Source organism: Mercenaria mercenaria, chromosome 15 (genome assembly GCF_021730395.1).
Source record: "Mercenaria mercenaria strain notata chromosome 15, MADL_Memer_1, whole genome shotgun sequence".
Lineage (NCBI taxonomy): Eukaryota > Metazoa > Mollusca > Bivalvia > Venerida > Veneridae > Mercenaria > Mercenaria mercenaria.
In genome coordinates, this window is record NC_069375.1 from 34,219,161 (window position 1) to 34,291,249 (window position 72,089).

A 72,089-nucleotide genomic window follows, 5' to 3' on the forward strand; every position below is an offset into this window, starting at 1 on the left:
AACCTAATATAAAGATACATACGTGCGTGCGTGCATGTACATGCGCGCGTGTGTTATGGAGATAATAAGGGGCAAAGCTATCATCACACATGGAAAACAGATATAACATGTAAAACGGTACAGAAAAAAGCTAGATAAAAACAGATAGATCTAACACTTTTGAACCGTTTGTTACCTTTGTAAAAAGAACTTGGAATGACGAACGCGTTTTGGGCTGGCAATTATAATAACGAAATTGATAAATGTGACAGTATGTAAATAAAATGATTGACAGTTGTGCTAAAATGTATAAATGAACACAAATGTTACTCTATAACTTATTTTGATTAGAAGCATAGAAAACTTATCATTTAAAGACAGGACTGGGCATCGTCTCTCTCCGCCAGATATGTGCAGTGTTGTGTTGGGATCATATATGTAACTAGAATTAGAATTATGGACTCACATGAAACGGCACATTTGTAACTTATATTATGGGAAATCCAACTGGGCACAAAGGAAAGGTGCTGGACCCACATGTAACTAAAATTATAATATGTAATTACCATCGGCTTAAAATTATGTATCTACAACAACATATATCAACTCTTTTCGCCACTAACATGCAAAATAATCATCGTCATAGTTGCCCCAAACACAGCTCTGCAAGGGTGAAAAACGCCTACATAGGATACATGTGTTTAACAGGTTCAATTACAATGAGAACTTTTAAGAAATAAGTCTAATTGCTGTTTATTTATTTCTCACTTTTATAATTCAATAAAGAAAGAAATCCATAGAGGATATATACATTCTTTTCATGAATACATTTTTTTCTGAAATTTTCATCGAGTGGTGTGAAAATGAAATATTTCACATAAAGCACTCGGCTCATACAGCAAGTTGGCTTAACAAGTCTGAGTAATTTTCATTTTATTTCACATTTAAGAGAACAACATTAAATCCATTAAAGATAATTTAATGTTACTTGATAGATTTTTGTCCAAAATTTTTTGTCCGAAAACATTCCTGTCAGATGTGTCTTAAATATTCTGGGGGGAAAAATGGATCGTTTAGATAGTAGTTGGCATTCGCTACTTCTAAAATATTTTATTAACCTTTTAGTCTAAACAATATACACATTAGCAGTAGAACATGCATTTGCTTCAGATTAAACTGGAAGAGCATTATACGTTTTCAGATAACTGATTTATATAAATACAATTTGAAATAAGCATTTCGGCATTTAGATTTTGTCCACCAGCATAGTACAACGGCTTCCGTTACCTGTTAGTGTTTATCGTTGATGAAAAGCATGTTGCAATAACTGTTACTTAATATTAACAATTTGGCAATTAGCATGGCGCATTGGCTATTTTAAGCTCAGAATGTAAATAATTGTGAGGGTCATTCAATATATAATGACACATACGAAATCCTTAAATTTATATTTCCTGTCACGCTGAGACTTTGCATGCTTACATATTTAATTTATCTTATTACGATTTAAACGTTAATTGATTATGACATCATGTTGTATAACGCGACATCAAATGACGTCACTCAAAGCTTCATGGCCGCGTTCACGTCGCAGGATCATCGCAGCTACATCAAAATTAAAGTTCAACGTAAAAATAGTTTGACAGACGTTTTTGAAGCATTACGAGCAGCATACGGGACAAATACTCTGTGGTATAAATCAGTAACCAGATAGGTGTATGATTTCAAGTCTGGTCGAGAGACCGTGAAACATCACCAATGTGCAGGCAGAACTGCGAGTGTACCCACTGATTTCAACATCAAACAAGTAAGGGAACATTTGAAAAATGATAGAAGAATTCCATAATATGAAGAAATGTCAAAGGAGTCGGACATAAAGGTTGGGTATGTTCATACAATTATTCGCAACCGCTTAAGGAATGAGGAAGGTTTCCACCAGTAAGGTACACGATCGTTCGAGGTCCGAGCAGGCCGAACATCGTTTGGAAGAGGCTACCGCTAATATTTAACGGTTCAACGCGAAGGGTGAACACTTCCTTTCTAGGATTGTTGCTATTGATGAAACGTGGGTAAGGTCATATGAGCCAGAGCTGAAAAGACAGTCTGCTGAATGCTCTAAGATCCCCGGGGCCTGCAAAGTTTCGTCAAGTACACTGAGTCACTGTGCAGTCGAAATTGAAGATGCTTATGATCTTCGCGTACGATACTGGGGTATTCCACTACCCATAAAGTTCCAGCTGGTAAACTGGTCAATGGAACATACTTAAAGGAGTATATTCAAAAGTGCCCCAAACCAGCGATTCGAAGCGAGATTTTAGCATCGGGTCCGACCCTTCTATATGACAACACTACGCTGCACGGAACGGATTGGGTGACGTAAATTTGTATGTAACTTGTGTTTATATAGTAAACATAGTTACAAATATTTTAAAGACTTCCGAGCAGGGTGTTCACTTACAAAGGAAATTATATAAACATTTTGTTTCGATGTACTTAAGTTAATCAGTTTTAGTCTTTATGTTGCATATGCCATGTTTTTGTGATTTTCCTTCATATCTGTGAATGTCACATGTTTAATTGTAAAGCGCTCTTGAACGTATATTTCATATGAAAAGGGCGCTCAACAAATCTGGGATAATAATAATAATAATAATAATAATAATAATCTACTGCGCAGGTTAAAAAGCTAATGAACAAGTAATTATTGGTGCATTTATTAAGCATTTCATCTCATACTGAAGAATTGGGCAAAAATCGATTCTATTATCTTTCCTTGTTTATTGAGATCAACGCTATACCTTGTTGTCTCCCTTCGACCGTCTAGCTAAATATCGATCACTATCGGATATTTTTTAGATCGTTATGGTTCGGCTATCTCCGCTTATCGTATCACGGGAGGTGCCGATCATAAAAAAAAAAACAAGGATTATAGATTAGAGATCTCCTGTAAAAACGTAGTGGGAAGGGTGATTTATTCTACACCAATTTTAAGAACCGGTAAAACAGCAACAGCAAATATAGTCATCAACTTGGTTTAATTCTGTTTTTCAATAATGTAAAATACGGAACGGAAAAAAGAAGACACTACGTTATTTATTCTTTTATTTTGCATAGTCAAAGAGCTATAAAAAAGTGTTTTATACTTCTTTGGCATAGTATATGAAAATATGATCAACACTATATTATCTTCTTTATATTTTACATTAAAGAAACTGAGACATAAAAACAAATATAAATACACAAAATCATGTATATTAGGCGAGCATAACATACATGTACATGAAACTACTATTATCTTAAAAAATAGAAAGCAGGAAAAAAAATATTTTTTAAAAGTGCTTACAAACTTGACAATTTCATTTTCAGTTATTATAAATGGATGTGAAATGCGTTTTTTATTATTATTATTAATCATATTTAACTTGTTAAAATTAATTTTGCTATGTAATGAACAGTTGAAAAACATATTGTCACACACTGGTGTAAAATGAACAGAAAAACAAACTAGCAAACATACTTGACAATGTAAAAGTATCTTTTTATGACACCAGAGCCTGTTAATTGGAAGTGTGACCTATTTGCCCCCGAGCCAGTCATTGTGTAATAAAGTATGTGCGAATTATGACTTCTCAAGGTTTCTCAAAAGGGACTGACTGACTGATTTAATAAATGTCAGATTTTTAAAATAAAAAGTGGAAAACCTAAGAATAAAACAAGCACACCGTAGAAAACGTCTTTTAGAAAAGATTTAGGATAAAGTGACACTAATGTAGTGTAAAGGTTTTTCATAGTAACTGTCACGAATATTTTTACTATATGAACAGGGGATTACAGATTTTTCATATCTTTTAGCGCGTGCTATACCTTCTTGAGATTAGCTGTGCGTACATTCAGTTCAATTCAATTTATTGCATAAATACAATGCCTACAGCAAGTGAAAGCATTATATAATATGGAGCAGAGAAAGTACATAATAATTTTCAGGAGAGACAATAAACCAAAGAGCTATAAAAAATTAAAAATGTATTTTATACTTCTTTGAATAAACTAATAAATTAATAAACGACAATTTTTCACAATGTTGTCACAAAACTTCTATACTATAATATTTTCACTCTTAGGCGAACTTTTAACAGGTGTTCTATATATCTATACTTTAATACCGAACAATTAACCTGTATTCAGGAAAAAATACTGTTAATCAAATACAAGTAAATACTCAATCACTGTCCCATTATCTTATGTATCTAACAACATTTGTACTTGAAAATGAAACAAAATATTTATTGTGTATTGAAGTCTCGTTCATTAAACATGTTACAATTTTCAAAATGCTCTTACGCAGTCACCGAGAAGATTATTATCTGTGTAATAAAAAGACCTGATCGTCCCTAATCCCTAATAAAAAGGTGTTGATAAGCAATAACTTGCAAAAAGCTGTTAATTGGTAATAAACAACTATCGAAAAGCGCTTTAATATTGCTGTTTCAGAGGCTCCGAAAACAATTTACTCAAATGTTGCAGTATATAAATTCTTTATAACATATTTATGGTTAAAACTTAAACTAAGGGGTATAAGTATAATTAAACGAATCTTTAAAATACGAGACGGTGGTTTAGAAAGAAATATATATAGTTGCAACGTGCATCATGTCTTATATTTTATTTTATTTATTAACATGATACGTCAGCATGTTTCCCTGTAACATTTCTTTTGCGTTAAGCTTGTAATTCCCAAAAACTATGGTTCGCCTTAATATAACTGAAATTATTCCCGCACTATTATTATCACTTAATACTATGTTGTAACAATAATATTTTCTGTATCATCGGCAGCTAAACTTCGGGCGGGTTCGTGCGTTTCCGCACGCGTCCGGAAATACCACGGACACGGCAAATAAAGAAATAATACAAAAATCACCAACTGTTAAACGTCTAGGGAAGCAAGAAGACATTAAAATAATTTCAAATTAAAAACATATATTAAAAGTTTATTGTCTGTAGAATACTTCAATAGGATAATAAATATTCTCAATATATGAATAAAGTGGCTACAGGGAAAAGAATAAGATACGTATCACAGGTTTTTGCTTATTTTATTCAGTAACTATATGCCGTAAACAGAGACTGATATTGATGTTTTTTAATCGCCAAGGGAAGCATTAATTCTTCATTTTAGATAAATAATTTTTATATCGTTGTAAAGAGAAAAGAATGACGAACACTTCAATAGGATAATAAATATTGTGTTTATTCTAATTAAAATAATATTTGTTCAAACTTATTTTTCCTTCTTTGTTTCTATTGGAAAATATCAACCAGATAAAAATCGATATCGCACTGCCAGGTGATTTCAAGGGGGATAATTTTACCGATAAGACGACAATTTTTACCTAATTGTTGATCATGTTTGACTTAAGTGTAAATACTGATGATAATTTCGAAAATGGTAGGCAAAATCTGTTTTATGAGGCAGTTTATATTTCGCTATGTTTTTAACTAAATAAAACAAGCAATAGACGCCATGCTCTCTTCGTTTCGAAGAAAAATAATTTCAAATGTTGCTTGCTGTGTCTACACAGTAGGAATGTAATATAATAACACAGGAGTCAATAACTTAATTAGCAACATACATGAGATAAATGTGTTTGATGACATAATGTAACAACACAGTGAAATTTTGCATATTGCTTGAATATGAACTATACTATTTACATTCGGAGAATATCATATATGGTTAATTGTTGAAAAAAATCATCATAAAACTATGTGCCTCAAGTGCTATTCCAGTCATGCTTTTGAGGTTGCCATTTTATGTAGAGTTACTTTGCACTTTACATTAGCTTCACTTTCATATAAACAATACAAAGTTATCAACGATCGATACTCATCAATACCTACACACAACTTCTATATCAGCAATACAAAGTTATCAACGATCAATACTCACCAATACATGTACCTACACACAACTTTCATGTTAACAATTCAAAGTTATCAACGATAAATACTCACCAATACCTACACACAACTTCAATATTAACAATTCAATGTTATTAACGATCAATGCTCACCAATACGTGTACCTACACACAACTTCCATATTAACAATTCAAAGTTATCAACGACCAATACTCACCAATACCTACACACAAATTCCATATTAGCAATACAAAGTTATCAACGATCAATACTCACCAATACCTACACGCAACTTCCATATTAGCAATACAAAGTTATCAACGATCAATACTCACCAAAACATGTACCTACACACAACTTTCATATGAACAATACAAAGTGACATACGGTCTTATACACTGCGTTATACACACACAAATCATATTAACAATACAGAGTTATCAACGATCAATACTCACCAATACCTACACACAACTTCCATATTAGCAATACAAAGTTATCAACGATTAATACTCACCAATAAATGTACCTACACACAACTTTCATATGAACAATACAAAGTGACCTACGGTCTTACACACTGCGTTATATACACACAAATCATATTAACAATACAAAGTTATCTACAGTCTTATGCACTGCGTTATATAAACACAACTCATATTAACAATACAAAGTTATCTACGGTCTTATACACTGCGTTATTTGCACACAACTTTCATGATTCACAATACAAAGTAATCTACGTTCTTATACACTATATCATCTACACACAACTTTCATATGAACAATACAAAGTTATCTACGGTCTTATGCACTACGTTATATACACACAACTCATACTAACAATACAAAGTTATCTACGGTCTTATGCACTGCGTTATATACACACAACTCATATTAACAATACAAAGTTATCTACGGTCTTATACACTGCGTTATATGCACACAACTTTCATGTTAACAATACAAAGTTATCTACGGGTCTTATACACTGCATTCTATATCTATTTTATTTATCCTTTTGCGAACGTTTATTTGCAACATGTGATTGTGCAATATATTACCGTATTGGACGCACGTGCGTACAAAAAGCCTGTATTTTTTCCGTATTTTGACGGTTCAACAGTACCATGTTAAACATGCGATAAAGCTCGAAACGCGTGATTATGCTCCGAATGTAAATCGGGTGAAGCAGGCGCTCTATGTACAGAGTTTGATTATGCGTCTTGAAATACAGAAATACATTCAGTGAATAATACAAAGTTATCTACGGTCTTATACACTGCATTATCTGCACATAACTTTCATGATTCAACAAAACAAAGTAATCTACGTTCTTGTACACTGCATCATCTACACACAACTTTCATATTAACAATACAAAGTTATCTACGGTCTAATGCACTGCGTTATATACACACAACTCATACTAACAATACAAAGTTATCTACGGTCTAATGCACTGCGTTATATACACACAACTCATACTAACAATACAAAGTTATATACGGTCTTATGCACTGCGTTATTTACACACAACTGATAGTAACAATATAAAGTTATCTACGGTCTTATGCACTGCGTTTTATACACACAACTCATACTAACAATACAAAGTTATCTACAGTTTTATGCACTGCGTTTTATACACACAACTTTCATATTAACAGTAGAAAGTTATCTACGGTCTTACGCACTGCGTTATATACACACAACTCATACTAACAATACAAAGTTATGTACGGTCTTATACACTGCGTTATATACACACAACTCATACTAACAATACAAAGTTATCTAAAGTCTTATGCACCACGGTCTTATACACTGCGTTATATGCACACAACTTTCATGTTAACAATACAAAGTTATCTACGGGTCTTATACACTGCATTATTCTATATCTATTTTATTTATCCTTTTGCGAACGTTTATTTGCAACATATGACCGTGCAATATATTACCGTATTGGACGCACGTGCGTATAAAAAGCCTGTATTTTTTTCCGTATTTTGACGGTTCAACAGTCCCATGTTAAACTTACGATAAAGCTCGAAACGCGTGATTATGCTCCGAATGTAAATCGGGTGAAGCAGGCGCTCTATGTACAGAGTTTGATTATGCGTCTTGAAATACAGAAATACATTTAGTGAATTTATTATCACTGAATAAATTCAGTGAACCATTTTTAATTTAAACTAAAGAAAAGATAAAACAGATATAGAATAAAAAGGTTATTTAACATTGCACTGTACTCGTACCCAGCCGGGAAAACCATATTGGGCTCACCTAGCGGCGCGTCTAATATGGTTTTCTCAGCTGGGTACTTGTTCAAATATATCTCCGTATTGTACAGAACAATGTTAAATAATCTAATATTATCAGCAAACAACTTTCATAATTTAACAATACAAAGTTATCTACGTTCTTACACACTTCACTACATATACACAACTTTCGTATTATTTTTACAAAGTGAGTTCCGGTCTTATTCACTGAAACATGAGAGTTTGTTTTATGTTAATTATAATATCTGAACATTTATGTCACTTTTAAATAGATATCGTTTTACTCCCTCTAGTCCTGTGTTGAGCAGAATTGACCATTTACACATGATACAAGTACCATAATACAACTTAGTTTCAACCAGTTATTTCCGTAGTCAATTCTCACCATTTGTTTTCTGTTCTCACAGCTTTGCGACAATTTTCAATGCAAATATGTCATTTGTAAGAACGTATCGGCTACAAAGAAATTCCAATCAACAAAAATATTACACAGAAATGCATCACACTATTTGCAATTTGACATCTCTTTAAGCTGCTTTATGGTCATGTTTTGAATTTGTTCCAGTGACATGGTTGCCCCTCCTTGTCTCTCCAGAAGTTGTCTCACTTCAATGCTCATGAGAGAATCAAGACCGAGGTCACTCAAACTGTTGTCATCCATAATTTGCATCTGTTTCTTAACACCTGAAATAACGTTTAAGAAAGCGTCGCTTTATATAGATTCAAATTTTGAACAAATGAGCCGTGCCATGGGAAAACCAACACAGTGGGTTTGCGACCAGCATGGATCCAGACCAGCCTGCGCATCCGCGCAGTCTGGTCAGGATCCATGCTGTTCGCTTTTAAAGCCTATTGGAATTGGAGAAACTGTTAGCGAATAGCATGGATCCTGACCTGGTCTGGATCCATGCTGGTCGCAAAGCCACTGTGTTGGTTTTCTCATGGCGCGGCTCATATCATTGTAAAATATGAAAATTCAATAATGAATGTTTAATCAAGTAAAAGTACCCGCTGATACCATTTTACTTTTGGACGAAGTATATGCTATTGTTGCCAGTTTATTCAATAGCTATTCCCAAGGAAGTAAACGTTATCAAATATGTTCAGTATTAATTAGTGTTTTCAGGATTTAATTTTATGTTTTTTTTTATGAGCAATGCGTTTACCAATGCTTCGAAGCCATTATTAGTCCACAAACTTCAAATACTGTTAATCCGATGAAAGTGGATCTACATTGCCCAGTAAACATCATCGTATGGTCAGTAAAATAATTATGCCATCCAAATTATTACTTGGCTTGTAAAGTATAACAATGCTTGATAAACTTATAGCTTTATCAGCTTCCTTGTTTGAATGTATGTTAATTGCTATTAGTGTGCCAACTCGTTTAACTCGGTAGAGGGAGTGCAGCTCTGCGTACCATAGGGTCGTAAGTTCGATCTCCTGGCAGGTGTATATTGTATGTAATTATTTAATAGAACATGTAAATAATCAATCATTCATCCTCCACCTATGATTTATGTTAAAAAGTTCGCAGTTAATGTTGTATAGAATCTGTAGACACTAGCTGCGTCGGGCTTTACCCAAAACAAATCAAATAATTGCTGTAAGTAGTTTGAAATATATGCGATAAGAGAAAATTCATGTCTGGTAAATTATTTGACAATGCTTTAATCTTTAAAGTTAAATATTATCGATGCAATTGAAATTACTATAATTTAAATACCATACAACAGTCTTACCTATGATTTGAAGACAGCTGAAACTAGGTCTTGAGTTCTGTTGGATTTTTTGACGCCTTCATTTCCTTCCTCTGGTATGAAGCATGACACTACCGGTTCTGACTGGTTCATAAGTTTTTCCAGTGACGAGAAGCACGAAGTTATATTTTGGGGTACTGCACTTAGGTGCATCGCTTTATCATTGTGCTTCATGTTGTGAAATACACCGACCTGTTCAATTGGTCCAAACTGTATTGCCAAACCTTTTTGAACATAGAAAGACAAATGGATAATATACGTTTCATATATTTAGCGTGGCATCTCAACAATTGTTGAAAGGAAAGACTTCATTGATGTTCAATTGCACTGTAAAATGTCTGTTTAAGTATACTTGGTTGTTATTTTAAAGCGACGTTGAATTCGAATATACTTGCTCACCCATAAAAAGTTATGAAACTTGATTAACAGGTTTCTACTCTTGATTTCGATTTAATGTACTAAAGAATCTTTGTCTATCTAGGTGAATGTGTGTGCACTATAGATACTAACGTACCATTTAATCCATCCTTTGCTCTGTTTTCGCAAACTCTTTCTGTGATGGAGTTGGCATATCCATAATTAGTCTGTCCAATGTTTCCCCTACCACTAACAATGGAAGAGAAACAGACAAACCAGTCGCAAGTCTGTTCAAATAGTTCCCTTGTTAGAATGTCAAGGTTAATTACTCCTTGTGCTTTTGCTTCATAAGCACATCTGAATGTTTCTTCATCTTGGTTTTGCCACAACCCGTCTTTTAACACCTACACAAACAATTTAAGGTTAAGGTGGCATAGCACTTTGTATTTTTTTACAACCCGCATATGATTTTGATATCATATCAAAGTCGAAGTTATCCCCGGCGTGAATGTGTAACTGTTTTCTTGGTTACTAGTGACACGTTTTAGCTATGACGTCGCAAACATTACCATGCACGTCTATTTTGGCACCACGTTAAAAAGCGATAAAAATCGGTTTATTTTCTCTCATTTGTTTATTTTTCTAATTACAGCAACGAAACTTACATCTTTATGTGTGATATACAAAGGTCTACGGCGCTAGACAATATTTGTCACTTTTATTTTCAAAATTATGAAAAAAATGAAGAAAAACGACATTCTCAATTTTTTAGATTTTTAGAAAAAATGGCACACTTGTCTAATTAACGGAAAAACGGCTCGAAATATTTTTGCCAAATTTTTATATTTTCAAGATATATTTATATTTGGTAGAATATTAAAAAATTAAATACTTTTACCGTCCAGTTATTTTTTAATTAATGGTTTATCAAACATATCCGTCAGTAAAATTTGATGTCAAAATACAAACTCTATCTAATTAATGTTGCGTCAATAGAATAATATGGATGAACAGACACAATACGTTTTCACTCACGCTTTGTTTGTATGTGCATATGACAGAAATAGCAAAGTATCAAGCTTCAAGTATTTTGCATTATGTATTGTTCTTTAAAAATATACTTTATGTTAAATGTATTTATGCATGTATAACGTGACACATTACGTACTCTTCCTGTGTGGAGGTAATAATAAAATTCTATTCTGTTTTCTTTTCAGAACATCTTTAACTGAAAAAAATCATCTTATAGGAGAAATAAACCACTGAACATAAGTGAAAAATGTCTTGCATATCACAACTTTTTTTTTAGAATAAATAAAAAATGGCTATTGAATGAAAAGAACACAAGCAGTATCTGCATTAACCCATTTTCGTAACAGCTGGGAAAAATGTATTATTGCATTTAGTTTAAACATATTTTATTCCCAGTAATACATATACAAATTAAATACATACATCATATTTTGAACAAGATAAGTAGGAAATGATAAGAATGAAAGACACATAGTCTTACAGAATTATTGCATTTGATTAAACATTCGACATAGGATGTTCCACGCAATGCATCGATCCCAAACTGTTACACGTACGTGCAGTGAACTTCTTTGGATGTTAAAAAAAAACTTGCATAATTTTTACAAATAAATTCCATCTTTTTGCCCGCTACACATAGCTAAAAGTATAGCTTATCAGATTTATGTTTTACAAGTGCATTTTAAGCGTGTACCATGAAATTGCACAAGCTGTCGTATTCCAGTGAATTTCAACAACTGGGAGTTTAAAAAAGTACGAAATATAGAAATGAAATGCTACTCGTATATGTGCACTTACAATAGCGCTGAAACCAGGAAGGTCTAATTCAGTTGTTTCAGCTGAAACGTACATTAAAATTGCACATTACATTTTCATTCCCTATCAAAATATAATAACAACGAGTTCATTATTTTTGACCTGTTAGTTACACTAGCTCTTTTCACGACCTTCTCAGTTAATATTGCGCGTATTCCCTGCTCACGCATGACATCTTATCTTGTGTGTCGTGCGCGCATATAATCTCCTGCGCATGACAATTTATCTCTTCCCTTGAATAATGCACAAACGGGAACATAGGGTCTCCTCCAACATCAAAAGCTGGAAAGCCACTATAGGACTAAAATTGTGTCAGTGTGACGTAGTTCTCAACATCTGTCTGTTTAATTTTTGTTGCTCCACATTGGGAAAATGCTACATGCTTGCCTCAGTGTGATGATTTTTGTGGGCACAACCTTTGTCTAACCCCCTCAGTTAAGTGTTACATTTACCTTAGAGATAGAGGTCCTATGTTTGCTCCCGAGAATCGATCTCACTGAGTAAAGCATAAAGTATTTTCAAAATATACGACGAAGTTATGATCTGTACAAAAATTAGCCGGACAGATGGACGGACGGACGTACGCACGCTTGCATGCACTCACGCATGAATATTTCCCTGTAGCAAATACCAGTTATTACTAAGTAGATCGGTATCCTGATTAATAAGGATGTGCAACTACCCAGGGGGTAGGTCCTTACAATATCATAACTATTCATTAATTTCATCACTTTCTATCTCAGGTTTGATTAATACAATCGTATTTCGTTATTCCGGAAGGCCAAACTTGATACGATTTTTTTTTATCTTTGTTTTTTTTTGGGTGGGGAGGGGGGGGGGGGGGGGCGGGGGCGGGGGGTTGGGTCTGGAGGGGTGGTGATGATAGGCGAAATCACTGAATGGCACAGCGGCTAATTGTTTTATATATTAGGCTATAATTTATTATTTAGCAATTCCATTTTAATCATTTTGAAAGCGGGTTTCGTTATTAATAGTATAGTAATGAGACTGCGGGAGGCCGGTGCGCCATGCTAATTTTAAAATTCCAAAATGTCGTGCTCTCCAGATAATATTTCTTGCACACGAGATAAGTTGTCGAGACCACGAGATAAGATGTCGTGACCACGAGCTAAGCTGTCGTGCGCGCGAAATAATTTAATCTTTAAAAAAATAGATGCATGTCCTAAACATACTGCCGTAGTATATCCGTTGTACATCCGCTTGAAAAAGTTTTTAATCACAAAGGTACGCCTACATCTGAATAAAGTTACTAGCAAAGGTAAAAGTACATGTTTAAAATCTAAACATGTAGATATCTATCACTGCAAAGTACCATAATTTAAAGGAAAAGAAGGTATTGTCAAACACTACTACATTTTAGAAAAAAAGATATTTTACCTGCGAAAAAGGCTTCCTGTAAGACATTGTTTTTATCACTACACTTGATGGAATCTGTTATGTCATGTGTTCGTGTGACCTCACTGTTATCATGAGATTCTTCTTTTGTTTGTTTGTCTTGGGTTTTTCAACAGTATTTCAGTTATGTAACGGTGGACAGTTAACCAAACAGTCTTCCTGGATTCTGTACCAGTACAAACATGTTCTCCGCTTAGTAACTGCCAACTTCCCCCCATGAATCGGAGGTGGAGGACGAATGATTTCAGGTACTGTCTTTTATCATATCCTCTCGGAGAACGTACGCCTCGCTCAGGGCTCGGACTCACGAACCCGCGATCCGCAGATCTGCGCTATCACTAATGAGCGAAGCGGGCGGGCGGGCTCGAGATCCTTCTTTAACGTTCTTCAGCTTTTACATTCTTCAGCTATTAAACTTTTCAAACAATTTTCATTTCGAAAAAAATTAAAAACTGGTATATTTATAAATGACTTTGATTGCCTACATATAAATGACTTTGATTGCCTACATGACGGCACATTTTTGCCAGATTTAACAAGATCTGGAAACAGAATTTTTATGAAATTCATTCACGAAATATTTTTATTATAAAACAGTTAAGAATTAAGAAAAATGAAGTACATTTATAGGGGAATATTCAGTGCATACATGCCTTTTTAAGTATATAGATTATTCTTACGAAACCATACCCGCATTGTATCTAAGAACGCATTTTGACGTCACTTTTTGTTCGTCGCATAGCGGACAAAATCTGTGATTAAAAAGAATACTAGATGGTAAAAGTTCTCAATTTTTATAAATTTTGTTAAAGATAATTTTATCTTAAATATATACAATTTTGGCAAAATAATTTCGAGTCGTTTTCCCGTTAATTTAACGAGTGTGTGATTTTTTCAATAAAACTAAAATTTTGAGAATGTCGTTTTTCTTCATTTTTTCCATCATTTTGAAAACAAAAGTGACAACTACTATCCAGCGCCGTAGACCTTCGTATAACACACATAAAGATGTAAATTTCATTGCCGTAAATTGAAAAATAAACAAATGAGAGAAAATAAACCGATTTTTTTTATCGCTTTTTAACGTGGCGCCAAAACAGACGTGCATGGTAATGTTTGCGACGTCATAGCTAAAACGTTTCACTAGTAACCAAGAAAACAGTTACACATTCATGCCGAGGATAACTTCTACTTTAATATGATATCAAAATCATATGCGGGTTGTAAAAAATACAAAGTGCTATTCCACCTTAACTGTCAAATACGACGTCAATGATGAAGTAAAGGTATTAGTTAATATAGATAACAAACCTTTCTTAATTTTGTTAAAGTGTTTGTAGCTACAAAGTGATTTGTTGTATCATCCGTATTACTTTTTTTCAAAACGTGTATTTTGGCGCAATGAAACCAACAGAATTAACTGTAAAATAATATATGGACAATAGTGGCATTTAATCAATTATATTATCTTTTTAACATGTCAAAACTAGAAAAGTGTTTACCATGGCCAGATGAAATATTCCCCCTATTAGTTTACAGCTTCCCAAGAGGTTCCTGGCTTCAATCATGTTTGCAACATTTCTAGTGGAAGTTTGAATAGTTATTCCTCTGCCCTGCAGTATATTATAAAACATTTTATTGCAAGTGATTCCATAACTTTTATGCCCGATTGCAAAGAGAAAAGCTGAAAACAGGTTTTCTAAACTCTATATTTTCTGATATCGATTCTTTGTATATTTTTGGTTGCCATCTAGCAGTTCGTATATTGCAAGTCATTTAGAAGTTAAGGCTCGCATTTCATTTAATACCAACAGTTTATTAATAGTTTTGAACAGACAGTTTGTTTCGAAAAATGGCCCTGTGCAAAAATGGATATTATAACAGAACAGAGCAGGCTCCAGTCATAACAAATGTTTATTTTCAAAAATGTTATTTTATCGTTCCTGAAAATTTGAAAACACTGATTAAGAGTTTATGGTGTCGGTATAGCAACTTCGTTACATTTGTACCATTATGGGATTACAAGTGTTTTTGGTACCGGTAAATGCATTTTAACCTTCTGTGTTAACAAGTACGGAGCATATGATATTTATTTATATATACGTATAAACGAAATAATACAGACTATGCTAGGTATACTTGTACCGGCATTCATAATAGTATTAAAACGTGGAGGTAATACTTACACGTAAAAATGACAATTTACGTCTTTGATAAGACGTCCTTACTCCATTTCTTGAGGTCAGAACCAATAATTTGACACCTCATTCTGCCAGCCATTCTGCCAGCTCAAGACAAATCCCACCAAGTCCTCCAGTGATGACATACCATTTACGGGAATTGAACTGAAGTCTAGGTTCAGCATGTATCTTTTAGTAATGAGGAAGATTTTTAAAACAGTCTAAAATCGACCATAAATAAAGATTAACTACTTCTAATGCATTTGATGCCTAAAAATTAAACCTTCGACAGATTCTTTCTCAGAAAGAATAGCAAGTATTTTAAGTAAAAATGATTCCATTAATTAAAAAAAAACAAAAAAAAAAAAACAAAAAAATAAAATAAAAAACAAAACAAAAAACAAACAAACAAACAAAAAAAAAAAAAAAAAAAAAAAAAAAAAAAAAAACAACAAAAAACAACAACAACAACAAAACATTATATTTGTAAAGTGTATTAGCACTCTACCTTTATTAATACTTTTCCTATGTGTTTTCCCTGAGTCATTAAACGGAATGCTTTCTCGACGTCTTCTTTGTCGAATACTGTAGTGTTTAAAGGCTTGACAACTCCATCTGCGATTCCCCTTGTAAAATATTCACTTCATATGTTGGCCACTTGTATCATCAGATATGAGAAAATCCAGATGTACACCAGTAAAGCTAGCATTCTTCAAAAACATCTGCATACCTGAGACATTAGTAAAAGCGAATTAATTTGCATTACTACATATCACCTATTAAACGAACTGAACGTGATATGATATAGACAAAGTTTTATACCTTTGTTATGATAAAGTTGTAATACTTCAGAATCACAATATTCCCTGCTGCTAATCAGGTAGTATTAATTAGTTAGTAATTAACTACAAATTAGAAAAACAAACCTTTTCAACTATTTATCAAAGGATGTTATTCTAAACACATATACAATGTAATTACTTCAAATGTTCCAAGGTTTTCGCTTCAGAGTATCAGAACTACTTTTCAACAGAAATATGCCGAATCAATTATTGCACTCACAATTCTTCACAAAGCTACTATTATAAGCTTCTCTATAATTCAATGTAATCGAAATATATGTCTTTTTAAGAATGCAACATATTAAACAAGTCGAGAAGCAGAATACAGTAAATGTTTTATTCCCAAAGTTGATCTTTCAGTTGTTTATTTACCTAAAGATGCATTTTGAAACAAATCGTATTTTCCCATTTCTAGAAATCTTCCACAGCTGTTCAAAACACGAACACTTGCGTAGAGAAAATCACCAGCTAATGAGTTTAATACTATATCTACACCTGAAAGAAAGATGATCTTAAAGACATTTGTAATACCTGCATTTTCTAATGGTTTTGCACACATTTTATGACAGACTCAAAAGCTATAAAAAAGGAAGAATATGTCTACTTCGCAAAAGGCAGACAAATCCATTACAGATATTGAACATATTCAAATATTTGGTGTTATACTTGAATTATGGGCCTCAGAATTTCTTATTGCTATCAAACCTGGCAATTCAAGTGCACATTATATGGTTTTCAAAAGACCTGAACAATACACGTAAACCTAAGAATGTTTGTTATATATTGTTTGCAGGTAATAGGTATATTTGCTGGTTTTGGAGTTCTGTTACTTGTTGATAATTAATTTTGATTTTGGAAAAGCAATTAAAACAACGCGTGCCCATAAGTTAAGCCGACATTCTGAATAAGGTATAAGAACTAGCTAGTTCAGCTATCAAGAAATAGATACTGAACATCAAAAATTGTTTAACATTTCAGTTCTTTGCCAAAAGTGGAAGTATTCTAGTCCTAAGCAAATCTCTAATTTGGTTAGCCTTTGAAATAAAAATACCTGCTCCTCCTGTTGCAATTAGTATTTTCTGTTCAAAGTCCGTTGTTCTTGAACTAAAAATATTGTCTTTATCTAACATCGGATATTTCGACAGTAGGAATTCCATCTTCTCATCGGAGCCAACCGTCGTATATATTGTACATCTATACCTTACAGCGATGGATATAGCTGCTTGGCCCAGTCCACCACTACCAGAGTGAATGAGGACGGTCTCACCCTTAGCTACGTTACCCTTGACAACCAGAGCCAAGTAGGCAGAGAGATATGCCATTGGAACCGTTGCTGCTTGTTCAAGAGTCCATTCTGCCGGCACAGCCCAAACACAGTCTGTTCGCGTCACGACCGATGTTGATATACCCTTTTAAACATCACAATTATACTTTGGTGACACAATGTCATCCAGTTTACGAATGATAATAATAATAAATAAATGATAATAAAGATAATTCATTTTTTTCAATTTTTGTCAAAAGTTGTTGCCACAAAAATTAGACTTCATTTAGCAACCATGGATATAATGCTTCTTTATCTATACGCAGTTAGATTTCTTTCGCACTCACTCCTTGAACTGTAAAACGCGTTCAATATTTTGAAAATGCCTCTGATAAAATTGTGCACTAGAAATTCTATTTAAACAAAACGAGACATTCACAATACAAATATGAAAGAGAGAAGAATTGGTGTCAGTGCTAAGTATATATCTGTATTTCGATCCGTTTGAAGCATAAAGCAAACCCAAACAAAGCGAGGATAGGTTCGGTATGATTGTAACATACCACACGCAACCATAACACAAGATTTCAAACAGAACCAAGTATGAAAACCCATATAATAGACTGAATTATGTATAAATTACTTTAAATAAACTATTGAGAACACAAAGTATTTGCTTTACCTTCAGGTCTGAAACAAGACCCATCACACGTTTTCCATGTTCATCAACACCCGAGAACTTCATACCAAGCATGGCTTCAGGGCTCGTGTATTGACCAGGATTGGCGGACGGCGATAGTTTACCAGCTGCTATCATCACGTCACGGAAGTTTAAGGCTGAATAGCAAACAATGTAGTTCTGTTTTTTAGGATCAACATCGCTTTCTACTTCTGACTGTGTCCACGTCAAACTCGACAAGTCACCAGATCTTTTGATTCTGACTTGCGCATTTGTGGTTGGAATCTTTGATACTGAAAAGAAAAGTGCTTTCCACCTTTATTTGTTCAATGTCTGCTAAACCACCGATATACAAAAGTGGTCTGACAATAATAGCTTTCATCTTCGATTGCAGAAGAATTATAATCCCACAAGCGCAAAAGGTACCGGAGCTTGGCATTTATCAACTTGTTATCAGAGTTTTGTATTTATATACTGAAATCAAATATTTTAATCTAGACCTTCCGATTACTGAAAGGATAAATGTATAACAATATCTAAACATTTTGTCTGAGAAAGTTTAATAACACCTTTAGAAGGAATAACAGCTTAAAATGATACATTTAAAACATACTGCACTTCAGTGGCACATATCGTAAAGATCCTACGCATCCGTACTCATTTAAGATGTTAACAGCCAGGTCCGCACTGACAATATCATTCATAATGTTGTCTTGACTTTCTATTGGTGAATCGGAGAGATTGACAATACACCTGAATACAATTTTATGTGAATATACATTAAGAACGAGATTTGAAAAGAAGCAACGGTGTAAAATATATAACATTAGATTTTAAAAACACAAGCTTATATCTTAGTAGTTTCTTATTGCTTTATCTGTCTTTCAAGAAGTTTGATAAGTTTCGTGTCAAAATACAACCAAAATACGTTTTCCGGAGGAATGATTCACTTAAATAGTAATTTGAATAATTTGAATAATTTATTTTACCGTATTTTAGAAATGCATTAACAGAGCAAATATGAATGCCTACCTGATTTTATCATACCCTTCTTCGTGTATCAAACATTTCACCAGTCCTAGCAACCCGCTGTTTCTTTCCTCCGTAATCAACCACAAGTTTTGTCGGGAATGTGTCTTTCTTATATCAGCAAACAACTTCTTCAAATTCTCTATCCATTTAAAGTCGCCAAGAGAGATGTAGAAAAATGACTGTTCTGACATTATACACACCTTTTTCTTTCTACATAACAACAAAGTTGAATTTCCAGGTCGGCTAAAATCGTATATTACTGCAAGACTGATATCTCTGAAAATCCTATCACATTTCTTGACAACATCTTTGCCGTCTGCTTCTCTTGATTAAATAAAAACAAACCCATCATCAGAGAGAACGTTTGAAATACAAGTACCAGCCTTCCTTGAGTATACATCATCACGGATCAAAACAAGCTGAAAAGTGTTCTTAAAACAGTTAAAATCTTTCCCATCGTGTTCTGAATCTTCAACCAATGGCCTATCCCTAATGTAGAAGTCTTCGGACATCTTGTATTCCTTTATCTTATTGCCGCTTGATACGTAGTATGTAGCTGTGTGAAGAGGATTCTTAGAGATGCAGGTTTTGATATTTTGGACCAAATCTTTACTTTCAACCTTTAAGACATTGATGACATTTGGACTGTTCTCTAAGACAAGTTTAACACATATCATTAAATCTTCATCGCTAACATACTTGTTCCCTGATGATCCTGTCTCTGTCTGCTGTTTGGCATTTTGTTTGTCAGTTATGGCGTCACCTCCACACGCAAGTGCAGTTTTCTTTCGGTTATCGCTGTTTCCAAACGAGTATGGCACAAATGTGTGCGACTCCAGTAAAGGTGATAGATCTCTCGGTTGGTAAACAACTGGAACGTAGTGCGAACCTCGGATCACTGCGATGGCAGTTTCGCAACTACCTGTTGCCAAAGTATATTTTACTTGTGTATCTGTAAATGGATATTTAATAACTTATAACTACCGATAGTTTAAGAGATATCTTTTCTTGTCTAATAAAATTAAATAGATATTAGAATTGCTTAAAATGCACTTAGTGCCTGGCAAAATTATAAACTGTTTTGGTCTGAAAATAAGAAAAATTGCATGAACTATTCGTAAATGGAAATCAGTAAGCGTACTTGATACTTATAGTGGAACAAGTAAGGCTTATGTATTAAAGCGGTTTTATTAAGAGCATTCAAATTTGACTATACAGAATTTAAGTTCTAATATAAACTAACAAATGTCACATCAATTTAGAACTCACGGGCATTAACTGGCAAAGAAGTCACCATGTCTGGATGTATCAAACACTCTCGTATACATCTGGGAAGGAAGAGACCTCTTTTCATTTTGTTCAACAGCGGATATTGCAACATAGCATCTAGGAAGGTCACCCAGTTGCCAGGCCAACTTATCAATCCATTTCGACCTAGAAATATCGACAGAAAAAAACCGACAGAATGAATACATACATTCTGTAATTTTCATTGATGCGTAACTTTCTTTTATGTTGTCAAATATCAAATAAGCTCAGCATATGTCTAGTTTTCTATACTAATATTTTCACGAACTTTAGAAAGAATCCATTAGCCTGTTCTGTATATACACATATTTTGTTTTTCTGGAAACTTACCTGATAAATCTGACGCCTGTATGTACTGAAAAGAATCGCCGTAGTTATATCCCCGCAAACATAGTTCTTTATACACATCCGTCCGACTTAGCTCGAAGGTTTGGTTTTGGTCATCAGTTTTATTCGACTCTGTTGATTTCAAGCGTTGGATGTCGTTCACACAAGACTCGAACACAAATCCAGTGGCAACCAGTGAATCCCTTTTTATTACTTCAAAGTAACCAGTGTCTCGTAATATATTTATTGCTAGTGACGGCTTTGTTTCTACAATGTAAATGCAATAAGTGTCATAACTGTCGCTATCGTACAATTTAAACTAGAATGTCTTTGACTTATACAACTTTTATCATTCGAATACTCATACTGCGTTTTATTCATCTGCCAGAAACAAAACATTTGGCTAATATCTTATTTCATGAAGTAAAGTAACGTGTTTACAAACCTGTCTTATCTTTATCATATTTACAAGTGGTTTCCGCTTTCAGAACGACCGCACTGTGAAATTCTACACCTCTGAATTTTATGGCTTGCGATCCGTAGTGCTTTCCTAGCATTTTTGAAAACGATTTGCAAATCAAGTGAAGATATCCAGTGGGTGTTCCAGTGGGAACTGGAAACAACGCTGGACCGTCCAAAGTCTGAGGGTTAAAATTTAGTCCCCATTCGAAACATCTACAAGAAAGAATAATTCTTTTCAACCGGACTTTACTCATAAAAGAAGTTTATTACCAATAACACCTGAGTCCAGGGTGAGGAACTTTGGAATTGGAATATGATAAATATTTATAAAATTTGACGTCTTTCGTTAGTTTATCTCACAGGACAAATTATTTAACTTTCGCTTTTATTTTGATAAACTCATGTCCCTTTCTAAATTTTTTCATTGACATTCAGTATATATGTTCAACTGGTATATATATTTTACACTCGTATGCAATAGTGAATGTAATACATAGACGATTCTCACCGTCCAAGATTAGACAGAAAGAATGACATGTCTGTCTGGCCTCGTTTCATAAGCCCAGCAATACAGAAGCTACCGGATAACGCACGCCTTAACAAAGGTTGAAGTAAACAGTGTGGTGCCACTTCTATGACAACGGAGCCTTTCGGAATTTTTTGTATTGCTTCGTAAAAGAAGACCGGAGTTGTCAAACTTTTTGTCAGATAATCCGCTGAAAAACACCGGGTTTGTCCACTGTCCAACAGATTCTCATGCATAACTGTGCTGATCCATTGTTCGGTATTTGTTCTTGAACTTTTAATGATCTGTGTACAAGTGGTATAATCATCATTTATAACAAATAACAAGGCATTTCAACACAAATACATCGTCATATTATTTTCACTAGTCTAAATTACAATCAAGAATGAGGTACCTTCTTTTTCAATTAAAGTGGAGGTCTATAAATAAATTTGTTATTAACTGAAGTATTTATAAACGTCAAGGAAAGTATTTCTGTAAGGAAACACATTTCAAATATGTAGTGTTTTAATGGTATACTAGGTCACAAAAAATGGCCAATCTTCCATTACTTTCATAGCTTTGTCATTAATGATGGAATCACACACAGTGATTGGTAGATTTAAATAAATATTGTAAATTTTAATATTTTCAATGCTCCTTCTCTATACTATCAAAATTCCTTTCTGAAAATAGTCAGCTTACAATTTGGAAATTACGCAAAATGTTTTCCTGTTTAAGCACAAATTTTGCAAATATTAGAATGCGGTTTGACTGTTTTGAACAGTATATATGATTAATTCGAGGCTTTAAATACGTTGATGCTACCCGATAATAGGCAGTTCGACGCCAAACGACCCGAGACGGTTATTCATTGTATAGTTGGGGCATTTTCACAGATTTAACGTCTTTAAATCGTATGTTTTCATTCATCAACGAACAATATTAAACTTACAAACTTTTGCTGGATGTTTATATGAAACAAGCTACAACTAAAGTTTACAAATTAAGTAACCATGTAGCATAAATGTGTTTATTTTTAGATATCATATAGACATGTCTACCTTGCAGACTGCACTCCATGTACTTTATATTATAGTCTAATTCAAACAAAATGAAACGAAGCATACATGTACTTGAATAAAGGTCAAGGGTACAAATGAATCTAAATGTTTGATTCTTTTACTAATATTTGTCCTGAAAAAAAGTAAGCAGGAAACCATACGTACCGATAACGATATTCAACAGGACAGTTATTGTATTTTGTTGTTTTATTATTATGTAACAAATTGTCTGTAACGGGTAATATTTGCTAAAAAGCTCTTTAATGTCAGTTTAAACTAAATACAAACATACCTGTTTGAGAGATTTGCTAAATGGTTTTTCAACCGCCTTTAAATCTTTAGAATGAAACGCAATGCCGTTGGTATTGAGAAGTTTTGCAAATATGCCTTTATCCAGGACAGTGTTGACGAATGTTTCTACAACATCTTTACGTCCTGACACAGTCACCGAGTCTTTCGCATTGTGGCATGCAAGAACTACTCCATTAGGAGCAAGGACCTTCGTTTCTTCCCATGACAAACCTTGAACAGAAAAACAGACATCAAATCACTGTCGGTATAAAGTATTTTGAAATCAGAATTTTCACGATGAAGTAATTTTCGCCAAATTCTCGAACATAACTGGTTACATTTCAGGCAAAGAAATCTGGAATAATATTCTAAATTGAATATTACTTAAAGCTAGCTTACTAAATGCTACTGAAAGCATCAGGTTTTAGAAGCAGTTTTGTGTTAAAAGCAGATGCAAATAGTTCTTTGCAAGCAACTGTAATTTCAAAATGACTGACAATGTTAATTTAGAATCAGTGTATACAAATATGTAATATCAAAAGATAATTAATTATGAACACATATGCACTAATCGCGTTACACTCGTTTAGATTTGATTGGTCTGAACTAGCAGCAATATTTCATTTTTTTGTAATGTTTTTATATTCTCATAACCGTTTCCATTTCTAGACTTAGCCTAATTTTGTTTAGATAAAACGGAATCTCACATCACGCCAATGGAAAAAACAGCTTATATGATGCTACCGTAAAAGTGACACTAATTGCATACTAATAGCAGCCATAGCCCCTGGTGGTAAACCAGCATTTTGTATGTGAAAAGCTCTCCAATAGGCAATGGAAAGGGTTTCTTCAACTGAGAGACAGCCATCGACATAAGCTCAAGCAAGTTCCCCGATTGAATGGCCCACTATTCCATTTGGTGTTATCCCCATAACAGTCAACACATCGTACAAAGCAATCTTCACAACAAGAATAGCCATGCGAAGTTATGCATTTATACCAATTCAGTTACTACATTCGTTTTCATTTTTTATTTTAATGTGAGGTTGTGAATTTACGAAATTGTCTATATTTTTGACTTTTAAAACACTGCATCAAATGTATAAACGTATGTCAGTAGTATCTATAAGTATTATTTCATTCATTATTATTACAGTAATGTCTTTAGCAGTTGTTTTGCTGCTGCCAGATAGAAATATAACCATTTATTAATTGGAAGACACAACGCTAGGCACCACTATTACAAGTATTTATTAACTGTATATACTTTTGTTCGTTAAACATGCACCTTTATAAACTGTTCAATCAACGCTATAACATGTATAAACGAGAATGTTTAATAACATTGATACTCCTTCGCTTAATTCACATTACTTTTATTTTTGTTAGGTCTAACGCCAAACCAGCACAGTTATAGGTCATATGGCATTTTTTCATCGTCTGATAGTGAAGGAAGACCCAAGGTGCCCCTTCGGGTATTATTTCAAGCGCTAGCTGGCACCTAGGCAGAACCACCGAACTTCCGTAAGCTAGCTTTATAGATTCTTCGCATTCACACAAATCAGGCAATAATTACATTTTTATGAATTTCAGTGCAAAGAATATCCTACCTGTATAGCTGTAATTGATACTGATGTATTAATAAGACAATCATTTGATGTTCCGTTCTTGATGATTTCCAGCAGCTCGACGCCAAATTGCTGTAGGATCGAATCCGATTTCAAAATTGAGTTACGGAAATCCCCGATTTCCATCATGGCTTTGCCCTTACAAGGCCATTGAGCTCCCATACCGGTGAATACCAGCCAAACTTGTCGTTTTGGATAAGATTTGTCCTTGTAAATAATAATATGATATTTTTATTTCCATGTCATTTTTTTCAGAAACACTAAAGATAGAAACCGTGGAAGGTATTAAGGACGTATACTAGAATTTGGGGCGAAAATTTTCCCAATAACAGAATTTCTTTAAACTTTGGATATTGAAGGACAATCATCTAAGAAACAAAAAATGCAAAAAAAATCATAGGTCACCGGATTCGAAAAAGAGTTATCTGCCCTTGAAAACGGCATTTCCCCCAAAAATGACGTGATATATATTGTTAACAATAACCTTTTCAAACTGTTTGGTAAAATGTCACCTATTGTTACCCCAAAACATCCTTTTTAACACTATGACCTATCCTTATTCTAACAAAATTACGGCCAAAAGCATATAAATGATAATACTTTATTTGAGTTACTGTCACGTAAATGATATGACCACGTGTTAACAGGATGTCGACACATTGTTTTCGGGTCAAAATGACCTCATGTTACTGTCTAATTACATTTATAAGTGTTTAGACTTGTACATGACAATTTGTACGTAAATATTTTGTAGCTAGGACTAGTATTCTATGCTCCGGAGATAAAAGGCCGGCTGGATCTCTGACATCATTGGCGTTCATGATTTGTTGAATGCACATTAAATTTAGCAAATATTAACAAAGTTGTAATGAAATATTGTTGGGCAAAAAGGTTGAATTTTGAAAAAATCCTAACTTACTGGCTTTGGTAACATAACTTGCCAGTCAGAACAGACTAAGCCAAACCTTATTGCTAGGTAAAGATTTTCTTATTCCCTGAAAATTCACTGTATTTTTAAATCCAATAGCCAGTTTGTCCAATAATCGACTGTATCGTTTATTTGATACATAAAGTAGAATAATCAACTTATTTGTTGTATATTTTTAACAGTTTTAGATATCAATTTTGCTTTGACCACAAAAATTTGATATATATTTCCCCTAGATGATGCTATAATTTATATAAGTCGCAAGTTATGACAGTCATCACGAACCCTTTTACCTTTGATAGTGACCACCATTGTTTACCATTGGAGTAAATAGTATATATCTAATTTGGACAACATTTAGGGTAATTTTTGTTGAAATGTAGTAAATAGTAGTTTTTCTCCGGTGCTGTTTGAACGCAAAATCAGTTCTTCACGTCAACAGTGGAAAAATAATAACAATATAATATATAAGATAATAAAAAGGATTTCACATTTTTAATACAAGAACTGTTACTTTTAAAAAGAAGACATGGGCTAACTAGTAGTTCTCCGGAGATTTGCGAAAATGTTATGGAGACGATGTTACGTGAATTCATCATCTTCTTATTTTTTTTTCTTTTGAGTGGTATATAGTACTTGAATATACATATTAAATGTATGTGTAAATAAGAAAATTAAAAATATTCAACTACTTTTGTGTGTGTTGAATAATTCATTTTTAATTTAAACACAATGATCTACCTTGCGCATACTTGTCTAGATGTTGTATTTGTACTCCTAATGGTTTAGGTTGAATAAGTTATATTGCAAATCATTTCAAAATCACATGAAATATCCCCTTAAATCCACGAATCCGTTCAAAATGTTTCTCAAATAAATTACAGTAATAATGTTTAAACGGGCGCATTGTCCTTTTAAATAAGATTCTATTTGTATAAAACAGGAATTCACAGAAATGAATATATTATAAAAATCCTACTTTTGAGATTTTTTTGAAATAATGACTTGGTTTATCATATGTTTAAATTAGCCTTACGCTAAATAAGGGAAATTTAATCTCGCATGAGCGGGGTTGGTGGTAAGAAAAACAAGGAAATGTTTGGTAATCAGGTGAGTAAATGACCCTAAGACTAAATAAGAGATATATAATCTCACTTTTATGACACCTTATTACTTAAATGCTTTCCTTAACAAAAGAAGTGAAATCACCAAGCATTAATGAAGATTATTATTATGTAAAAAAGATGTTTCATGATTCGAAGAAAAGTTACACTGGTATAACATTTGAGGAAAAATAAATTGTATTGCTAAAGTAAAAAGATTGGCTAGAAGCAATTCGTTAACACAATAATGTAAAGAAGTATGATACACATCAGCAAAATGTCTTCCCGTAAGTTTTAAAAGTATTGGAAATATTTAGATCAGCCGGTAGTTTTGATACTTACATTAGTCTTGATGAGTTTAACTATCAATTTTAAAACATACCAAATAATACTCAATCAGTAATGAATGATAAAATTAATTTAGAACGTGATGAAACTGTAAATGTCAAATATCTTTATTGAGCTATTTTTGTAGGAAATTTAACAATGTAATATCTCCTTATTTATGTACAATTTTAGTTTTTGATAACTGTGTTTACCTAGTATATGATCAATAAAATCTGTATAAAGATCCTTTATATAAAGGGTGATAAAAATATACTTTCGAATTATAAAGGTATCGCACCAATTAATGTCATAATAAAAAGCTTTTTATCAATAATAAGTATTTAAAGGTGGATAATCAGATTTTGGCCATGTAACGGATTTGTTCGAAACTTTAGCATCTGATCATTTACACTCATTTATGTTCACTTAACACTTAATACAAATTAGATTTTCACTGGAGGTATTTTTAAAATTTCATTTTCCTATCCTGGTTGCCCAACCAAGATAGAGTTATTTTATCATAAGTATAAATTTGATAAACACACTTTGCCTAAGGAAATGTATAAATATTAGACATATTGTAATATATTTGTAAAATATTTGCATTAAAAATTATGTATTTAGATGGAATTCATTAGAAACGCAAGTTTGAAAAATTATTATTACCTCCCTTTGCCTATCTTGGTTGCGCAACCAAGTTAGATTGGAAATAAATGAATTCAGAAGCTACACACAGCTTTAAAACTTGCATTTTGGTGCAGATTGTTCAATAATTGATATGTCTATCAAATGCAAATGTAAAACTAGACATTGTATCGAAATAAAAAGAAATACCCAGCTTTTTATATACTTTCATATTAAAGGGGAGTAATTACAACATTTTATAAAAATAATAAAATATACATTTCAAATAGGAATCTAACTCTATGTAATCGTTCTTTTTGTTCCTTAAATAATTCTCTACCAGAATATACAAAAAGTAAAAAATGTCATTAAATGTTGTTTAAATGTGATTGACCACCTTTAAGAAGTCGCATCAATAGTTGGTGTGAACATGAAAAATTATGTTATGATTTTCGATGTGGTTTTCGTGAAGGGCATGTTACAGCAGATTCTTTTTTTGTCATTACATACTACTTTACAAATAGGTTTATCGGAAAAGTCAAAATTATGGTGTATTTCTGTAGATTATCAAAAGGTCTTTGACACTGTTCACAGAGATGTTTTATGAAAGTAATTGATACAATCAGACATAAGAAGTAAAATGACGGATATGGTAAAGTGTATATACTATAATTCTCAACCTTGTGTAAAAATATCAAGTCTTATGAATGTGACGTGTCAAATTTCTTTAATGTAACCATCAGTTTGAACTAGAGTGAACCCTTATCATATTTACTCTAAATACTCTTTATAGATGATATTGCTGAAAATATGAATTTTGATGCGTTAACCGAAAACAAAAGATTTTGAGCTTTTGTCTATGTAGATCTTATTTGAGGTTGATGATATAGTATTGTTTACTACTGACTTAATAGTCTGCAGTCACAAATAGGTGCTATTACTCATTAATTTGTAAAACGGGGTTTAAAAATCAATGTAAGTAAAACTAAGATTTATCTGCTGGACAAGAGGAAGCAAAGGTATCCTAACTTTTATATAGATAATGAAAAAAGTTGACTGAAATTGTTGATAAATTTTCCTTCACTTGGTACTATGGTGCCGTTGAAGCTCTTTATGATCAAAACCTTAGAGCATATGATAACCATTTAAATGTTTTGGTAAGGTTGACCTTGATATCAGAACAAATGTATTTATCTTAACCATAGAGGTAGATAAATCAAATATTCGTTTTGGTAAGTAAATAGTATGTGTAAAAATGCAAGCCCCTATCTATGCTGTTAAGGGCGAATTAGTCGCTAGCCCTTGTCAGTTACTTGTAAGAAAAAAGACCATTTCACATATTCAAATATGTGATTTTTCTTTGAACCTTATGTAGATTATTACAGTAGGTTAAAACCTATAATTATAAAAGATCAATTTGTTGAAGAATGGAGTATTAAATTTAACGCCATGTCATAATTAGATTGTTATTGTAGATGTAGAACTTGTTTTGAAAAGAATTTAGATGTTACACCAAATGACAACCTAGGAAAACAGTTGATTAACTTACAATTATGTTCGACAGTTTAGATATAGAATTAGGAAGGCATGTTAATGTAGAAAGGGATAAATATTGTGTGAATTATGCCGTCAAAGTTCTATTTAGTCTGAATATCGTTTCATATTGTGTTGCTTGTTATATAGTTGTATTAATTCCGTAATCTTAGATCGATGTCCATGATGTACTGTGCAATCGTTTAATGCATCAGTTCTATTTAACAGTAAAAGACGCACATATAATATTCTTAAATTTATTACCGTTTACGAAAAAAACCTCTTTCAAGTTTTATTTTCTTTTGATCGTATAATATAATCTAGTTTGGATTTGTCTTTTGTCTATATATCCACTTTATTGTATATAGTGTTTTGCCATAAGTTTTGCCCCGACCTCTCAACCTTATCAGAAATTGATTTTCGAGAGTATTCCCGTAGAAGTAGAAGAAGAAGTTGTCTTTTTTTTTATTTGTAAATTGGCAAAGGCAAATGTATTGCTGATAGTAATTTAAGCTGAAACTGAAACTTTGATGGTCACATCTTATCCAAGTTCAAACACATGAAATCAATGGAAATGTTCGCTTTCTAAAGGTTAGAAAGAACGAATATTTTTATCAGCATATGAATACAAACTGCAATCTAAGCATTAAAAAAACCCCAAAAAACCCCCAAAAACAACGTGCTTTGAGCTTTCGTATCATGTACTTATCATACATACCAGTATTCATCCTCGGTTTATCACACTGGACCGTATCGACACCATTTAAAAGATTGTTTTTCAATTCTTCCATGTTATTCGACATTGGCAGACGACACGAAATGCCACTAATAACAACATCGCTTTGTGACGTCATACTTGTATGACTTGTCATTGCGGGTTTCTCTTGTTAAGATCCTGATTCTTCAGATTTTTGTAACTATATAAATATGACAGTATAAGTTAATGTCATTTGAATAGCTTTTCCTAACTTGAATTTGATAGAACAGATTTTCCACCTTAAGCACAAATGCATCTTGTATATTTTGGATAAAACATTTTTCGAAAAGATTCATCAAAACGCATAAATACCAATTCACCTGCACTTCTTCTGTACTATCTCAAAGCTCAAAAATTAAAGCTCAATTAGTTAAATTTAATATTAATTTTGTTAAATACCGATTTAAATATGAAAAAAATGACAAAACTATATTCACACAATCATAATTGTATGTGGCTATACGCCTGATAAGTTTTATTTATTATTACAAATGCAGTTACTGTTTTTTATTTTACTAAATTTTACAATCTGATATTCTTATTACAGAACATTATGTAAGGTGTGCTTTGAAATTTATTTGAGCCGTGCCATGAGAAAACCAACATAGTGCATTTGCGACCAGCTTGGATCCAGACCAGCCTGCGCATACGCAGTCTGGTCAGGATCCATGTTGTTCGCTTTCAAAGCCTATTGCAATTAGAGAAACCGTTGGCGAACACTATGGATCCTGACCAGACTGCGTTAATCCACCAGAATCCTCACAGCTATACCTATTCCGCTACTCAGCTATTTCGAAAAAGAAAAATGTACTAACTGAATGAAAACGAAATTTTTTTGCATATAGTTGCATGACAAAGTCAATCAGAATATTTGACCACCTCTTTAAAATGATCTCGTTTAAAGACCATGCTCAGAGGTCAGACAGTGACAAATTTTAGCTAATTTTATGGTATTCAAACATATTCGATAACACATAGTTTTTAAAGATATCGTTCTATATACATGGTCCATTTAATCTGGTTACCTCTGACTTGAAAAGTTTACAGTTCAATGTTCATTATGATAGTCATCATATGTAAAAATTGCCTCGTGTTATATGTCATGCTCCAGTTCTGCAATGAGAAAATCTTGTTTATCAAAAACAAGGCATTTAGTTAATTCCTCTTGTTGCTACTCTCTATGTGTATAAAATCTTGAAGTGGGCTGTTATTTGTCAGACTGATTTTGTCAATAAAAGAATAGCGTTTTCAATCTTATTGTTGATAGAAAACAAACTAAATAAAACATAGTGGACCAATTGGTTCAAGTGTTTCAAATTTAATGTTTTACTTTAGAAAAATAACAGTCGTTGCAACTGCGCAGGACTGCATGTATTTCATAGATGCATTTTATTTGCAAATATGCTCAGCGCGTTTTAAAAACGTGTGTTCAATTTTACAATCCATATTACACAGTATACTACCATTGCATGACAGTGGTATCTTTACATAGCCATTTTTCAATGCTATAATTCATGTATAACACACCCCGATTTATTCACATAATTTACTTGACCTTGCTTTTCATATATGTTCTCAATTTTTGACAGTTCATAGACCTTTCGGGAAAAAAACAGAGACGATATGGATCTGTATGATTTTACTTAATAGGATTTAAGATTAATTTAACATTAAAACGCACGACTGATCAAAATTAATATTATACTTAAAAAAATGACGAGTCATTTTCAATAGTTTCAACTTTGTTAATTTGGTAACATTTAACCCATGACCTATAATTGGAGTTACTCCATTACACCATTATTACTTGTACATTCCAAATACTCAATAGATCATTTTTTCCCGACAACCGGTCTCGTTAGTTAATCCTTATCATGCTGGACAGGATTGATTCTATCTTTGCGACAAGACTTAGTGTAGATCATGATCAGTCTGCACATCCGTTCAGTCCATCCGTGCAGTCTATCATGATCTGCACTGTTTGCTAGTCAGTATCCTTTTGGTAAGCACCCCTTTTAACAGTTAATGGTACTGTCTAAACTGAAAGATGAACATGTTCATTATAGAAATTTAGCATGGTAAGGTTTAAGGCTGCTACAGACATGCTACTTAACTACACACCATGCAATAAAGATGATACATGTTATTGAATTTTACCGTATACATGTACTTTCTTATTACTTGCTTTCAGCCGTCAGTTACTGAAAAATTTGATTAAATTTTACAGTAATGAAATCTATTCAAGATACATGTGTATATTACAATCATGATTATTCTAAAACCGACTGGGTAATTAAGACTTACATAAAGTCTAGAAATTAGGGAGATGATGCAAAAAAAAAATCCTTTAGATATTTTATTTTATTTGCAAAAGTAGTAATTTTAATAATCACGATAATAAACACATATCTAATTTTTTGGTTTGTTATTATTTTAATAGACGCACCGGCACAATTATCGGTCATATGTCGACTTTCGACGGATGGCCCCTAGGTGCCGCTCTGGTAATTATTTCATCATTGGTGGGTACCTGAAGGGCCAACCTTTCGTATGCCACTTGGATAGCTTCTCACGAGAAAGAATTCTGCACCCCATATGGGTTTTTGAAGCCACAGCGGTGAATGGCTGAATCAAGTTTTTTTTTATTATACGGGATAATCTAGTATTTTGGTTAAAACTGTCTAAATTGTTTTTGTGTATTGATAAATTGATCTAAATGAGGAAAGATGTCTATCCTCAACAGAAGAAGCACAGAACACTGCATTTTCATGTAAAGTTTAATACGACCAATGAAATACCGTTCGTATAAGAATGTTGTATAACAGCTTGTAGTAGTAAACAACACGTCACCTTGCCGTATGGTATCGCAAAATATTACCTACCCATGACACATATAGTATTATGACTTAATCAAGAAATACTGCAACAGAGAATATGACAAAATATCTTAAGAATGGCTATAACGCATGAAATTCATTATCATAGTTTACGTATTTTAATCGACTTCGTTGCATAATTGTGCACTAAAATCATGGTTTGCTTTAGCACATAACTGTGCAATGATAACCGGTGTTCTGGCCTTCGGGGTAATTCAATAGTTAGATAGTTAAAATACGAAACATTCTGTTTTAGTAAATGCTGATGGCGGCAGCTAAAAGTACGATATGTTACCGTCTGTTTATGCATGTACCATGTACCCCCATCCGTCGACACGAAGAAGAAAACTAACATAATATTCACTAAGTCATAATTGTGAGTAAGGTCCCTTAAAGATGATACAGTTGTAAAAATATATGACCAGAGGAATTTCCTTAAGTTTTTTTCTTTGTGAATATTTAAATGCCGTAGAAATTAAGCCTTTCACTCGTCATTCATACTTTTATCTGTTTACTTCCATTTTTTTACTGCAGCTTTTACTGGCGACAAGGCATGGAGTTGACTGTTGTCATTGGTCATATTTACTTTCACTTTTGAAAGTGTTTTGTATTTGAGACTCTTGTCAAGGTGTGTGTATGTATTCAGTTTCCGCGACTCATGCCATCAATTCCTTATTCCTTCAGTTTACAGTCCCGATGTTGAATCCTGAACCCTTCCCCCAACCCTATCTATATTTTGCATAAATTTCAAATATACTTGTTGGATTTTTGAAGCAACCCGTCTGTAATATTTTTTCCATTACAGCTTCTTGTTTTTGTGGGCTTACTTTGCAAATGCGTGGCTCTAAAGGTGTATTTTTGGTGTTCTGTGCTTCCGAGAAATCTACTTTACCTATTCCTTTCTCATATGATGTAGTAACCTTTAGTTAGTATTTCTGCTAAGTAATACCTCAAGATTTAAAGTATAATATTATAATGCTTGTGTTTTTATCATCGCGCACTTGCTATCATCGCTATGTATTCATCTTTATGATGGGTAGTTCTATGCTACAGTGAAGTCTGTGGAACGGCCTTCTAACTGCATTTAACCAATACAGTCGCCATGTTTAGCTATAACATGTCATGGAAACGCAAATATGAGGTTAAAATATGTCTTGTTATAATTCTCCAGTTCTTAATATATGCATGTTTGTATCTTTCAGGCATTTTGGCCTTTGCCACGAGAACAATTGTAGTCCACATATTTTTTTTTTGCTGTGGAGCGTTCTTTCAACGGTCCCACATTGTGATTGTGGACGATTCTACATCTTTTTTCTATGTAGCGTTTATTTCCACATTCCCAAACTATGAGTTGTGAACTGATTCTGTGAGAGTATAAATAAGCCCCCACATTTTCAGTGGGGTCTCCAGCTTCAAAATTTGCATTTTAGACACCTTTATGACTACTTCGCCTATACCACAAAACTTGTTTTACACTGATATTCTTGCACACTCTTGTAAATCTGTGAATAGTTTAAGGAGTTGTGATTGTAAGTACGTGTATATGAAATAATGAGACTCATTTGAAAATTAACAGAAAGCTGGCACTTATTTGAGAGCCTCTAAAATTTGCCCTGATAAAATCAGTATAAAATAATTTTTCTACCCTACAAAACTACATGAATGCGACACACTTTGGGACAACACGAACTTGGGACCTTCGTGAGGAACTTTGAAGCAAAACATACAAATAGTGTTTACTTGTTTACTGTCTGAACTCAGAAAGATTTTCCACTAAGTGTAACATTCCAACTTTATATGCCGTCAAAATGATATTTGGTAGCTCGGACGGTAAGTTGCAGAACATTGACAAAATATGTCGGTCCGCGGCTCTAACCATCATATTTACTTTAATTTTTTAAAGTTAAATTTTGTCTGTGCACGTTATGCTCGTGTACCATTACACAGAAAATTACCAAATAATCAAACTCTCAGCTCACCAAATATTTGTCTTCATTGACATGCAATTATAGTGACTATTGAACGAACTATGCATTTTACACGGTAGAGAAGAGAGGAATGCCTTAACTCTGCCTCTTAGCAAAAACCTGATGCAGATATAACCCGCGCCATGAGAAAACGAACATAGTGCATTTGCGACCAGCATGGACCCAGACTAGCCTGCGCATACGCGCAGTCTGGTCAGGATCCATGCTGTTCGCTTTCAAAGCCTTTTGTAATTAGAGAAACTGTTAGCGAACAGCATGGATCCTGACCAGATTGCGCGAATGTTTGGTTTTTTCACGATGCGGCTCAATTATATTCTTCATCAATTAAAGTGCTTCACCATATCGACACAATTTAAAAGATTATTTTTCAATGTTATTCGATCTAGGCAGACGACACACAATGCCACTAATAAGAACCACCTCTCTTTGTGACGTCATACTTGTACTACCTGTTGTTGCATGTGTCTCTTGTATAGATCTTGATTCTGCAGAATGTCTAAACTATACGAATGTGGTAGTATCAATTCAAATTATTTGGACAGCCTTTTCTAATTTGAATTTGATAAAGTAAGTCTGCAAATTTATTAAAAATATCCATCTTGAGCACATATGCATCTTTTATATTTTGAAACGATTAATCAAAACGCGTAAAAACCAGTTCACCTGCACTTTTTCTGGGTATATCAAAACCTGATTTTCATTCAGTGAAGCATGCATTATATACTAATGCAAACACGTTTCAAATACTCACCGCATCACTGACTACCTTATGAATATTTAAATGTCGACAAAAACCTACATATAATGATAAATTTCTTCTTGACCTTTCAACATATAAAGGGGAAGTCGATTTATATAAGTTTAAAGTCTCACAGTTCAAAAATAAAAGCTCAACTAGTAACATTAATCATTTGTTGAATACCTGTGACAAAACTATAGTCCCACAAACAACTGTATGTGGCTATACGCCTGCTAAGTTTTATTATTACAAATGCAGTTAGATTTTGCATTTACTACATTTTATTACATGATAATCCTATTAAATAACATTTTGTAAGGACTGCTTTGAAATTTATTTAACAATTTTCATTAAAAATGGACCAAATGTTTTACACTGATATTCCTGCACACTCTTGTAAATCTGTGAATGGTATAAAGTGTTGTGATTGTAAGTACGTATATATGAAATAATGAGACTCATATGAAAATTAACAGAAAGCTGGCACTTACTTGCCATGATAAAATCAGGAACAAATAGTTTTTCTGCCCTTCTAAACAACATAAATGCGATAATCACTGTAGATAGAAAATATTTTTTTAACCACACTTTGGACTTAACAGTTTGGGACAACACGAACTTGGGGCCTTCATGAGGAACTCTGAAGCAAAACATACGAATGTTGTTTATTTATTTACATTGTACAGTCTGAACTCAGAAACATAGATTTTCTTTCAAGTAAAACATTCTAACTTTATATGCCGTCAATATAATATTTGATAGCTCGGACGGTTAGTATGCAAACATATGTAAAAAAGTATGAAAAGGTGCAAAACATTTACAAAATATGTCGATCCACGCGATCATTTTTTTTTTAATTTAAATCTTTTGTTTCTACAAATGAGCTTTTTTTCTGGTCACACTATGCTCGTGTACCTTTGCAGAAAATTACCAAATAATCCAGTTCTCAGCTCACCAAATATTTCTCTTCATTTACATGCAATTATAGTGACTATTGAAAATACCATGCATTTTGCACAGTAGAGAAGAAGAATGTTTTAGCTTGGTATCTCAACAAAACCCTGAACCTTCATTAATTAAAGTGCTTCAAAGAATAAGCTAGTGGTGTTCTTAAATTTTCATAGTTAAAAAAGAAAATGCCGAATGGACAACTTCAGGGCGGGATTCCAACCAATTTTGTATTCACCGAAAACCTTACAACTACCTATTCCGCTACCCACCATTTCGCATGAAAAATTGTACTAACTGAATGAAACCCATATTATTTTTTTTGCATACAGTTGCATGACAAAGTCAATTAGAATAGTGGACAACCTCTTTAAAATAATTTCGTATAAAACTGATTGTGTATTTTATGATGTTCAAACATATTCGATAACACAATATAGGTTAAATATAATCCTTTTTTAAATATCGTTCTAAATACATGGTCCTTTTAACTTGTTACCTCTGACTTGAAAAGTGTACAGTTCAATGTTCACACGATAGTCATTATATGAAACAATTGCCTCGTGTTATATGTCATGCTCCAATTATGAAATGTAAAAAAAAATTATTAAAACAAGACATTGAGTTGATATTCCTGTTGTTGCTGCAGAATACTGTTACCCTAGATAATTATGTGCATAAAATCTTTAAGTCGGCTGTTACTTGTCAAATACAGAATTATTTAGTCATTGAATTCTAAAACTGAAATAAATTCATATGGAATGGTTTGGCACAGACTGATTTTGTCAATAAGAGAATAGGGTTTTTAACCCTATTACTGATTACTAAGTTCAACTCAAGGTCTATAAGAAGCTGAGGCTTGAAGCACAAGTTGGTGGGGTGCATTATTTGAATTGTGACGAAATGATAGAAATTAAATAAAAACTCTATGTATGAATATACGAAGAGACATTATTAAATTGTGTAATTGTAATCAGGAAGATAGGAAATGATTTATGATTTATTAATCGCGTAAGCGGCATCTATGGGCGTCATGCTATACAGATATACAGTAACAAAAATAAAATACATATGAAGATATCATAACGGCAATTTTCACACTTTTTAAGGTGAAGAATCTTATCAAGCCGACCAAATATCATACACATATGTAGTGCTAAACGTTAAAAACCGAGTAAATGTACATTAAGTGCAGATCTGATGATCGGTCTGTTTCAAGTTCATCAAAATTCAGTGTTGCAACTAAGCTTAATATTTATAGTCGTTAATTTAAAACCCATATCGGCGATTCCCAAAAAAATAATTTTTTAATTTTAGTCTCCGGACACAGAAGACACTTCAGTTCCAGAAACTTCCATGGTACTTCAGCTTGCCAGGTGTAAAACACCAAACTGTGGACCATTCGACACTGGGGGTTTTATACTATCAGCTACAACTGCTGCTGCTACTGCTACTCCTATTTTATGATTCTGCTACTGCTACTTCTATTACTGCCACTGCCAATTTCATATTTTTCATACTCGTACTGCCAGTTTCACTTGTTTGCTATTGCTACTTCCAAATGTCACATGTTTGCTACTGCTGCTACTGCTACTTCTAGCCTCACAGCTTTTCTGCTGCTACTGCTTCTGCCAATTTCACGGTTTTTCTTAATATGCTGCAAGTACTACTGCCCACTTCAAACCGATGGCATACAACAATAAGGTAAGGTACAATTTGACTGCAACATTATATACTTAAAACCTTGTATTTTTGTGATAGCTTTTTGTAAATTGTTGAATGCAATTATGTTGTATTAAGTTCAGAAAATAGTAAAATTTGGGAAAATTAAGCATTTCTTAGAACATGTCTTTCATTACTTCTTTGCCGGCATATGTTTACTTATTTCAAGTATGATACCTAGCACGTCCATCAGGCTGTATATCGAAAGTTCGAAAACTGCTAAATTGCATCTAACGGATAGTTAACTTTTTTTATCAGGGTTAACCACTTTGTCAAATAAAGAAACTTTGTTATGTTATTTTAATATTGTCTTATTTCTTTGACTAAGACCAACTGGTTCAGTCGTGATTTCGGATTTCAATGTTTTATAGCGTTTCCTTAGAAAAATGATAGTCTTTGCATCTACGCAGAAATGCAAGTATTTTAAAGATGCATTTCATTTGTTAGTATGCTCAATACATTTCAAAAACGAATGTGCCAAATAGTTTGCCTTTATTATCCATATTACATAAAGTGTTGCCAGCCAGCGTTATCTTAACATAGTGATATTTCAATTTTATAATTCATGTACAAAACACCCCAATTTATTCATATACTTTACTTGACCTTGTTTTTAATATATTTTCTCATTTTTTGACAGTTCATAGACCTTACAAAACAACAAGAGACGATATGGATCTGTATGATTTTACTTAATGGGGTTTAGTTTTAGTTAAACATTAAAACGCACCGCTGATCAACATTAACAATAATCATTTTAGATAACACTTCAAAAATGACGAGTCACTGGAGAGTTCTCTTAGATTAATATGTTTATATTCGAAATAGTTTCAACTTTGATGATTTTGAAACATTTAAACCTTCACCGGTAATTGGAGTTCATCCCTTACACAATTATTACTTGTGCATTCTAAAGACGCAATAAAGCCGGTCTCGACCGGCTAAAGCTGCTACAGGCGATGTTATTTAACTAGACACCACGAAAATAAAAATAATGCATGTTATTAAATTTTGCCGTATGTACGTTCTTATTACTTATTTTTTAGCAGTCAGTTGCTGAAAAAATGTGATTGAATTTAACAATAATGAAATCAATTAATGATACATGTGTATAGTTAAATTATGATTATTCTCAAAACGACAGGGTAAGTAAGAGTCACATAAACTCAGGGAATTAGAGAGAAGATGCAGTATATAGGATAGAGATATTTGCAAATGTAGTAATTCTAATAAACACGTGACGACAATAAACACAAATCAATTTTTTTATTATGTTATTTTTTAAATGGATACACCGAAACAATTATCGGACACATACCGAATTTTTGAGGATGTCCACGAGGTGCCGCTTTGGGAATCATGGGTGCGCCGGGCACCTGAGTAAGAACGACCCACCTTTCCTATGCCATTTGTATGGCTTCCTCGCAAAAAATTCCGCACCGCAAATGAAGTTTCAAACCCACAGCAGTGTGGGCTAATTGAAGGATAAGCTGGTGTGTTGAAAAAGGGTCTTTTTTGTGCGTTGATAAAAACATCTAAATTAGAAAAGATATTCATCAATAAGAGAAGAGGCAGAAACACTATATTTTCATGTATATTTTACGACAGACGTAATACCGTTTGTATGATAATGTTGGCCTTTGGGTTAAGGATATAGATTATAAATCACTCTTGGAGATATTTTTATTTCTAACAGGACCAGCTAATAACATACACACTATAGAGCAAAATATATCTCTGTTTATTCTGCAATAAATTAACCCCGAACTACGCTGTACACGCACCGTGTTTTGGATAATGCTGCTGCGTAGTGCTCAGCGAACCGGACTTTTCGCATCGTTGGTAGTGCTCAGCGGCTGACTCAGCGAAACTTCATCTGATGAAGTAGTTTGTTTTAGAATATTGAATATATTTTCACTTTGATTTAACTATTGCTATTATTAGCTGGTGATATTAAGTTAAATCCGGGACCGGTAAATAATGACGACGCCTGTTTATCGATTTTTCATCAAAATATAAGAAGTATCTGTAACAAATTAGATTTTGTTCTTGAAAGTTGGTTAGACTTTGATATTATCTGCCTCACTGAGGCGCATCTTAATACTTCAGTAAACACAAATGTTTAAACTTTATACCATTTTGGTGAATCATATCTATCTTAAGGATAGTACTTGTCATTCAGAAAGCTTTTAAATTTTCATCACAAAATACTTAATATATCTATCAGACTGCCTGATTCATTATGGGCTAAAGTAAAATGTCGCGATAAAGTATATTTGATTGCAACTGTATACAGACCATCTAATACAACTGTCAATTTTTTTTGAGAGGTTAAACATTTCTGTAGAAAATGCTTTCGATATTAGCAGTAACATTCTAATTTTAGGAGACATTAATGAAGACCAACTTAATATGAATAATCATAAACTGCGAGATTATATTACTTTTGAACAATATGTTCAACGTAACAGTAGAACCTATGTACTTTATTCATCCATCTTTCTAGACCCAATTGTTATTTCAAACGATATTTCAGTTTAACATAAAGGAACATTTACTACTCCGGCAAACATTAGTGATCGCTAAGGCACATTAGGTTAGATTTGACCAACCTTCTTCAGTACTACAGATCAGCTCACGCGGAAAACCCATTCTACTCGATCCTCGGAGGATGGCCAAAACGAGTACCAAGGCTCCGACTCGAAGTTTCTTCGAGTCAGCCACTTTCCGTCAAGGAATTTCGTTATCTGACTTCGAGGATTTATGCGAAGTCACTCGAAGGAAATCCTCGAAGTGACTCGAGAGGAAATCCAATTAGCGGAATATACACCTGTATTGGTTTCTTTTGTTTCCGAGTCACTTGACGGAATTCCTTCGAGTGACTCCGAAACGAATAAATAATAACCTATACAAATTTAAATGGGTCTTCGAGTAACTTCGAGGACAGATTTCAGATTAATCGGAGTAGGGTGATTATATTTTACATAGTGATACGCGGAATAACGCAGTATTTGTAAATAAGAATTAATACTGTAGCATTTTTATCTTACTTAATTTAAAATCAACCATTTTTTCCTTGCATGAGTAATTTAGTTTATAATGCATAAATATACTTCTTAAACTAATTAGAAACTATTTCAATATCAAAATTTACACAAATTCTATACGCTTAAAAGAACAAGCTAATTATATAAAAAATCCGTTAATCAAGGAAATAATGCCTCGAAGTTTCGTCAAATCATCTCGCGGCACTCGAAATTGTTTATTACAGACTCGGAGTCGCGCGGAGTGGCCATAAAATACCGGAAATCATTATAATGTTACCTGTATAATTTCGACTCGGAGTTCTTTTCGGAGTATTTTTATCTTATTTTAAACCATCTTTTCCTTTACACTTATGATGTTTTATCACGTTTTGAGTGCATACGGCAGTAGGTTTTTTTTTATCCTATTCACAATTCCTTCCAAACTGATAAAAGAAAGACCATTTAGATAATGAAAAATAATCTTTTCTCCTATAATTTTCTTTAACAGCCATTATCTTAACGTTCATCTAGTTTTATATAGTTTCTAATTTAGTCCATTTTTCATCAATTTATTTTGAAATTTAATTTGCACTGTCAGAAACTATTTCAATATAATTTTTAACAAATAACTATTCTTTAACGGCTGTTATTTGAATATGTTTAGTTTTATGTAATTCTTAATACTTAACTTTTTTCTATTGAGTGTATATTTAAAGTTTATCTATTTCTAATTAATTCATAATTTTGTGCATTTTTTCAAGACTTTGTTCCTAAATTATATTCGCCAAGTCAGAAATTATTTCGATAACAAAATTTAACAAAGCAGTTTTCTTTAACGGCGGTCACTTGGAAGTTTGTTTAATCATATATGATTAATAATTTAGTCCGTTCTACTTAAATTTACTAAATATACTTCTAAATCTTATTCGCATGTATATCAATATTATACAAAACAATTTACTTTTAGCGGTTGTTATTTTAAAGTTCATCTAGTTACAATTATTCTTAATTCAGTGCATAAATTAGTACACGACTTTTTCCTTAATTCAACTCGCAATGTCAGAAATTATTTCAACTTCAAAATTTAACGATTCACTTCCCTTTAACGGCGGTGATTTGAAAGTTTGTCTAATTTTGTATGAGTAATTTAGTCTATAATGCACAAATATACTTCTTAAACAAATTAGAAACTATTTCAATATCAAATTTACACAAATTCTATACAATAAAAAGAACAAGCTAATTATATCATAATTCGTTAATCAAGGAAATACTGCCTCGAAGTTTCGTCAAATCATCTCGCGGCACTCGAAATTGTTTATTACAGACTCGGAGTCGCGAGAAGTGGTCATAAAATACCGGAAATCACTATTATGTTACCTGTATAATTTCGACTCGGAGTTCCGTCAAGTAATTTCTCGGAGTGACTCGACGAAATTCCGCTAAAGTTATAAAACTATAGCAGTCGGTACTCCGAGTCAGAATTAGGCAGTACTCGGAGGAATTCCTCGCTATGCAAGATTTTTTCTTCGAGGAAAAACGGAAATTGGGTTTTCCGCGTGAGTTGATCTGTATATATATGACGTATTTGGATCTATAAACGAGCAGATTTAAAAAAAATGAATGAGTTGATTAGAACAACAGGCTGGTCTTTTATCAGTTCAAGCACAATCCCCGAGGGAACTACTTCCTTTACTAATAAATTCATAGATAGAGCAAAGACCTGTATTCCATCCACATATGTGACAAAAAGACCAGGCCCCAGGTTCACAAAACATTTTTCGGTCTCAGCTGAGCTTGAGTTTGAAATTTTAATATCAATTTTACGAAAACTGCAAGGTTAAATTCCAATTGAGACCGACCATTAATACTGAATAGCCATTTGAAAATAGTTATTACTTTGAAAGGTAGCGAAGTTATTCTTCCACTCGAAGTAAACGAAAACGGCAACGTTTCCCATTTTATTTTGGATATAGAAAAAGCAAAATGTATTAATAATTACTTTGTTTCAATTTCAACGGTTGACTCCTTTAGATCTAACCTTCCACCGTTTATAGTGAAGAGTTGATTAATAAGGCCTCGGTCCCAGATGAAATTAGTCACAGAATGCTAAAAGAATGTGAAAATTCAATTTGTAAACCACTGTGTATACTCTTATTTGTTTGTTTGTGTTGGTTTTAACGCCGTGTTTCAACAGTATTTCAGTCATGTAACGGCAGGCAGTTAACCTTACCAGTGTTCCCGGATTCTTTACCAGTACAAACGTGTTCTCCGCAAGTAACTGCCAACTTCCCAATATGAATTAGAGGTGGAGAACGAATGATTTCAGATGCAATTTCGTTTATAAAATCGTCACGAAGAACATACGCCCCGCCCCGCCCGTGGATCAACCTCTTGACCCAGGGATCCGTAGACCAACACTCTACCTATTGAACTAAGCGGGCGGGCTTGTATACTTTATAATAGATCTTTGACTGAATGTGAATATCCAGAAACATGTACATATGTATGTGGAAATCAGCAAGTGTGATTAGTTGTGTAGGAAAGAGTCATATTCCAACATTTTTACAACTATTAGTATTCAAACGATTTAATATATTCAAAGCAGCAGGGTTTCTTACCAGGTCACACTAATGTGTTTCAATTGTTACATATTTATCACCAAATAATAATGTTCGTCTTACGATAATAAAACACCCACATGACTTGTATGGATTTCTGCGACTTATCAAGGGTGTCCGATCAAGTATGGTATGAGGGTCTAATTTTCAAATTAAAACTTTGTGGAAAACGTTTGCAGTAGACAAAAAGTTATCTTTCTAATCGTCATCAAAAAGTGATCGTCTTTCTCTGATCTCAGATCTGTACCTGTTGTAGTCCCCCAAGATTTGGTCCTTTGTCCTCTATTTGTTTTAATACATGTGAATGAAATTACTGATAACCTGTTAAGTGTAGCTTGTCTTTTTGCTGATGATAGTTTTATAGATGTCGCATATTTAGATATAGATTTCATGCAACAAATCTTAAATAATGATCTTCAGATAATTAGTGGCTGGTCTCTGCAATGGTTCGTTGAATTTAATACTAGTAAAACAGAGGTAGTATTGTTTACATTAGGATCAGAACGTGAACCTGCATTAATTTTCAATAATGTAAGTCTTGACTTTGTCAAAAGTTATAAACATTTAGGAGCAACATTTAGAGCTGATTGAAAATGGCAGGATCATATTAATAATATAATGTTATCTGCTTCGAAAGTTCTTGGATCAATGAGATCATCAAAATTTAAAATTAATCAGTTGAACGGCTAACGAAGGAAATAAGTTGGGTTTCATTAAAAGTCAGGCGCACTATTCAAAAACTTATACATGTACTTGTTTATAAAGCAAGAAAAGGAAACCAGCCAAATTATCTAGCGTGTGAATTTCCTGCAATTGATTCTGAAACTACTCCCTATCGTCTTCGTAATAAAACGACTATGAAACATTTGCTCGTCGTACTCAGATAAACAGTTCATGTTTTATTCCATCAGCAACTTCTCTCTGGAATTATCTTGAAGTAGACATACGAAACTCGCAATCATTTAGATATATTCAAAACTAAATTTAAGACAAACTTTAAAGCGCATACCATTCCTAAGTAACACTGTTTAATAGACAAATTTCAGTATATCATGCACGCATTTGTAATTATTGTAGTAACCTAAATGGTAATCTTTTTTAATCATCTTCGTAACAATCATATGTACCAATGTAATCAACAAAATGAGGACGCAGAACATTTTTTCTTCGAGTTTATTTACTCTAAAACTCAGAGAATTAACTTATTTCGGGATTCTCGTATGTTCCATCCGCTTAATTTAGACGTTTTGCTCTTGGTAGTGATAGATATACGGATGAAGAGAGGTTCAACTAGAGCTATCACTAAAGGTGATGAATGTACCCCCCGCATGCACTGACACAGTACATTGCAATTTGACACACACAAGACTGCATAATTATGTGGACTGTATGTATATAGACTGTATGTATACAGTATAGTAACAAAAAACAAAGTCCCATAACTATGCAGAATATTTATCTAAAAGAATGTAACATGCCCCATGCACAACTAGGGTTGGTACTGATCACTTGTGTGAAGTTTCATTAAATTGTGTGCAAGGGTTTGGTAGATAAGGCACGCACAAGATTGCATATGAAGACTGTATGTACATAGTATGTTAACAAGAAACAAAGTCCCATAACTCTGCAATTTTGTCGCTGAAAGAACCTAACATGCCCCACGACAACTACTGTTGTTACTGATCAGTTGTGTGAAGTTTCATTAAATTGTGTCAAGGGGATGAGGAGAGATGGTGCGCACAAGATTGTGTCTATGTCTATAGTATAGTAACAAAAAAACAAAGTCCCATAACTCTGGAATTTTTTTTTCTGAAAGAACCTAACATGCCCCATGCACAACTACTGTTGTTACTGATCACTTGTGTGAAGTTTCATTAAATTGTGTCAAGGGGATGAGGAGAGATGGTGCGCACAAGATTGTGTCTATGTATATATTATAGTAACAAAAAAAACAAAGTCCCATAACTCTGCAAATTTTTTTTCTAAAAGAACCTAACATGGCCCATGCACAACTACTGTTGGTACTGATCAGTTGTGTGAAGTTTCATTAAATTGTGTCAAGGGGATGAGGAGAGATGGTGCGCACAAGATTGTGTCTATGTCTATAGTATAGTAACAAAAAAACAAAGTCCCATAACTCTGGAATTTTTTTTTCTGAAAGAACCTAACATGCCCCATGCACAACTACTGTTGTTACTGATCACTTGTGTGAAGTTTCATTAAATTGTGTCAAGGGGATGAGGAGAGATGGTGCGCACAAGATTGTGTCTATGTATATATTATAGTAACAAAAAAACAAAGTCCCATAACTCTGCAAATTTTTTTTCTAAAAGAACCTAACATGCCCCATGCACAACTACTGTTGGTACTGATCAGTTGTGTGAAGTTTCATTAAATTGTGTCCAGGGAATGAGGAGAGATAGTGCGCACAAGATTGTGTCTATGTATATAGTATAGTAACAAAAAAAACAAAGTCCCATAACTCTGCAAATTTTTTTTCTAAAAGAACCTAACATGCCTCATGCACAACTACTGTTGGAGAGTACATGACCCCTATTTATTTTGAGGTCACTTGATCAAAGGTCAGGGTCACAGGAGCCTGAAAAGTGACTTGAGAACCACTAGGCCACGAGTGTTGAAATTTAGCGGGATGACTGGACATGCCAAGTAGATGATCCCTATTGCAGCCAACCATCAGTGTCTCTTTGACCTTCACTCCTGACCCCTGTTGACTTCTTGCCTATAGGACTTTACATTGGGGGAGACATGCGCTTTTTTACAAAAGCATTTTCTAGTGTTTTGGTGGAAATCTTCTTCAGTCATGTAAAAATAAGTCAGTAAAGTTACGCCTCAAATATGTTAGGCAGGTCATTTTAATTAATAGAATTCAATTTATTTCAAAATTCTATTTGACAGGTTTTACTTTGAGAATGTAGCTGCTTGGGATTCATCTATCTTTTACATTTGTTTAACCTTTAGCCTGTGGCGGCAAGTGATTCTGACTTTGCGACCAGTGCAGACCAAGATCAGCCTGCACATCCGTGCAGTCTGATCATGGTCTGCACTGTTCGCTATTCAGTCAGTAAATTTTCAGTAAACACCCCTTCAAATGATAAATGGTACTGCCCAAATGGAATGACCAGTCCATAATAGAAATTTTGCAGGCTAAAGGTTAAGTAATCACATGTATTCGGTAATCAAACTTATTTTTGTTTACATTTAGTCCAGAATTTCAGATGCAACATGAGAAAATAATGTGTAATCATGATCACTCTGTGATTCGAATGTTGCCTTTTCTGTCATTTTAGTTGAAGAAAGTGCTGAAGATTATGCATCAAAAATCCGAGAATTTTTCCCAGGTGATGATTTGCCACGGTTTGATGTGTTGTTGTTAGGGATGGGTCCAGATGGTCACACATGTTCCCTCTTTCCTGGACACAAACTGCTTGAGGTAATTCTCCAGTTCTGTTACTAAGGTTACAGCCTGGACTTAATTTAATCAGCCTTTAGCCTGCTGGCGGCAATTGATTCTGCCTATGTGTGCTGGCTGATCATGGTCTGCACTGTTCACTACTCAGTCAGTAAAATTTTCAGTGAACACCCCTTGAAATAATAAATGGTATTGCCAAAATTTAATAATGGACCAGTCCATTTTAGAAATTTAGCAAGCTAAAGGTTGATTGTTAGCCTTTTAGGCTTAGAAAATTGAGCTCGTGAGTATTAATATCGGACAATGGATTTATTATCAGACACTGGGGTATTACTGGCAACTGGAGTACTATCAACAAAGTCAGTGAACATCCTCTCTGGGGCTGTTGTGATATTTGAAAGTAGAACACAAATTACATGTTTTTAAAGACTTTTCTAGTATATTTATAAAGAGCAATAAAAACAGCAACAGAAAATTGTATAAAATTTGCATAAAACAAATCGCATATTGATTAATCCTTTACTTGATACTAAAAATAAAGTTCCAAAGAAACATTTTTACAAATATTTAGATAAAACCTGCAAATTACGATGCGTATGAGCAGTAAATTCTAGTAAGTGTTTTCAGTTTGTTTAGAAAACCTAAAATATACACAGACTGGCTGTATTGTTTTTGAACCCGCTACCAAAGTTACAAGTGTATTTCTGACAATCATATAGCATCTTTATTTGATTCCTAATTACATCCAAAGGATGTTCATGTGCTACACAAAATAGTCCCATTCACGAACAATGCGGATGAATTATCAATGACCAAGCAGTTCTTATTCAACCTGTGTCCATTCACACTGACCATTTAAAGTATATCTTTCAATGATAAAATATTCCAGCCCATGGTTACATCACTGACTTCCAGTTGGCAATTTAAATAAGTTCATGTAAGGTCAGGCAGAGTTCATCTTAGATATGAGGCACATTTGTATTTGTTTCTCATACATGTATATTTATAGATTGGCATTTAAACAGAAAATAAATCTACCAAAACCCGCAACCACCAGACATCTCAAGGCTTTGATTCTTTATTGCGAGGTTCACAACATCAGGGATTACTGAACAGGATTTTTAAAATGAGAAGTGGTTACAGATCCGACACTTGCTATCAAGACTAACATTCTACAGTTCTGGTATCCAATATATTGAATGAAGACTAAGTTTCTTTCCATTTAAATTTTTGGGTTAACAAAAAAAAATTTCGGGAAAATAAATTATTTGCAAGTTTTTTTGTAAGGGTTCCCCTATTTTTAGGGGTTTGGGGTAACAAACAAAATTGGAAACAGCTTTTTTATGATTGCTATCAGACTAGTTTTTTGACAAATCTCAGTTTTTCATTTATATATTTTTTGACCTGAAAGGTAAGAAAAGTATATCTAAAAATTTGCTTTGCAAAAAAAAAATATACAGCCAAAGGGGAAAATTTAAAATTGTTAAATATTTCACAGGGAAAGAAAATTTTGGGTCCGTAAAAACAACCCCCCCACCAACTTGACTAAATAATACCCCCTTAAAAAAAACCTTACTTTTGGGGTTTGGCTTGTGAAAAATCAAATATGAAATGTAATATAAATTTAATCTCCCTTTTAAAAATGGTAAACAACATTGACTGTAATTGAAAGTGGCCCCAAAGGGAACTTTCTGATGTAAAATTTTTGACGGGAAACTTACCTGCATTTTACCCTTGTACCCGAAAACACACCGGTTTTAAATTTACAAATTTTAAATCTTTTTGAGAAGTAAGATAGGTTTTTTTATGAGTGATGGATATTTTGATCTTACAGCCTTGTATTGTTTTTTTATTTTCATTTTTTTAAAAATTTTTAATTTTTACCTTCATTTGGGCTGTCCTGTACTTTTTTCTTTGTTACATTAGTTTTAGGGGGATGGTCGGGTTTGTCCTTTTGGGACCAGTGTCAAAATTGGAACAATTTTTTTAAAAACTTTCACCCGAAACATCCTTGTCAGTTTTAACCCATACTTTGATGCAGCAGGCTGGCTAGTAAATTTTGGAAACCATTCAAGTACAAAGGGGTTCAGTTTAAACCCCTTTTTTGGGGGTGGTAGAGCTAAAAAAAATTTAAAAAATGGCTTTTAAAAGGGATCTTCCAACAAACTTGGTCTGTATGATCCTTAACAGACTTTTTCAAAATTTTTTTCCAAATGGTTCTAAAAGACTACAGTAGGGGCCATTTGAGTTTCAGAAAGAAAACAACTTCTTCTTTTTATAAAATGGTTTAATAGAGTTTTTACCAAACTTGGTCAAAAGCACTTTTTCGGGTTTAAATGAAAACAAATTTGACTTCTAAAATTACTGCAAGCCCGGGGATCATTTTTTAAATTTTTTTTCAAAACCAAACAAAACCCGTTCCTTTACCTGCCCTAAAGACATATATTAAAAGAAAAAAGGTCCCCTTTCGGGTGGTGTTTTTTTGGGGCCCCATCATGAACCTCTTGTAAAAAAATTTTAAACCAGTGAAAAAATTTTTGGGGGGGGGGTTTAGGCAAATACAGTACAATAATCCCTTTGTTTTTTAATAAACCTTTAAAACCTCAAAGAAAAAAAAAAAAATTGTAATAATTTTATGAGAAATTTGAATTAAATTTAAAAAAAGGGAGAAACTTTTAATATTTTTTTCCTTGTTTTTAATTTCAGGAAAAAGATAAGATTATAGCTCCAATCTCAGACAGTCCAAAGCCACCACCAGCCAGAGTGACAATGACACTACCAGTAGTTAACAACTGTAGATATGCCGTGTTTGCTTCTTGTGGGGCTGCTAAGGTTTAAATGGCCCGGGTTTAAAATTTTTTCGTAGCCTCGTTTTCATCATGCATTTTTTAAATTTTTCTTGTTTTTTCCTTGTGTTTTTTTAACCCTTTAGCCTGCTGGCGGCAAGTGTTTTTCCCTTTTGTGACCAGTGCAGACCAAGATCAGCCTCTGCACTGTTCCTGTTTGGGGTTCAGTAAATTTTAAAGGAAAAAACCCCTTTGAAAAAATAAGTGGTGCTGCCCCCAAATTAAAATGGTGAACTAGCCCTTTTTTAAAGTTTAGCAGGGAAAAGGGTTTAAAGCCAGTTTTAAATTTGTTTTTCCCAAGGGTATCATTTTGTGCACAGGGCCCCAAAAATTATAATGCCAAGGGGTTGGGCAACTGGCCCTTAAAAATTTGATAAGGGCCAAGTTTGGGGATTGAAATAGGCGTCAAAACATAAGAAAAAGGGCCCTTTTAATTTTGCACCCCCCCTTTCCATCAGTGAAAAATTTAATCCCGGGGTTAACCTTTAATTTTTTGGGGACAAATTTTGGGGGATTTCAGGGTTGAGTAAATTTCAAGAATTTATATAAAAATTTTCCCCCTTTCTTTTTATGTTGAAGTTCAAAATTTGAAGTCCACAACTTTTTATCATAACAAAAAATCTTTTTTCCCCTTTAAAAAATTTTTCCGGTTTCCAAAATAGGGTACAGTTTGGGTTTAAAAAACAAGGAAAAATTTTTTTAAAATGCAAAATCACCCCCAAAATGATGACCAAAGATGTTTTTTTTTTGAGGTTTAAGTTTAAAGGGTAGATCATATAAAGGGAAAAGGGGTATCCCTAATAAATGCCCATTTTTGAAAGGTCTTGCCACAAGAGTTTAATAAAATAATAAATTTAAATTAGTTTAAATTTATAAAGGTGAAGGTCTATTGGGAAATCAAGGTCATTTATATATTTTCTTTTTTTGAAGTTGTAGGGGTGTAAATTGGGTTGTGGGCATCTGGTTTGTAGGGACGGACAAACAACCATTTCAGTTTTTTTTTTTCCACCCTTAAAAAGTTAATAAATTTAAAAATTTAAAAAAAAACTAGAGTACTTTTTTAGCTAGAAAGTTTGTTAATCCATTTTTTTAGCATAGACAAATACGGTAATAAATTTTTAAAACACGTTTTTTCCATGTTTTAAAAAGGTTGCAATTTTAAAATTTCCATATTTTTCATGTTCCGGGCCCTTTTTGCAAAAACACATGCATATTTTAAATTTTTTTCAGTAAAATTGTAATTTTTTTTTTGGGGTTCCTAGTTTTCAGAAAGGGGTTTTTTGCAATTTTAATTTTATTTTCCAGAAAAACTAACACCCCACTCACCGTTTTTGATTTCCAACCCCCGGGCAGCCGCATCCCTCGCACCAGCCCGCAATTTTAAATACATATTTTCATGCTCAGCCCATTTTAAAAGCGTTTTTTTATTTTTTTAGTGCTTTTGCTTTTCATTTTTCAGCATGTGCTGCTTTTTGCATGCATGTTTTAGTTTTTTACCTTTGTTTTTTCATTTTTCAGTGAAATGTTGAAAATATTAAATTTTTTTTTTTCACATTTCAGCGTGTGGTTTGGGGAGGGGTTTCATAAATCTTTCATGTACATACCCAATTTCATGTTTAGTATGGGTTTCATGCATTTTTTTTATGTTTCAGCTTGGTTGGGAATGTTACATAATTATGTATTTTCCCGTTTCAACATGTATTACAATGTTTTTTTATTTAAAGTTGTTTTTCAGTTTCAACATGTGGGGTTTTTTTTCAAAAGTTACATGTGTTTTTTTTTTAATTTTTTTCCCCGGGGTTTTGAAGGACAGAATCTCCGCCACTGGGCCCGCTGGGCCCCTGGGTTTGACCAACAAAAAGGGGAATTTCACTGGGTTTCCCGGATAAACCCGCGCCCGCAAAAAAGAAAAAAACTGTGATGCAAAAGCAAAAAAATATTAATGATAAACATTGTTAAAACTAACTTCTAAAATATTCTTCCTACGTATGAAAAATGCACAAGTTTCTGATGAGCTGTAACAATAATTAGATCTGAGATTTTGGAAAAATTTAGATGAGATGATAATTTATTAGTTTTATTTATAATGAACAACAACTCCCTGTTTCCAATGTTAATGTTGAAGTTTTTTTGCAGTCCGACTTCTTCATCATTTTACATGTGTATGAAAAACCTGTTTACTTTTCCTCGATAGAGGACGCTACAATTTACTTTAACTGTACTCCATGCTTCCTAGATTTTAGGCCAGCCTGCTTAAATTCAGTAACTAAAGCACAAGACTGCAAATATAAGATGGAGAGTTTACCGGCCAAAATCCTCCTCTGGCTCTGATTATATGGGGAAGTTGTTTGGGTTTGGGGGAAGAGTTAGTACCCCGTACTAAAAAAGGGGACTGCTTGGTAATAAACCAACCCTTTTTTCCAGATCCCAAACAAAATTTAGCACAAAAAAAGGATTAAAAAACAACCTCTAAAATTTGCTGGGCTGCTACTTTAACAATACGTTTAAAAACATTGCGTTTATGTTTAAGAAATTTTCCATTTTAAATAACCATTTTTGGGCATTTATGATTTCTTTTAGGAGTTTCTCTTTTTATGGGCCCCCCAAGGTTGGGGATATTTAAAAAAAGCACTGCCCCCGTCCAGAAAAATTCCCTTTTCTGGGCTGTAAATCTTTTTCCCTTTCCCTAAAGGATTTTTAAATAACTTGGCATAAAAAATTTTCCCCTAATGAGACACTGTCATGCGCCAAAACCCAACCCCTAGCTCCAAGGTCAAGGTCCACTTAGTGGGCAAAAGGGTTTAAAATTTGGGCCCTTTTTTTGGGCCGCCTTTATAACTCAGCCATTCATAAGGGATTTTGAAATAACTTGGCATAAAAAGTTTTTCCATAATGAGGCGACCCTGTCTTTTGCAACACCCAGACCCCTAGCTCAAGGGGCAAGGGCACACTTAGAAGTCAAAGATTAAAAGGTCCTTTTTTTGTTCTGGTCCATAACTCTACCATTTAACAAGGGATTTTGAAATAACTTGGCCCGAAAAGTTTACCATAAGAGACGGGCAAAGTTTTGCGCAAGATCCAACCCCCTTGGCCCCTAAGGTCCCAAAGGGCCCCAAATTAGAAATCAAAGGTTTTTCAATTGGGCTTTTCTTTTCCGGCCCATTATTATGCCATTGATGAGGGGGTTTTTAAATTACCCGGCATAAATGTTCCCTATAATGAGATGAGGTTTTCCCTGCACAAGACCCAGACCCTAGCTCTAAGGTCACACTTAAAAGTCAAAGGTTTTTTTCTTGTCTGGTCCATAACTCGGGCCGATTTAACAAGGGGTTTAAAAATATTTGACACAAAAGTTAACCAATTGGGAAGGTTGTCCCTGGGTTATGACCCGGGCTGCTTAGAAAACAAGGGCAAGGGGCACAAAATATGTTTATTTTTTTTTCACATACAACTGTAGCATTCTTCAGCAGGCTTTTGGGGGGATTTGTCACCAAAATGACAGCCCCCCCTTGTTAAATTGACTTATACCCAAAAACAGTTGTTCTATTACGCAGATTTATATACTTTATTATAAATGGTTGAAAAGCAGAATTAAAGCTTTTTTGTTATTCTTATCAATATTGTACATTTTGTTATTCCAAAGTTCCAATATAATATAATTTTTTCATATCCCCTTTTAAAAAAGCTGAAAAAATTCTGCTTTTTTTATATTCTGTTAATAAAAAACAAATAAAAAAAAACATTGTTTTTAAAAAAATAAAAAAATTTGGGTTTTTTTTCCGGGAAAATACTCAAAAAAATTAGGTTTGGTAGGTTGGTTTTTTTTTTTTTTTTTAATTTTTTTTTAAAGGGCCCCCGAAGGGAAAGGGATTAGTTTTTGATCCCTCTGTCATCCCTTTTGGTCCCTTCCCGTCCCCGCCGCAATTTTCCCTGCCGGTTTTTCCCCCATCTTTGTCAAACGATGGGTGGTTTTCAATAAACTTGGGAAAGAATTGTACCCCATTTAAAAAGTTTGGGGCCCCGCGCAAGACCCAGGGTTTTACTCAAAAAGGCAAAGGGGCAAAATTTTGACATTAAAGGGTGTGCATTGAGGGGGGTGTCCGGTCCCAAACTTTGTCAAGATGGGTGGATTTCAAATAACTTGGGATGAATGTGTACCACAGTAAGACCCTGTCGCACGCAAGACCCAGGGCCGTTTGCTCAAAGGGCAAGGTCAACAAATTTTACATTAAAAAGGGTAGTGCAAATTTATTTGGGGGTGTCCTGGCCATATCTTTGTCGCGCGCAAAAACCCAGGTCCGTAGCTTTAAAGGTCAAGGGCAAGAAAACTTAAAGGTCTTTTTTTATGATAAAAGGGATTGATGGGCGTTCTGGTCCATATCTTTGTCATTCATGCATGGATTTTAAAATAACTACGCATGAATGTGTGACACAGTAAGACGATATGTCGCGCGCAAGACCCAGCTCCGTAGGTCAAAGGTCCAAAACTCTAACATCGGCCATAACTATTCATTCAAAGTGCCATCGGGGGCATGTGTCATCCTATGGAGACAGCTCTTGTTTATTAAGTGGGACTTTTCGGAAATTATTTTTTTGTCAAAAAATGAATACAAATATAGGGGTTATGCCTTTAGAGCATCAGTAAGTTGATTTCTAACATCACTGACCATGTTTAAGCATAAAAAGTGCAGTTTTGCAACTTTTTGTTAGGAAGATTAAAAAAAATTCTCCAAGGCCATAAAAACATTTAGGGTCAGGCCAAAACTCTATAAAACTCTATATATAGCTGTATTTCAATTTCTATGAAGTCTATTGACTCCATAAGTGGAATATTCCAGAGGTCACACTAGCTGTATTCGAATTCCAATAAAATCTACTGACTCCAAAAGTGGAATATTTCAGAGGTCACACAAAGTCACTGTTCATGTTATACTCTACCCCTAGGTATACTATAAGAACCATGAACAGGAAAATGTACTAACCCATTTCAGTTGTGCATTTCTCATGTAAAACATACATTTAGGTAAATGGGAACTATGCATACTGAACAAGTGGTAATTATCTTCCATCATGCATCAGTCACATTGTCTCAGTATTTCATATCACAGAGACACTCCGCATATTTTATGGTTTCGTCAACCTTACAGAAAAAATTTGGATATGAAATACTGAGACAATGTGACTGGTGCACGATGGAAGATAAATTATCGCTTGCTCAATATGCATAGTACCCATTTACCAAAATGCAGGTTTTACACGAGAAATGTGTGATTGAAATGGGTTAGTACATTTTCCCGTTCATGATCATGGCTTTTACAGTATACCTAGGGGTAGGGTGTACCATGTACAGTTGCTTCTTCTATCTGGTCTGGTGCCATTGGGTCACACTAGCTGTATTCAAATTCCTATGGAATCTATTGACTATAAAATTGGTACATTCCAGAGGTCACCCTTTTGATTGTCAGGTTTGTTCACACTTGTCAGGTCATCATATGAGATGCATGGGCTGGTCCAGAAGTAATGCTATTGGAGCCATAAAACTTTGTGTAATGAAAAGAAAAGAACAGAAGTTCTTGCTCAAGAACTTAGATCTGCTTGAAGTAGATTTTGAAATATAAAAACAATTGCTTATTTACCAAGATAAGCATGGGTAAAGGTGATCGAGTCGTATCTGATATAATTGATGTCAGAAATTGTTGTTTGTCATGAAGCAATTTAGAATAAACTTTAGTGCAAATTTGCTGTTTATAAAATTTCTACAGTATTATAATGCTGAATAAATGCACATTAGATGCAGTGCTATTTATTTTGGATCAGCCCTCATATATGCTACTCACGTCACACTGGTACAGGTCATTTGGCCACATTCCAGTTCCTCGTGGTGGAGGAAAACCCTAGGTATCCATCCAGGCATTATTTCATCATGGGCGGGCATCTGCATATAACCAACTTTTTCATAAGCCTGCTGGATGGCTTCCTTACATGAAAATTCTATGCCCAAGTGCGGCTTGAACCTTCATCAGTGAGGGGCAAGTGATTTGAAGTCAGTGACCTTAATCACTTGGCTACAGAGGCCCCCAATGCTATTCAAACTACCACAATTTAAATAGATGACAAATTTGTCATTTTAGAGATTTTAATAACTTCAAATTAATGTACTTAACACTGGATCTGTAAAAGAGAAAGAAAATGGTGAAGGTAATATATGAATCAAGATTAACCTTTAGCCTGCTGGTGGCATGTTTTGCCTTTGCGAATAGTGCGGACCAAGATCAACCTGCACATCTGTGCAGGCTGATCTTGGTCCACACTATTCGCTATTCAGTCAGTAAATATTCAATGAACACCCCTTTGGATAATAAATGGTACTGCCCAAATTGAACTAGAGTTGTCACAGGAGTGGCGAATTATACCCCCACAGTATGGCCTTGTCACAGAACTAAGCCATTGTCAAAGCCGAACTTGCTTGACCTTTGACCTACTGACCACAAAATCAACAGAGGTCATCTGCTAGTCATGATCAACCTCCCTATGAAGTTTCATGATCCTCCGCCCAAGCATTCTCAAGTTATTGTCTGAAAACTGTTTAAATGTTCCAGGTCACTGTGACCTTGACCTGTGACCTACTGACCTCAAAATCATTAGGGGTTATCTACTAGTCATAACAAACCTCCCTATCAATTTTTTTGATCCTAGGCCCAAGCATTCTCAAGTTATCATCTGGAAACCGTTTAACTGTTCCAAGTCACTGTGACCTTGACCTACTGACCTCAAAGTAGAACTTGACCTGTATTTCAGGAATTCACAAGTTCACAAGAGTGAAATTCTGGATAATTATTGTAGAGAAAAACATTTTGAAAGTAAATATATGTTATACACAGATTTTATTGACTGCAGGATAAATAGAATATTAGGTTACTGTCTTTCTTAAGTTTTTCCACCTCGTCTCCGAAAGATTTATCCCCCTCGGCAAGCCTCGGGTGGATAAACCTTTCTCCAACTCGGTGGATAAACTTAAGTTAAGAAAGACAGTAACCTAATATTTATCTATAGATCAGAAACCTAGAGACTTTATACGTCCATATTACAGATTGCACTCGTACTAGTTTATTAATAGGCCAGTAACCAGCAGCTTTCGCTGAAGGCACGTAACAGACGCACCACAAAATAACTCTTTGTAATCCCATGATGATAATTACTACTATACAGGATTTGCATGAAAAAAAAAGAAAAAAAGATACATTGTATAAAATATTTAGTTACAAATTGAAAATGATATATATAAGGTCAAGACAATTTCATTGAATTGTAGCAATATGTATAGAAATCAGTGTATTTAGTTTATTTTCAATCACATTTTGTTTCTTCAGTGTAAGATAGTTATTCGTCCATATTCTTAAAACTATGCTGAGGAGAAAATGACTGAAAAACTTTGCAGATTAAGTTGTGAAAACACATTTATTCAGGAAGGGCCTAAATTGTCCTCATGAAAACTTGATTGTAGCATAGCTGCGTATTACCTTTTTGTGGGTGCAAAAGTAGTACCTGTCACTAGGTCGTGGTGGGTCTTTAAGGTATATTATTTCATGAAATATGATTATGAGCGTCCTAGTTCCACGTGTGTAAAATTGAGTTCGTATTTCTTACTACTAATTCGGATTTAGTAAGTACTTTTGAGGCAGAAGTTACTACCTTAGATATTCTCAGTTATGACTAAGTAACTCCTTATTAGAAGATAATCAACGCCTGATTAGCAGGTGCAGAGATCCATATCAAAAACGATGACTTCAGCTTCAACGGTGATGTCTGCAACACACTACGGTACAGGGCCTCCTCTGGGTTTTTCATACTTGTCGCCAACCTTTTCGCAAATTTGAAAAAGTTGGAGCCACTTTAGAGCCATTTTTATTTCTCTTAGTTGGCTGTCATAGTGTGCATAGAGCAATAAAATATTGTAAATAATTTCATTAGGAATAATAACAACTTTTGAAGGTGTATTAGTTTATTGTAGAAGTAAATTTAATTTGTAGCTGGATACAAATGACACAAATCATTTCCTTAGTACAAGAATCATATCTTTCCATGAATTACCAATATTCCAGGACTCATTTATTTTCGGAAAGAAAAATTCAGAATTTTTTCTATTTTAGAAGGTCGAGTTGAACACTCATCTAATGATTTTTAAGAAGCCATGGTATCAAGTGATATCTTCCAGTTTCTGAACATTTCAAAGAAATTAACCAGGTCGAGGATACAAATTGAGGCTGTTGTGTTTTTCTTTTCGGATCCATCATTAATTTTTTTTATGACAACTGAGGAATTATAAAATTCAGCGGAGGCCCTGCGGTAGTATAAAAGACAACGGCAATTTTCTAACCCGGTGACAACACTAACATGGACGTTAATAATGGCTACAACGAAACGGATATATTATTGACGACAGTCATCCCAACGGCTAAATAATACTCTGAACAACTGCTGCACTGGGTAGTGATCAAGTACGTGGTAGATGTAGGTCTGCACGTTTGATAAACCTGAAGTGATGGCGTACTGAATTGGCCGTACGGAAATGAAAATAATTTTATGAATTAATGACAGCCTGTGAATAAATGTATAACAATGGCACTGTTTCTATATTTCTAAAATTAAAATATGATTTTAAACATTTGACACGTTAAATAATTAGAAATAATGCCATAGAACTAGCGTGAAATGTGCGGGTCAAATAAGCACACGGATTTAACATTTTATTCCACCACATTATATGTATTTCTTTCTCTCATTCTATCTCTCATTCATACACGTAAGCCAAACAAGACGATTGGACATACATGACAAGTGTTCACAAAGACAAACACACGGACGAATTGCGTCGGGAACCTCCGTCAATATCCGTGATAAACGTACATCACCGAGGATCACCGATTCAATAAAACAACATAATGAATATCGGAAATTTGACGCATGCGTGAGGGTTAAGTATTAGTTTCCCGCTCTGGAAAAGACTTAATGCACGGCGCACGTTACTATTAAGTATAAACAGTCTATAAAAATAACGACCTGTAATACTTCCAAAAGATCTTATTCCGGACGATGTTCGAATCAACGAAAGCGAGGGCAGCCTTAAGCACTCGACCACGTGTGGTGATTTTGATGAGAGTTGAGAGTTATGAGAAAGCGTGTGCGACAGGAGAGGCGAACTACGGTCGAAGAATCACGATACAGATTTCGGTCTCAGAATGCAACATTGCTATTGGTACATTCAAACAACCACTCAGAATGTGAGGTTATAAAGTCCAATTCGGAGACAAGTATTAGATCTGACGCATCTAAATGCGCAGTTTCACACGGAAGCATTTTAAGACTGGTCTCCAAATTTCCATTTAAAGAATCTTGGACCGAGGATACCAGGCCATTCGCTATATATTGTCACATTTCTATCCCTAATCCAGCCATTTACTATAAATATTGTTATATTTCTATCCCCCTCCCCCGCTAAAAAAAATAATAAAATAAAACAGAAAAAAGCATATGTAAGTTTCGTTAAAGTGAGTTGTAGATATATTTTGAAATTATTGAATATCTTGATGTAAAAACCCCGATAATCATTTTAATGTTGCTTTTATGTGTTGTGTTGACATGAATGCACACTTTATTATGACCTTGATTGCAAAATAACAAAAAAGCCCAGGGGCTAAATACATCCATAGAATGGTTTCTGCTTTTGCTTTTGTAATTTGACCACTCAAACCCACACGAGCTTTACGTGAGTCTTCGCTCACAAGTCAAAAGGTCGGACATAAGTTTGTCGGGTGGAAAACTAAAAACAATGCTAAAGACTAGAAAATGGTACAGAAGAAATGCCGACGACGGGCTGGTAGCGGCATGTTTCATGTTAGAAGGTACGTTATAGCTTGTTAACTTTAAAACTTGGTAAAAACTAGGTTTGATTAATACATAGCCATGTCGAACTGAAGGACTGTGCAGACTGTGCTTGACATGCTCCTGACAAAATTGGAACCCTTGTTCAGTTTACCTCAGGTCTGATCCTGAGATGATAACTTCCTTTAGCTTTGTTTTTAATTATGCATCTCTTGTGTTTTTTTGCTGGTTCAGTTTCTTTTTATAGCTCTCTTTTATGGCAACTTTTAGGTCTTTACCTAGAACAGCAGCTACCACATGATTTTTAATTCATCATTATTACATGAGAAATTATTGTTGCCATGTCATCTCATGTTCTGTTATGTGCTAGAAATGTGTATAGCAGGCTGGTAACATTGCCCGATTGGGCTTTCGACATAAAAACTAATATTTCTTGAAAATTAATGAAGATATTTCTTTCAGAATTGGTCCATTCATTAAGCATTACATATGATACAAATTAAAATAAAAACAACTTTGGCTGCCTTCAGTTTTGTTAGATTTACTTCCCTTTTTCAGATTTTTATGATGCATAATTTTTGAAGTCCAAAACAATTATGTTTTAATGCAATGTTTAAAACAGAAAAGGGTTTAATGGCTTTCTGTTGCTCCAAACTTGTGCGCCATTACCTTTATTCTATATATTTAGAGTTAATACTTTGTTTCCTGTGCAGATGTATGAACATTTTTTTTACAACTTTTACATTTTTCTATAATGTTGTAAGTGAAAGCACAATAAAATGTATACTTTCATGTACTAGCGCAATAATTTAGAGCATTAGAAAGCAATTTAACCCTTTTTTGTTTTAAACTTAGCATTAGAACATTTTTTTTTTTGGTCTGCAAAAATTATGCGTTATAAAAATCTGAAAAGGGTAAATAATTCTACCAAAACTGAAGGCAACCAAAGTTATTTCTATCTTAATATGTGTCATTTGTTATGCTTAATAAATGGGCCAAGTTTGAAAGAAATATCTTCATTATTTTTCAAGAAATATTAGCTTTTATGTCGAAAGCCCGATCGGGCAATGTTACCAGCCTGTTTAGGTTCGACTTACAAACTAGATCTCTTGATGCTTGCAATCATTGTCTTTCTGTTACAACTGTTTTTACTTAAAAATTGTTCCTTATAAATTTGTTTATGCATAGTCGGTTCAAAAGTGCCTAGAGTGCTTATGTTGTATTGTTACGTGTCATGCCGACTCAAAGTAGAATTTATCTTATATTATTAGCTCGACTGTTCGAAGAATAAGTAGAGCTATCCTACTCACCACGGCGTCGGCGTCTGCGCCGGCGTCACACCTTGGCAAAGTTTTTCGTACAAGTTCACATTTTGACCAAGCCTTTTTGAGATTAAGCTTTGAAACTTTCAACACTTGTGTACCATCACCTTGTCCAGTTATAGTCAAAACATAGCTCCATCAAGGACTATGGCTGAGTTATGGCCCATTTTAACTTACAAATCTTGGTGAAGTGGTCGTACAAGTTCATATTTTGTGTAAACTGTGTGCCATATGGCTTTGAAAAGTTTTATCACTTACTTATTATAACAATCTCTCTCTATTGGTAGGCAAAAGTACGTCAACTATTTTGGCTGAATTATGGCCCTTTTCGGACTTGGAAATTGGTTCATTTTTCGTACAAATCCACAGTTTATCACAATTGTTTAACATGTGGCTTTGAAACTTTAAACACTTGTTTATTATCATAATTTACATCTGTAGGCAAGAGTATATAACTCTGTCAACTATTTTGGCGGAATTATGGCCCTTTTTGGACTTAGAAATTGGTTCACTTTTCGTACAAGTCCACGTTTTGTCAAAACTATTTGACACGTGGCTTTGAAACTTTGAACACTTGCTTATCATCATGATTTCCATCTGTAGGCATATATAGTGCATAACGCTGTCAACTATTTTTACTAAATTATGACCCTTTTTAGCTCGGCTTCAGAAGAAAAAGTAGAGCTATTGCACTTGCTATTGCACAGCTATTGAAGTTTTTTATAAGTCAATAAACTCTGTTACTATCAAAGCTATTGACTTGAAACTTAATATCAAAATCTACACAAGGAGAAACAACCCCATAACTCTGATTTGAATCTTGGCAGAGTTATGCCCCTTTAAAACTTAAAATATTTTGGTTAGATTTTTTATTCTTGCATACCAGACGGGGATTTCCGGTATTTTTACCGGTGCTGGAAAAATCCATCTTACATCCCGGGGTGTAAGATGACTCTCGTGCTTTAAATGACGTAGATTTTTTCTATTACGAACTACATTATGTAGAAGATTTATGTAGTTATTTATATTCTGTTTCGGAAAATGGAATAAAAATCCAATACCTTGACAGTTCCTCTTTGTTCCTGATAGTATATTTCTCGATTCAAAACACGTTATTTTATCAAAAATTCATAACGTTACGCTGGAACTGATAAAACAAAACCGGAACTAAACATTGTTATTTGTCTTTGAAACGCCATGACGTCTTTCCTGTTTACGGACGTTGATTTCCCGCGCTTTGTTTAAATACGCTGCTATAAGAAATAGTTCTAAAAAGAAAGCCATTCGACTGATTTCATTTTTATTATTATATCTTGATATCGGTATGCAAGAAAAAGATTATGTCACTGGTTATATGTGCAGATGGGAATATCCGGCTCTCGGGTAACTGTTTAGGCGGTAACTCGGTAGGAACCTCGTTACCGCCTAAACAGTTACCCTCGAGGCCGGAAATTCCCATCTGCACCTATAACCGGTGAAAGAATCTTACAATAAAGTCAATTTAAGTATCTCTGTTACTATCAAAAATTTTGACTTGATACTTAAAATACTTAACACCACACCAGGAGAAACAATCCTTATAACTCTTGTTAGAATTTTGACAAGAGTTATGCCCCTTTAGCATAGCGTTCAGTCAATAACCGTTTGTGCATGCAGTATTAAATATCATATTGCACAGAGTTCCTTTACCCAGGTATCATAAATATAAATAATAAAATTTTCAATACATTATACATAACTTATATTTAGTCATTCCCTTATCTAATAAGTATAGGTTAATAAATGGAAGAGCGGTGCCTTTGAGTGATAATGGCCCTGGCAAGGTGATAATAGCCCGAGGGCTTTAGCCCGAGGGCTATTATCTTCTTCCAGGGCCATTATCACTCAAAGGCACCGCTCTCCCATGTAGTTGCCTGTTTATTACATGTTTACCTATAATATAGTAGTGTAATTTTTATGGGTACTTGCATCTTCTGGCACAATAAATTTCAGCTTTTCAGTTTCTATATTATTTGAATGTATAAGAGTCTATTTACTGTATAAAATCAAATACATGGATAGTTGTACTTTCTTGCTTATTGCATAATTTAGGGATAAAAATACGATATTTCACGAAGAATAACGAGGGAACGTTTTTTGGGGGGAAAATTTAAAAATTTTATAAATCAAAATTTCTTTGGTAAAAAAAAAACTTTCATTGTCCCCCCAAACGCATTGTTTTTGGATATAATTTTATCCCCCATGAAAGAAAATTGGGGCTTCATAGCTTGATGGGTTTCTTTGAAACATTAATTTTTTTAAATTTTTTTAATATAATTTTCTTAAGGCCAGAAAAAACGTCCTTGTGCTTTCATAAATGTGTATCAAATTTTTAAAGGGGGAATTTGACGTTGACGTTTAAAAAACTTTACGCCCTTTGGGTTTTTTTTTTTCAAATGTTTTTTAATATTATGAAACGCCATGATGTAGGAAATTTTTCTCGGAATTTGTTTTTTGTGAAAAAGGCCTTATGGCCGAAACTTTAAATAAAACTGAGTGAAACTTTAGAGTTTTTAAAACTTTTGGTACCCCAGGGTAAATACTTTGTTGTACTCAAAATTTCCTTTTCTCATGTCTTTGTCGAACTTCGGGAAATAGTTTTTACTATTAAACCGGCAAGGCTTTCCCCAATATATGTATATTTATGGTTCGTTGTTTAATAAAAAATTTAAAATGTAAAAGTTATTTTTAAACAAATTTAAACCCTTTTGATTTTTCAAAATGGCCCCCCGGGTTTTGTAAACCACATCGAGTAAGTAAAAGGGAAAGCGACTAGCAAGGCTTTCCGTTTGCTAAATGGTACAAGTACAAATTTATGTTTAGAACGGCGGAGGTAAGTTAGCTTTAAAAAAACCGTATTTTATGATACATAAACCAAACCCTTTTTTGGGCTTTTTCGAAAACTAAACACTAAAATTTTAAATTATTGTGGTCGTAAAACAACGTCGGGTTATGTAAAAATCCCAACCCAACCTCACTTTCCCCTATCCCAACACCGAATTTTGGTATCTTACCGAACACGGCTGTAACATAAAAAAAAAAGGTTTATTATCTAGGACTCTTACTGTTGTTACCAAAATTTAGCCGTTTTTTTCGAAAAATAAAAAGTATATTCTATTTTAAAAGTTTTCGTGTAAGATCGTTCTTGTAGGGCACAGTCACGAAATTTTTTTAAATTTTTTCACGTCAACTCCCCCCCGGAATGAATTAAAATTTCATTCATTATTCCCCTCTTTCGCCCTTTAAAGGATTTTATTTTTTAAAGTACCTCAGTGACAAACAAAATGTTTTTGGGGACCAATATTGAGACCCTTTGGGTTGAATTTAATGAAAATTACACTTTTTTTCCCCCAATTAAAAAATTTTTAAAAGTAAAACAAAACAACACATGTCATTAAACTTTGGGTTAATAGATGTTTGTTTCCCAACGTTAAGCTAAACCTTAAAGTACGTAAAGGGTAACCCAAAAATTGTAAAAAAAAAATTTTTTAAAATTTTAAAAGGGTCCCATTTTTCACAAACATTTTATTCATTCATTAATCAATATTTTAACGGGAAAAAAAGAAAGTTCACAGGGGTACTATTGTTTTTTTTAAGCTGAGTGTTTTTAAAAAAAAAAATATGTAGGCGGCTTGTCGTCATTTAAATTTTTGGCGTGGGTTTAAAAGGGACCGCCGTTTACAGTTTCGAAAATTTTTTTCCTTAAAAAAAATTTTGATAAAATTTCGGGTTTTAAAAGATCATTTTTAGGGATTAGTAAAAAAATGAAATAAAAATACGGGGCTATTTTTTCATTTTTTGTAAATTTTTAAAATTGGGTTTACTTCTGTAAAAATCAGTTTCACAAAAATTAAAATTTTAACCCAAATTTGCGAAATCCCTTTGGTTATGTCTAACCTAATCTAAAACAAAAAAAAAATTTTGATAGGCCCACCAAAATTAGATTTCGCTTAAAATAAAATTTACAATAAAGGTGGGGGTGTGAGGGGCTTTTAAAACAACGCAGTACAAAATACGAAACCCAATTTTATTTAAAAACGGGGGCATTTATTCAGCCAAACTCTTAAACATATTCTGTTTTGTCCACATTTAAAGGGCGGGAGATTTTTAAAAACAGGGGAAATCAAAGGCCCAAGGTCGCTCCCCTTAGGAACTTTGGAAAAAACTCGCCAAAATTTTGGTGATTGTAGAAACTTTTTTTCCTGAAATACTGACATTTTTCAGTTTTAAACATCGCTTTTAAAGATGAAAAAAAAAACCCCCCTTTGTAAATTCCAGTTTTTTTTAACAGGGTTTTAAAAGTTCATAAACACTTTTTTTGCAGTCAAATTTTACCCCCCACGATGAAATCGGGAGGGGGGAATTGAAATGGCGTTGCTTTCTCCGCCCTTCGTGTGGGGGCTTTGCGTCCGTCAGCAGCCTTTTCCCCCGTAATAGCGGGAAAAATTTTCTTGAATCGAAAAAAACTGAACCCAAATTTTCGGCGATGCCCCCTCAATTTTTTTCTTTTTTTTGTTTGGATCAATTTTCTTTAGGTTTTTATTGTTTTTAAATTTTACGGGAAAAATCCCCAAAAATGTCCGTTCCGCAGCCATTTTCATTAACTACCCGGGTAGAATTTTCATAAAATTTGAAATAAAAAATAAACCCAAACCCATACGGATGATCCCCGTCCAGTTTTTGTTTGGATTGGCCCAATTTCCCTTCGGGGAAATTGCCCTTAAATTTAATAAAAATTTGGGCCCAAAAAAAGTCTCGAAAGCAATTTTCAGTAATATCAAAATAAAAATTTCATAAAACTTGAAATAAACATAAACCCAGCATACCACTTTGACGCCCGTCAATTTTTTTTTTTTTTTTGGTTGGGGATTCATTTTCCCCCAAAGATTTTAATTTGCCCTTTAATTGTTAAAAAATCCACAGTTTTGGGACTTTTAAAAAACCCAAACCCAAATTTGGGGTAAATTTCTTTTAAAATTTTTTTCATTTTTTTCCCATGAACATTTATTTAAAAACAGCGAATTTGTTCCCTTTGGCCCCCACCCTCACAAAAAATCATTCCTTTTAAATTTTTTTTTCAAATCTTCCATGAATATTTTTATCAACATGCAAAGCGAAACCGTTCCCCACCTCACTCCCCCACTCAGTCATGCCCACCACCCCAATAAAGCATCCCCCCCCTTCCCCACCCTTTTTTTTTGTTCTTTTTTAAATTTTTCATCAATATTTAAATAATAGGGAATTTTGAAAATTTTTTGACCCCCCCCAAATTCATTTTTTTTTTTTTTTTTTTTTGTTAAAATGTTTTTGACTAATGAAAAAATTTGCTTTTTGGAAAACTCCAAAAACTTTTTGGCCGGGTATATTTTTTGCCATTCCCTCACCGAAAAACCCTTTCAGGGGGGAATACCATTTAAATTAAATTTTCTTGTTTTTATTACATTTTTTTTTTTTAACGGGCCCCCTTCTAAAACAGGGGTTAACATACAAAAAAACCCCCCTTTCGGGTAAACATATAAAACCCTTTTAAACCCCCAGACAACTTCAATACAATATAATTATTAATGGAAGTATTTGCTTTCAAAAAAAAAAAAAAGACAAAGTTTAAATACTGATTTGGGCAAGCCTTTCCCGTAAGTGGTAAATTAAGACTAGAAATTAATAGAAACTTTTAAAACCCCAAATATTAGATTAAAATTTGGGTCATAAAAAAACCCAACTATGGACCAGATATTTATGAAGAAGTCATGTAATTTTTCCAAATTATTAATATTAAAAAACGGGTTTAAAACTTTTTCAACATTTTTCAGATCAGAAATGAGGTAAAAGGGAAAATACATTCATAAACCAAAAATTGGAAATAAAATTTTCCCAACGATGTATCTGCCCAAATAAAAGATTTTTAAAAAAAATTTTCTAGTTCGTTAAGTTTTTTAATTTTGATAGTATTTCACAAAGAAAAAAAACTATTTCCCCGGCCATTTTGTGAAATATTTGGTTCTTTCTTCTCTAAAAAAAAAAAAAGGGATTTTTAATTTTCCCAAAAATTTGCCAAAAAATTTTTCTCCACCCTTTTTTACATTTTCCCAAAACCAAAAAATTTTAGTAAAAATTTGTAAACCCCAAAAAACCATTTAAAACACAAAGCAGTAGGGTTTAAATGAAGTCCCTTTTTTCTGAAAGGGAATGTATTAAAATTTAAATTTTGATTAACAATGTCACTTATTTTCCAAAAGATTCCATTATTTCTTTAATCCTAAAATTTTTTTTGAAAAGGCTCATGCAGCAGATTGAGAAGTATAAAAGGATTATTTTACAAGGGACCTTTACAAAAATGTAATTTACCGATGCAAGTTTTTTGGTCATTATTAAATCAAAGGTAGACAAAATGAGTTTGATTACTCGAAAAATTACAAAAAAATGTTTGTACAAATAAAAAAAAACATGCCCCAGTTTATTTTTCCCTATTGCCTGCAGACATACCTTTTTTACTCAGTTGAAAAAATCTAAATTTTTTACTTAAGTATAAACCTACGGGTTTCTGTATCTAAACTGAAAAATTTATATCCAAAATTTAAAACCGGTTTAATGTCCCTCAAAAACAAAATTTATAACAATAAATAAAACAAGAGCTGTCTCCAAAAGGTTTGGCACATCCCCCCAGGGGCCCCTTTGAATGAATAGTTAGGGCCCGTTTTTTAGAGTTTAGGACCTTTGAGCAAGGGACCGGGTTTGCGTGCGACAGGGTCGTTTTTAACTGTGGTACACATTCATCCCAAATTTTTTTTGAAAATCCACCCAGGGGATGACAAAGATATGGCCCGGGACACGCTCTTTTTTTATTTTCCCTTTAAATCAAATGTAAACCTTGCCCTTTGAGCTACGGACCTGGGTCTTGGCCCGACACGTGTCTTACGTGGTACCCCAAATTCACCCCCAAGTTTTTTTAAAACCCCTCCGGGATGCAATTAATGGCCCGGACACGCCCATAAATGCACTACCCTTTAACTCAAAAGTGGCCTTGACCTTTGATAGGGGACCTGGGTTTTGGGCCGCAAAACCCCGCCCTTACTTTTGGTCCCCAATTCATGCCAAGTTATTTGAAAATCCCCCATCGATGACAAAGAAAATGCCCGGACAGGGCCCAAATAAAGCATTTTCCCTTTAAGTCTAAGTGTGCCCCTGACCTTTGAGCAAAGGGAAACCTTTGGTCTTGCGCCTGACACGCGTTTACTTGGTCCCAAAATTCAGGGCCAAGTTATTTGAAAATCCACCCCATCGATGCCCAAAGATAGGGAAACCGGACACCCCCCATAAAGGGGCACTATCCTTTAACGTCAAAGTGTGCCCTTTGACCTTTAAACAAAGGGAAACCGGGGTTTTTCGCTGCCACTTTCGTTTTTCCCTGGGGGTTTCCCCCCCAAAAAAATTTATGCCAAGTTTTTTGAAAATCCTTTCCCTAGATGACAAAAGATATGGACCGGACACAAAAAATTGGGCGGACAGACTAACAGCCCGACAGACTTCAGCCCGGACAGAGGGAACAGAGGGTTTTAAAAAAATTTTTTATAAGGCCCCCCCTTGGGGGGAAAAAAAAAATTTAGGTCTCGTAAGTTTTCCATGGCAAATTTGCCCGAAACCCTTTCTAAATGTGCTGTTATGAAAAATATTATAAAAATCAAATGTACATGAAAACTGAATTTTTAAAGGGTTTTAAAAAATTTGAAGTTTTAAATTGAAAAATTGGTTTAATATGATGGACAAGTGCCGGGTCAGGTTTTTAACCTGTACCTCCCCATGAATTGTATTTTCAATTTCGGGGGTGCTCTTAACCAACTGGCTACCTGTCCCCGACTGTCCTCCCGAGAAAAAAAATTCTGAGTTTTTTTTCTTTTTTCCCGAAGAAAGGAAAAATCTTTATTGAATAAAATTTTTTACTTTTCCAAAATCAATAAAATCATACTAATTATCATTTGTTTATTCAAATTTGTATAGAAAAAATATAAATTAAACCAAAACAAGAATAAAAACACAAGAAAACAAATTTGTGCGTCTGGAAATTTCCTTTTTAGGTCGGGGACCTTTTCCCCGACTAGACTGTTACATTAAACCTTATGGACTACATTGATCTGTTTATTTTGGGAAAATTAAATCCCTGCAATAAATAAAAACAAGGGGGCCATAAGGCCCTGTTTCGCCCCCCCCTGACCTATTGACCTAAAGATCTCAAGACTAACATTCTGCCCAAGTTTTAAAAAAGATATGGCCCATAAATGTAAACCTCTAAAGGGGTTAACTATTTTTTCCCTTTGATCTGCCCCCCGGTGCCCATTTTTTGCCCTCACATGACCCAAAATTGGGAACTTGACCAAAAAGATCACCCAAAATTTAAACTTTTTGGGCCCAAAGGGTTTTAAAGAAGATACAGTCATAAATGGGGCCCTTAGAGTTTTAAAACAAGTTTTTCCTTTGATTTGATCTTGAAACCCAATTTTTTGCCCCCACTAAACCCAGTTTAAACTTGACCTTAGAAAACAAGATCAACATTCTGCCCAAGTTCTTTAAAAGATTGGTCTTAAAGGGGCCCCCCTACATTTTTTAACTATTTTTTTCCTTTGATTTGCCCGGGTTTGACTAGTTTTTTGTTCCTACATGACCCAATTCAGCCTGAACCTTGAGCCATCAAGATTAACATTTAAAACCAAAAATTCTTTTGGTAAACCCCGGGAAGATACAGTCATAAATGGGGGCCTCTACAGTTTTAAAAAAAAAAAGCTTTTCCTTTGTTTTGGGGAAATTTTTCCAAGTTTTATTGCGGTGAGAAATTTAATTTTTTTAAAAATTTTTTCTTTAAGTTTGGGGGCCAAAATTGAAACCCTCTAAGTTTTAAAACAATATTTCCCTATGATTTGCCCTTTGGTAAAATTATTTTTCAATCCCAGGGGGCCCCAAAAATTGGGAACTTGTCCACGTTTTTATTGAGGGGAAAATATTCTGCCCAAAGGGTCTCATTAAGTTTGGGGCCGAAATTATAAACCCTCTAGAGTGTTAACAAGTTTTTTCCTTTGTTTTTGCCCCTGGTGACCTTTTTTTTTGACCCAGAGGCCCCAAATTATCAAACTCGCCCAAAAGATTTCATTGAGAGAAATTAATTCCCTGCCAAAAGTTTCTTTAAGTTTGGGGCCCAAAAATTGTGACCTCAGAGGTTAACAAGTTTTTCCTTTGTTTTGACCTGGGGGGCCCTGGTTTTTGACCCCAGATTGAACCAATTTCAAATCGTCCAAAAATTTTTTTGAAGTAAAAATTTTTTCCCAAAGTTTCATTAAGTTTGGGGCAAAATTGTAACCTTAGAGTTTTTAAAAAAGATTTTCCTTTGTTTTTGACCTGGTGCCCTATTTTTGACCCCAAAATGCCCAAAATTTTTATCGAATTTGTCCACGATTTTTTGGGGGCAATTTTGGGCCCAAAGTTTCTTTTAAGTTTGGGCCCCAAAATTTTGCCCTCTAGATTTGTTTCCCAAGGCTTTTCCTTTGTTTTTGCCCTTTGGTGACCTTTTTTTTCCCGCCCCAGTGCCCCAAATCAAACCCGGGGGCCAAATTTTTTGAGGGTAACATTCTGACCATGTTTCATTAAGTTGGGCCCAAAAAAATTTTGTGACCTTAAGAGTGTTAACAAGCTTTTTTTTTGATTTGACCTGGGGGACCTTTTTTTTTGACCCCATTGAGCCAATATCGAATTGCCCCAAGATTTTTTTGAGGGTAACTTTTCTGCCCAAATTTTCATTAAGATTCCCAAAAATTGGACCTCTAGAGTGTTAACACCCCAAAATTTGGACGCGGACGGACAAACGCGGAACAGGGCGACCCAAAAAAGCTAAACCTTTGAGCCTTTGTGCTTAGGTAGCAAAAAATGAATGACTGACTTTTTTTTCAATTTATAGCAAAACTAAAAATTGGGGTTAAAATACTTTTTACATTTTTTCAGTGAAAATTTCACTGAAATAAAAGAACATGTACCCCCCAATTTGGGGGCGCGCATCTATGGATTGAAGGGACGTGAGTTCCATCCTCGGGCGGGATGTATGTTCTCTGTGATTATTTGATAAACAATATAGTGTCTGAAATAGTAGTCCTCCACCCCCGATTCATTCTCAATATCGACACTATAGGATAAATCCCGTTTTTCAGTAAAAACCCAAACCAATAAACCCCCCCCCCGGTTTT

The 72,089-nt window shown here is 34.0% G+C and overlaps 2 protein-coding genes across 2 annotated transcripts; one reads left to right on the plus strand and one right to left on the minus strand.

Moving 5' to 3' along the window:
• Positions 1–8,697: 8,697 nt before the first annotated feature.
• On the minus strand, positions 8,698–30,542 carry LOC123554103 (fatty acid synthase-like). The gene is made up of 15 exons (XM_053524167.1): positions 30,389–30,542; positions 23,529–23,758; positions 22,176–22,477; positions 21,651–21,880; positions 21,209–21,472; positions 20,840–21,004; positions 19,916–20,522; positions 19,571–19,780; positions 19,152–19,291; positions 18,542–18,831; positions 17,647–18,004; positions 16,968–17,090; positions 12,140–12,180; positions 10,467–10,713; positions 8,698–8,876 (listed from the first exon to the last, which is right to left on the minus strand). The coding sequence occupies exons 1-15, from the start codon at positions 30,540–30,542 to the stop codon at positions 8,698–8,700; spliced, it is 3,540 nt and encodes a 1,179-aa protein (XP_053380142.1).
• A 17,109-nt stretch (positions 30,543–47,651) lies between these two features.
• LOC123550912 (6-phosphogluconolactonase-like) lies at positions 47,652–50,616 on the plus strand (the record flags this gene model as incomplete). The annotated part of the gene is made up of 2 exons (XM_053524168.1): positions 47,652–47,798; positions 50,484–50,616. Coding segments are annotated over 2 exons (279 nt in total), but the record flags the coding sequence as incomplete, so codon positions are not given.
• Between the last annotated feature and the right edge of the window lie 21,473 nt (positions 50,617–72,089).

What these genes read in the sequence shown, in the direction of transcription:
- LOC123554103 (XM_053524167.1), bottom strand. Translation starts at nt 30,542, where the DNA reads ATGACAAGTCATACAAGTATGACGTCACAAAGCGATGTTGTTATTAGT. An exon ending in ATATGATAAAGATAAGACAG is followed by an intron (nt 21,473 to 21,650) that starts GTTTGTAAACAC and finishes TTTACATTGTAG; the next exon opens with AAACAAAGCCGTCACTAGCA. An exon ending in AATTGCAACAGGAGGAGCAG is followed by an intron (nt 17,091 to 17,646) that starts GTATTTTTATTT and finishes TCTTTCTTTCAG; the next exon opens with GTGTAGATATAGTATTAAAC.